The 71,673-nt window shown below is 46.5% G+C and overlaps 1 protein-coding gene across 1 annotated transcript; it reads left to right on the forward strand.

The window, feature by feature from the left end:
* The first annotated feature begins 19,617 nt into the window (after positions 1–19,617).
* Positions 19,618–56,814, forward strand: RAP2A (RAP2A, member of RAS oncogene family). Its single transcript, XM_055132644.1, has 2 exons — positions 19,618–20,049; positions 52,794–56,814. Exons 1-2 carry the CDS (start codon positions 19,736–19,738, stop codon positions 53,029–53,031), a joined length of 552 nt encoding a protein of 183 aa, XP_054988619.1. The 5' UTR covers positions 19,618–19,735; the 3' UTR covers positions 53,032–56,814.
* The last annotated feature ends 14,859 nt before the right edge of the window (positions 56,815–71,673 follow it).

A 71,673-nucleotide genomic window follows, 5' to 3' on the forward strand; every position in this document is an offset into this window, starting at 1 on the left:
ATGTGACTATCTCTGAGATCTCAAATTTAGTAAAAATCAAATCCTTGTTTATAGCCAAACCTAGAGCTGAAATTGATAGGCTATTCATTATACAGAAAACATGGTGTTGGGTGACATCTCAAATATAATCATGTAGAAGTCAATGAAATGGACACTTCCTCTCAATTTGCAATATAATTTTACCCCATGGGTATAACTACTCATAGCATTAGTGCAAGACATTAGTGCATATTATTGACAACAACATAGGACTTGTGCCATATGCTTTATATATACATATTACTCATTAATTGTATGACCAAAGCCCAATTATAAACAACTTTGTAACTGTGTGTCTCATGGTGATTTTATAAAATAGAAAAAAATCACTTGAGAAACCTTAGCTAAATTATTGTCATTATTATTGTTATCAGCCTGACTATATTAAAGTTAGTAGAATGAACCTAGTGGCCCTCGATACTGGTCAATTTTATTATACCCAGCACATGTAATCTTTCTGGGCATCGCTCAGTGACATTATTACATTTTCTATTTTAAAATATTTTTTATTGAATCGTAGTAAAATACACAGTAACAAGTTACAGAGTTGTTCATGATTGGGTTTCAGTCATATAATATTCCAACACCCATCCCTTTACCAGTGTATGTTTTCCACCACCAATAACCCCAGTTTCCCTCCCCCTGCCTCTATGGCAAATCCATCCTTCCTTCCTTCCTTCCTTCTTTCCTTCCTTCCTTCCTTCCTTCCTTCCTTCCTTCCTTCCTTCCTTCCTTCCTTCCTTCCTTCCTTCCTTCCTTCCTTTCCTTTCTCTCTCTCTTTCTCTCTTTCTCCCTTCCTTCCTTTCTTCCTTTCTTTTTTTCTTTCTTTCTTTCTTTCTTTCTTTCTTTCTTTCTTTCTTTCTTTCTTTCTTTCTTTCTTTCTTTCTTTCTTTCTTTCTTTCTTTCTTTCTTTCCTGCCCTTCCTTCATTTCTTTCTTTTTCTCTTCCTTTCTTTCTCTTTCTCTCTCTTTCCTTTTGGTAATTATGACTTGTAATACAGATACTGAGAGGTAATCATATACATCCCTTTACCTATTTTCAACACTCAGTTCTGTCCAGAATGTTCATGTAAGAGTATCATGCTGAGTGAAATGAGTCAGAAGGAGAGGGACAGATATAGAATGATTGAACTCATTTGTGGATATTTAAAAAAATAGTATGAGACCAATATCCAAGGCCAGTTAAAACAGGAGCCAGGAAGACTGGTCAATAGCTGTAAGCTCACCACAAGTATGTCAGGGGCAAAGGGGAATTAGCATATTCTACTTTCTAAATGAGTTGCCTTACTGTCCTCACTATTGCCTGTAGTATAAGTTCTTGTCTAGTTTCAGTTAAGTATATAATTAGAATGTTTGATAATCTACAACCAAAAACCACACCAAGAAACTTTGGTCTCCTTGTCATGTAAGTCACTTGAGAGACCCAAAATAGTCTTTATTATCACTTGACTACCAAGCCCAGAGTTGGGTGATAATATCATCCAGTTTGCCTGGGACAGCTTCAATTTTTGCTTAATGCCTAGATTTATTATTAATCACACCCTAGTTTTACTCTCAAAAGGGTGAAAATTCAGGTGATGGGATGCATGAAATGAGAGTTTCTTTTTAAATTTGATTAAAAATATAAACAGCAAAGCAGCTTTAGAGATGATCTCATGTTCACAGAGGGGATCTAGGCTGCAACCCAGAAATTGCATGGGCCCTTCATGACCAGCAGGAAAACAATTCTCTCCCTGTATTCATTGGGGAAATTCCCCAGATTTTGTTTTCTGGGCCTACCAGATGCTGTCTTACAGATAGAGGAATGAGGTGATTTCATATTATTTTTCAGCTATTCCAAAAGACAAGACTATAACCCCCACAACAATGGTAAGTTGAAGAAAAACACCTCTTGCATCTGAACAACTGCAGGAAAAATCAAATCTTCCTTGACTGTCTACTCTGGGAAGGCTAGCACTGGGCTCTGGGTGAGGGTCTGAGAGAGAAGCTACATCTCTGGTCTATGGCTACAAGTTCTTGCTGCTCTCTGGGGCTTTTCATGTGGATTTTGTTATCAATGCAAATAGTGACACACTGAAATCATATTTCTTCCATCAAAGAAATGACGTGCAATAACCTCCAGGGAATATGGCAAGACCCTTTGAACCATCTGGTATCTGTTCCAAAAGCTACATGCATTTAGGTTCCGAACAAAACTTAGGTTGAAATATATAAGTAATGCTGACTGCACTCCAGCAGGAAGCAATTCATTTCCAGTGGAAACTTGGGAGCCCAAGAGATAGCACAGGGATGTGGTCAATACCTGGGACCTCATGTGGTTCCCAGGAGGTAAGCCCTGAGTGCAGAACCAGGAGTGATCCTTGAGTGCAGAAGTAGGAGTAAGTCTGAGCACTGCTGAGCATGGTCCAAAGACAAACAAACAAATCCAATAGGAATGTAACGAGAGCTACTGGAACATAGCATTGTGCATGAAGTGTGTTTTTATCAGGACCTTTCTGGTTGCAAGCAATAGAAACTTTAGAACTCAGAGAAAAATTAGCAGCACTATGGAATTTGAGAGGTGTCTTAATATTCAGTGGCAGAAAATGTGATTGAATGGTCTCATATGCAGGAAGGTTCTCAGAAATTACCAATACACCTCTCTCTGTCTCTCTCTCTCTGTCTGTCTGTCTCTCAGTTTCTGCTTAGTTTAATGCAATTTGTCCCCCAAAGCTTGCGTTAATAAAATTGACATGCATTATTTGCAAGATTTGGACAGAAACAAAAATACTTTTTTATTTGCTCCTAACTGGAAACAATTGCATCATATTGTCAGCACTGACATAGACTGTACATTATCAGATCAACTACAAGATTGTTACCCTATGGGTTTTAGCTAGATGTCTGGCTTGCTGTATTCACAAAATGTAAAAAATTTTATTGCATAACTGGGGAGAGGAATTTAATCATTACAGCTTTCCAAGTTCCAACTGCACAATTAGAACCTGCATGGCATCTCACAAGGGTTTTCTGTGGAAATTGCTAAGAGCTCCAGGAAGCAGGAAGGGGAAGATTTAGGCTGAAAGTGGTGACTAGCCCAGTGCACAGGTGTAAGTATTGGTAGGACAATTCAGAACGTGAGGAGTGGCATTACATTATTTGTTTTGTTTTCCCTTTGGCTTGGGGTCACATCCAGTGGTGCTCAGGGCTTACTTCTGGGTCGGCATTCAGGGATCACTCCTGGTGGGCTCCGAGACCAGATGAGGTGCCAGGGACTGAACCTGGATCAGCCGCTTGTAAGGCAAGTGCTCTACCCACCATACTATTGCTCCGGCCCTGTGCCACTACCCTTTTATACAAAATACAACAGCATTTCATTCGACAAGCTGATTTGCTTGCAAATATGGCACGACACAATTCTGCTAAGATTTCCACAGATCTGTGAAACAGAAGAGAGTCATGTCCAGAGGGTGGTTCTGAGAGTGAAATAAGACAGGATGTTCGTCAAGATCTTTGGTACCTAGGAGCTTCTAAACAAATGTTCGTTCTCTTCTCCTTTCGCTATGTGTATGAAGCCTCACCCAGTGTCCCATCCTGGGAAACGACACCTGAAGGCACGCTAGTTTAACCCTCAATCTGGAAAACGCTCAACACTGTCCTCCTTCCCCTCCACACTCCAACAAACGGACGAGGACTGGTTTAACTCACACAGTTCTCTACTTCTCTTTATAAGAATGTGTGTGCTTTGGCTTTTCTCTGTACATTGGCACCCACTGTCATTTTTTGTAGGATGACATTACTTTGTCCTTTCCCTCCTTGCCACAAGTAGCTTGTCCCGGTTTTACCCAGAGTTTAGGCTTACCCCAGTCACACCCATCAAGGTGTTCCCGAATCTCTCCCATCCCTTTGTTTAGCTATAATCACTTCTCCATGCTCTCTTCCCCAAAAGAGTTAATCCGAGGCTTTCCCTTAATCTGACTCTGCTAATTTGCAAGGTCAGACCTTCCTAGGCTACTGAATTTATATTATATAAGTTAATATTGCCTTTCTCTTCTTCTTGTGCCTTTTGAATAATTTACTTTAAAGCTATGACTGTTTTGTATAGACACAAGGAGACAATATTATGTTTTTATAACTTGGGAATTAATTGGCCTCGAATATTCCCTCCCGGGCCTCTGCTTTCTCCACTTAAGCCTCAGTTGCCCTCAGTTCCTAGCACCCCAAAGTAGGGTCCCCGACGTGGGACAGGAAGGATCCAGGGCAAGCGGTGAGTTATGTGCTACCCTGGCATCGAGATGGGCCTGGCCAAAGTGCCTAATTCTTAACTATAAGTTAAGAGCTTGATCATAGACAAATGCTGTCATGATCCAATAGTAATTATGAGACTGGGACCCTGCCAGGCATAGGAAAGACTGATCTGGCCTGAGCACTGTAGTCTGAGATTGAGATGTCCCCAGGAGAGCAATTCTATAAGCTTTAATGCATCTCTTATTGTGTCCATACAAAATAATTAATATTATGAATTCTTATATGTTTGCTGGCTGAGGAGAAGAGAAACACATTCATGGGACTCCGCCCTTGGGTGGATCCTCCTGCTGAAAGAGAATTAAGTCCTAGGAGAAGCATCCCCTAAGGGAAAGGAACCTTACCCTATTGATGGGGACCACACCTATGTGTATGCCCCAACCCCCTCATGCTGTGGAGATTTAACTAGGCTGTAAGAGTGGGTTGGGGGGCCAGATTCAGGGGCCAGATCCACGGGGCAGATCCACGGGGAGAGATCCAGGAGAGCGGGAGAGAAGCGGAGGGAGAGAATGAAATAAACGGATCGAGCAACCAGTTTGGCCTTCTTCCTTCTTCCTTCCGTCGCCTGCCCTCGACTGACGGCACACACAGCGGTTCTGGGGCACCGGACACAGGCGGTGAGACAGAGCCGCCTGGAGAGCCCGCGAGTGCACGCGCCCCTCGGCGTTCTTTAGTTTTTTACAATTTTTAATTATTTTTTTTGTGTGTCACATTTGGCGGTGCTCAGGAGTTACTTCTAGCTCTGCACTCAGGAATTACTCCTAGTGGTGCTTGAGGAACCATATGGGATGCCGGGGATTGAACCCGGGTCGGCCGTGTGCAAGGCAAATGCCCTACCTGTTGTACTATCGCTCAGGCTTTCTCCTGTAGGCCTTTGCATCACTTCCTAGGTCAGAGGCCCTTTGGATTCCAATTTCAAGTGTTTAGGAGGAAGCCGGGCTCATGTGTAGGGTATAAGGAGCCAATATGACCAGATAATTCGAATGCTATAATCAAGGACCTTCAGAGGAGCTGATTAGTGGCTATTGAATGATCATGTGTGATTTTAGTGCATTTCCCCTAAACTCAGGATTTTCTATTTCCCCCAATAAGTCTGGAAATAAGTCAGACATATGGATACACAGAAGCATCAAGTTCTGAGTAGGTAGCAATGCCGTTTCAGCCCACTCCACTGTGCCTCTGAAAACTTCTGCATTGCAAAAAGATGGGATTGCATCATTCTTGAGGTTTGTGCCATGGGCCCCGCACCCAGACACCTGCTGTGGACCCACAGTGAGGAGGCTGGCATTCGTTATATTCCCGCCTGCCTGCTGGCATCCGGGTCTTCTTGCCTGAGACTCAGGAAGTCTCTATGCTCCCACCATCTCTAAGTCTTCCAGTCTATACTAGATCTCAGGTTGGAAAGAAAGTCTGGAAGAAAAGGATGAAAGACACAATCAAGTTTCCTTAGGCAGCCCTCCAAGTCCTTCCCAAATGCCCTCTCTATCCAAGCAACAAGAAAAAGGGACACAGAAACTTATGTAAAAAGTCTCATAAATTATTCCTTTTTCCAACCTTCTTGACATATATTTTAATTTGCATTGGTAATTTGTTTTATAATTGTTGGTTTATAAATTGTTTATCTAATTAAAGCTCTTATTGGCTTTTTTGGGGATTGAAATAGATCTTAGTGTGATTTCTTTAAAGAATGAGTTTCTGTGCCAAGACAGAAGCCGAGTACTTTGATTTTTCACTATTTTCTCAAATCTAGAGTTCCTTTCTCTTTCAGTCTGAGGAATTGTTAAGAAAATTAAGAAATGTTTGCCTATAGTATATGATCCAGTGGAGGGTCTTGTAAATCAAACTGATTTCACTACTCTTATAGAATTATATCTCTCAAAAGTTCCCATAATTCTGACTTTTGCTGGTTTATAGTTTAAGTTCAGTGTTTCAAACTACCACTGAGTTTAATTACTATTACCATGGAAATAACAGATTTTAAAACAGAGGATAATAAAGATAATCCAGTAATTTGGAACTTAATCATTTAAACTTTTATATTTAATTCAACTCAACATTTATTTACTACATTCTACGTACTAGCCCCAGCATTAAGAGATTAGGAATATGGGGGAAATTAAGCATCTTCATCCATCTTTCTTCTAACCCAAATGACTATGGCTTGCTTCCTAGATAAAAATCAGTAAAATCTAAGAACTGTAGTATATATGGGAAGAAAAGTATGAGCTTTTAGGGAAATATCACTGTCACTGTGAGCACTGTGTCTCATTGCTCATCGATTTGCTCGAGCGGACACCAGTAATGTCTCCATTTTGAGACTTGTTGTTACTGGTTTTGACATATCGAATATGCCACAGGTAGCTTGTCAGGCTCTGCCATGTGGGAAAAAGATAAATTTATTTTAGTTCAAAAGACATGTGGGGAGGTGGGATTTTAGCTAGTTTGGGGGTAAGTAATATAGTTATTAAAATCCTCATAACAATTTTCAGAATCACCATGTAAGTATGATTTTGACTTCAGAAAGTACATTGCTTTCCAATCAGGGGAGGAAGGTTCTAGAAGACTATTTTAATTTCCATTAAACATATACCCTCTACATCCATAGTTGGTGAGATTGGGGGAATATCCCTTCTCCAAAACACACATAAATATACACAAAAGACAGGACAACACAGAAACAAGACATTAAAGTGTTTACATTAAAAAAAAATGGCGCTGGAGCAATAGCACAGCGGGTAGGGCATTTGCCTTGCACGTGGCTGACCCGGGTTCGGTTCCCAGCATCCCATACGGTCCCCTGAGCACCGCCAGAGGTAATTCCTGAGTGCAGAGCCAGGAGTAACCCCTGTGCATCGCCGGGTGTGACCCAAGAAGCAAAAATAATAATAATAAAATAACAAATTTAAAAAAGTGTTTACATAGACCTAATCAATGTGAAATAGACGTCCCACAAATATTTTCTTTGGATAAACATGATTTCTTGGAGAGATCTCACATTGACTCTTACATACTATTAGAAAAAAAACACCAATTTAGTTAATTTTTTTTTCTTAGTGGTCTCAGGGACTGAACTCAGGGCCTCACACCTCAGAGGCATGTCTGCCACCGAGTGAGTCATCGCCTCAGCCAGAACTGAACAGAAATTTATTACAGTTATCTCTTATGCATTTTTGAAAAGTACGTCAGTCCTTTCTGAATACAGCCCAATACAGTGAAACCACAAACTAGGAGTATGATAGAAATACGGATGGATAGTTACTGACCTGAATACATTAGAGCCGTTTCTACTTTGGAGATCCAGGGTTTAAGGAGTGCTATTTAAAGACAGGCAGACAGCACGGATCGTTCACCGAGCCATGGTTTGTGTCTTCCTGATTCTTGGCCCCACTTCTACCCCATCAATCACCCACCCAGAGGTAAAAGCCCCCGGCTCAGAATGATCTATAGCTGTAATGGACACGGCAGCATGGAGCCCTTTGAAATTCTGCAATTTCAGTGTAAGAATTTTAGTGACACGTGCTAATAATCGGTCCCCTTTCTCAATTATTTTCCACTTAGATTGTTTCCTTTTGTGTGTTTTTGTTTGTTTTGTTTTGGGGACACACCCTAGACTTTACTCCTGGCTCTGCACTCAGGAATCACTTCTAAAGGTGCTCAGGGGACAGTATGGGATGCCGGGGACGGAACCCAGCTTGGCCACGTGCAGAGCGCTTTACCCACGGCACTCTCTCTCCACCCCCCCTCACGCTGCTCTCTCTGAAAGGGCATAATCACAGCCTTACAAGACCATGCATTGCCCATGTTCTCTTCGTCAATGTGTGCTCACCAGGACTCACGTTCCATTCTGGAGTCCATTCTAGAGTTCCATTCTAGAGCTCATAGAATCGAATTATGTCGACAGATGAACAACTTCCTAGGTAACTTACATCTGTCTACAGACTCTTCATAGAATACAACATTAGTTTGCATGGGAAATAACCAAATACCTTTTTGTCAAAAATGACCTAGTGAATGTCAGAGGCTAGGTCCTGACAGGATGGAGTCAAAATCACTTGCATGAGCGAATAGCTTCTCTTTGGCCAACTGTCGGATATGGCAAGGAAAAGAAAAAGGCTTAGTCCCTCCCAAAATGTCCCCCTTGGCTGGTCTCATTCAAATGTGGACTAGAATCAATTTCCCCATCAGTTTCATAGCACAGAGAGCATTTTGACACAGCAAACAAGATCTCTGTTTACTAGTAGAGCCATTTGAAGGTGGTTAATTATTCATTCGTGCTAATATTTTGTGAAGCTATGTGAGAAGCATTCATTAGGACCCTGATAAAAGAGGATACAGTTTTCTGTAAAAGCAGGAAGCTGAGTTTTGAGGGGAGAACCCTGGAGAGCAGAATGAATAACTTGGCTTGACAAAATGACTGGCTCACTGCTGAGGACAAATGGATGGGTCTTCCACTGTATCTCGTCTCTGTCTTTGCCAGCATGCCCCAATTCACTGTGGAACACAGCAGTGCGGGGATCAGAAGAGGAATTCAGGGGGGCCCAGCAGAGCTGCAGCCCCAAGGTTTGGAAAATTCTTGCAGTTTCTGGAAAAGAGAAGAGTGACTTGAATTAAATCTAAGAAATGGATAATTCAATAGCAACAAAGGCTGCTATTGTTCATGGTATGTCATGTGAAAAAGATTAACTTTGTCACTAAAAAGAAAATATGTGTAGGACACCAAATACAATGGATTCCTATCACGCGCTCATACTCCCTCTCTCTAGACGCACACTGCTTCCATGGCTTATGCCCTGATTTAACTTATTTTCTTCTGCTTGTTTTGTTTTCTTCTGGCCAGGTAAGCTTAGCCAAGTGTACAAAAGTTGAGGCATGGATGGTGTGCTTTAATTGCAAATATCCTATGTACATTTAAATTTGGAGGAAAAACCATTGACAACAAAAGATGTGGAATTTTACATAGCAGTCCATGATTAAAAGAGGTGGCTTTACTTTGTCTCTCTGTCTCTGTCTCTGTCTCTGTCTCTCTCTCTCTCTCTCCACCCCCTTCCCAGAAAAAAAAAAGAGAGATGGCTTTTAAAATGCTTCCTGCCCCTGCTAAGGCCCAGATGCATAGATTTCTTCCTACCTTTCCTACAATATCCCTAAGCTGCAGTTTCTTTGGGGATGAGGCCAGTGTCAGAGGAATATTTCTCTCTCTCTCCCATGATGTTGAGAAAGCATCCCATTTGTTTCCCTGGTTTTCATCTTTTCTCTGTTAAGGTTATCTTTCATTCAATCACTCACTTATTTGCAAACACTTTATAAGTTACCACAGTGTTTTATGCAATGTGCAGGCAGGGGTTAAAACCCAGTGGAATAAAACACTGGCTTTGTCCTTATCAGTAGCAAAGACAGTTCATTAATGTGCTATCAGTGTGGAGACAGAAGTTGACTGAGAGTTACAGTGGGGGCTACAAAGTAGTAAGCTGTAAATTCTAGCTTCGGGACCTATATCATTATGAGCCTCTTAATCTCTGACTAAAGGATACTTCATTCGCTGTATAAAAAATTTCTGATATCGGGCCAGAGAGATAGTACCAAGGTTAAGACACTTGCTTAGCATGAGATTGTGACTGTGGTTCAAATCACAGCACTGTGTGTGGTCACAGCACACCACCACTCAGAGTGCCTGAGAACAGAGCCAGGTAGAGGCTCTGAGCTGCACCAAACGAGATTCCCTGCCCCCTCCCCCCGCCTCCCACCAACAGAATATTGCAACCCTCGCCGAATATTGCAAAGAAACTAGCTGTTATTTTGAAAAATTGTGTCCTAACTCAAAGTCTTTGGGTTAACCACAGAAGTATGACCACTGGGAAAGTTACAGCCTAAAGACTTAAACCAGAAGGAAAGTTGTGAGTGAAAAGGGAAGCAAGAGAAGGAAAGCCAATTAATCCTGCCCCTAGCACTTAAGATGCTTTTTCAAAGCAAAATCTAATCATTAACATGGCTGATGATCACACACACGCACACATACACACAAACACTGAAAAGGAAATTGTGTGTGTGTGTGTGTGTGTGTGTAAGCCACACTCTGCAGTTTCCCAGGCTACTCCTAGCTCTGTGCTAGGGGTCACCCCCAGCAACACTCAGAGGACCAGACAGTGCTAAGATTGGCCCCAGGTCTCCCAAATGTAAGTTTGCACTCAACCTGTCCCAGGAGTTCTTCAGCCACAGAAGTCCCTTTCATTTCTGACACAGGTAAGTGGCATGTAGTAGGTGGTCTGTGACGGCTAAAGACTAAATAGCATGATATGAGTTGCAATAATTTTTTTCAGTGACACAGGTGTCATCTTTATTCTCTTTGAACTTACATTTTTGTGTGTGTGTGCATATTTTGTGCACTCAGATTTCTCTTGGTCATTCAAGAGAAATGTAGTAAGCATTTGCTTTGCACTAAGCACTGATCTAGGAAGCAATGGTTACCATGAATAATAAAAGCATTCTAGTGGAGGAGATAGATCATTATGAATTTTTTTCTTTTTTTGGGGGGGTCACACCTGGCGATGCACAAGGGTTACTCCTGTCTCATGCACTCAGGAACTACTCCTGGCGGTCCTCGGGGGACCCTATGAAATGTTGGGAATTGAACCTGCGTGCAAGGCAAATGCCCTCCCGGCTGTGCTATTGCTCCAGCCCCATCATTAAGAATTTTAATTTGTTAATTTTATCTGGTGTTTTTGATTTGTTTGGGTTTGGATTGGAGGTCAACATTGTGGTACTCAGGGACCACTCCCAGCTCTGTTCTGGGGGTGAATGGGGGGGGCCACTTCCAGCTGTGCTCAGAGGACAATGTGGTAGTTAGACTCAGACACACCTGCAAAATACACTTGTCCTGCACACAGCCATTGAGCAAGTTCTCCAACCCTGTTTAATTTTTTTATCGGTGTCTTTCTTGTCTTTCCCCACCAGATCATGGAGCTTCGTGGGGGGAAGAATCAACCTTATTCACGGTTGCTATTGCCAGCGTTTATAGTAGTACCCATTTCACAGTTCGCTCCTCAGAAAGATCTGTTGAATGGGTCAACAACAGCGACCTTCCCCACACCCCCATCACTGCCTTAGAGAACTGCTTTGGCTCAGCACCTGAAGGATAGGCAGTGAAGACATCTGCTTTTAAAGCTCATTTTTAGGGTCCTTGAGTGAAGCTGGGGAAGGTCTCCTGCCACTGTCGCGTCAACAAGCATTATGACTTGGAACTATGACTTGCACGAGGAAAGCACATTTTCTTGCACCCATCTATGCAGGTGGGCAAAAGCCCGGAGTCCATTAGGACCAATGGAGTTTCTGGGGTCTTCATCAGCACAGGGCTTCTCAGCGGCCCTGATTTTCCTCTAGTCCCTTGCCGCATAGCTCTGAGTTACCACCTGTTGCACCAGTTTTGTGGGAACAATAGTGAGTAGCTCATGATTTCTGAATATTGCTTTACCCTAATTATCAGTATTTCCTAAAGTGGGCACTACCACCCTCTGAGGGAGGGGCAGGTGCTGAATAACCCGAGGGGTTCCAGTAAAATTGGAGGGTCTTTCTAATTTGCTTATAGAAGGTAGATTTCTAGGATCATGCCGGATGACCTTCTGTAAAATGAGCTGTCGTCTAAATAAGTTTGGAGCATCTTTGTTAAAGCTATTTTACTCTCTCTTGGGATGTGAGGCTGATTTATTGTCTCAGGCATAAACCACCAGAACCCTCTTCTTTTAGTGCCCTAGAAAACAGTTCCCAAGCCTAATCCTCATTTACAGGATTTTCTCATAGTCTTATTAGAAAGAAAATGTCACCCTCCTTTATTATTCCAGCCATCTTGGAGAACAGAGCAGTAACAACACTCATTCGATGTCTTCATAACACATATTCATACAGTTGATTCCAATTATTTTTGAAATGTTTATTTAAAAACAAAAAGCTTATTGTATATGTGGAAAAGGACTTTGAAAATGTTAAAACACCATAAATAGTAGTTACATTACTATAATAATGACAAGTATTCATATGCCTCTTGGAGCTAAATTTTAAAAACATGTTCTTATATTTGTATAGAAAATAGCATTGGAAAAATCACTATAAGCTTATTGGGCCAGAAACCACATACAGTCGGATAAACATCTGATTTTAGTTCACTTATTTATTATTGTTGCTATACTATTATGTTGGCACATCTTGTGTTTTTCTTTTATTTTCAAAATGTGTCACTAATCTGTAACCTATTATTCCTTAGATTCTTTATTAAAAATATTTTTCTATGGCAAGGTACAAAAAGGCATTCAAGGGAAAATATTTTAAATTATATTCTTTACCAAAAAGATTATCTTTATATATTACTTGTCTGTTGACATTTTTCTTTCAATCCAAGTTGATTCATTTCTACACATGTCAAGAACTGCTACCATAGAAAATAAACATAACTAAAAACTGTTTTCCTGCCTGTCTTCTTCTTCTTCTTCATCATCTTTTTTCTCTTACTCCTCCCTCTTTTTCCTATTTGTGAAAGTTTGGCTCTTTCCTTCTTAAGGCCCCCAGAAGTCCATAATTACTTCTTAGAATAATTCTTTTCATGATGCCCAGGTTATAAATTATTCATAATTCTGAATAGTGCCTTAATTGCAAATGTTCCTGGTACTCTTTATCCTTTTCTTTCTGTATCGTTTTCTCTATTATTTTTATACCTTCTATAATCTTGCTTGAGGCTTTTTTTTTAACTACCCTCCACCTTCCTCCCAGAAAGGAGTAGCTACAGGGGAAGAATTAATTCTGTAGCTCCCTTATTTCACTCCTCTCTCTCCTTCCATCTGCAGTGCTCCCTTCTGCCCCATCTCGTCTCACCCATGGCCATTTGCTTCAATGTCTGGCTCCCTATCATCTTCCCTCAGACAATTTTCCTTGACTAAAGCTGCTTTCATGTACTTGACCTCTAAGAATCCACATGGAGACCACACATATTGTTGTATAGTTGGAACATTTTATAATTTTATTCAATTTATCACGTTTTATTATCCACCCTTGTAAACTCTTTGATTTTTCCTTATCAGGATAGGGCTATTATTACTAATAAAATTATCTATTGTTTGCTTCACGTCCGTCTCTGTAATGATCTCTATTTCCTACTGGGTAGCCACCGATTTGCCAGTCTATTGTTCTAACCCCAGATCCTCAGGAAATAATATGTGTAAGTGCTCATTAAATCCCATCATGTCTTTTAAATGCCATCCCGATATTCCTAGAATTAAATATTGCTTTGCTTATAAACATTGATTTTTTAAGGCAACATTTTGTCTTGAATCCCTCTTATTTTTGCCAACAGATTATTTTCATTTGATTGCAAGTCACCGAAAACCTGATGAACTTTAATTAACAGGACCTTAAACCGAAGGACGTTACCTGTTTACTTAGCCACAGTCCAAAGGTGGTTTTTTCCAGTATTAAGCAACACAGCTGATACTGAACTAAGGTTGGTTTAATACTGTCACCCAGGACGTGACTTCCTGTCATCCTTCCTACCCACAGAAGGTAGTTGGTTTAGTCATAGCCACCAGAGGCTAAAGCCAGAGCCACATTCTCATGCTTTACGTGAAAAGCAGGAGGCAAAGGAGTTATGTCCAAGGAAAGGGGTATCTATTCACTCTTGTCAGAATTCTGAAACTTCCTTGTCCTTTCCAAAAGCCAGAACTGAGTCATGTGTGTACTCTCGGACTAACTGTGGGTGAAGCACTTGCATGAATAATCAAACCTGTTTCCTGCCCCCCTTTTTTATAATCGGCAAAAAGAAAGAGAAACTTCTGACTATGCAAACGACCTTGCTCCTGCTTGTCCCCGGCATTGAATGAACCACAGTAAAGATTCATTTTATCCCTAAACCTTTAAGCTTTTAAAATTTTTCAGACCTTTCATTTTTCTTCCTATGCTGTAATCACGAAGGCTTTCCCTCCAGATTGGTTTTATTCCCCCTGCTTTAAACTGCCTTCTTACTGAAATATTTACTTTCTTGTCTAAAAGGTTTCTCTCATGACTTGTTTACACACTCACTTAATTTCCGCATCCTTTTTCTTTTCAAAAACATGGAGATATGTCACATTTCACATGATAAACACGTTTATCTTGCCCCCCTCCTTTCCACGTTTCCTATATTTTTGTTTCCTAACTGCTTCAGGAGCCCCAGAGGCCAAGAAAAAAACCTCTCCCTGCTCCTTTTTCCGCTTCCAGCAGCATTTCAAAGGTGGTAAATGTACTTGACTGTTCCTCCCCTCTATGGTGAATCAGAGATAAGCAGGTTTTCATAGGAAGCAACAGGAATCAAGGGTTTCGAGCCAAGAAATCTTGGTCATATTACAAACAGCCTCTACTAACTTGTTTATATTAAATTCTTTGCATACTTGCCTCTTGCTGTTGTCGGGAAGTCCCATAACACACTGTACTTCCCACTTCATCTACCTTCCCAACATCTTTCACAGAAGCAAAGGAGCTGGGTTTCCATGGCAACGCCAGTGTGACAGTTGAGGGTATTTGGGCATCGGTGAGATAACTGTCAGGTTCCATGGGGAGAGGGGAAATGAAGTTTTCTTTCTTTTTGCCTCCCAGCAATGCCCCTCCAAAGGTAGACAGAGCCTCAAGTGTCAGCATACAGTGTTAACTTTCCCCTATCCTGCAGATTGATGGCTCTTGAGGAAAATTCAATTTCATTTTATCTCATTTTCATTTTGTCTTTCTCACAAACAAATGAATGGAGACATCCTTTTTATTTCTAAAATGGCTCTCAGGATAGAGCACGGAGGCACAGGAATGAAGACGTTTAGGAGATCAGAAGACAGACACGCAGCTCGCACTCAAATCGTCAAAATTCTCTACACCTGTGGACAGCCTTCTTTCAGCAACAGCGGACCTGTCAATCAGCATATCCTGTGAAACCTCTACTTAGTTAAATATCATCATCCTAGAGACAACAGGTCAGAAATCATTTTTACTTTTCCTGTTGGGAGTTAAAAGTCTACCCTTGGGGTTCTGAGAACTGAAGACCAGCAAGTAGGAAAATCTAAAATAAGTGCAGCTTCCCAAGGGCCATTGTCTTTGTATTTCTTATTTTAAGATGTCAGCACTGGTGGGAATACTGACTGGTCCAGCCTTTTTGGAAAACAACATGGGCATTTCTCAAAAATCTAGAAAGTGAGCTTCTGTACAACCCAGCAATACTGCTCTTGGGAATATACTCTAGGGGCCCAAAGACACAATGCAGAAAAGCCATCTGTTATTCTGTGTTCATTACAGCACTATTCACAATAACCATTATCTGGAAGTAACCCAAATGCCCAAGAACAGATGATTGGATAAAGAAACGACGATACAACTACACAATGGAACACTATACAGCCATTAGGTAAAATGAATTCCTGCAATGTGTTTATTCATGGATGGACTTGGAGTGTATCATGATGAGTGAAATGAGTCAGAGAGAGAGGAATGGACACAGAATGATTGTACTCATTTGCGGGATTAAAAAACAAATAAATACAGTATGAGATTCATATCCAAAGACAGTAGGAAAGAGGGCCAGGAGAACTGGTCCATGGTAGGAAGTATGCCACAAGTGTGTGTGTGTGTGTGTGTGTGTGTGGTGGGGGGGTGGGGGAGTGGGGGGGATTGTAGAGTGCAGTTAGGGCAGAGAAGTGACCACTATGACAGCGATAGTTGGAAATGCTCACTCTGGATAAGAACTGAGTGCTGAAAGGAGGTAAAGTGATATGCATGATAACCTTTCAGTGCCTATATTTGCAGACCACAATGCCTAAAAGGAGAGAGTGAGAGAATGAGAAAGCAAGAGCAAGTGAGAGAGAACAAGAAGGGAGGGTGGGAAAGAGAGTGGGGGAGTGTCTGCTATGGAAGTAGGCTTGGGGTATTGGGAGGGAAACCGGGGACATTGCATTGGTGATGGGAAATATGCACTGGTGAAGATATGGATGTTGGAACACTGTATGACTGAAACTCAATCATAAACAGCTTCATAACAACTTTGTATCGCATAGTGATACAAGTGAAAAAAAAGCTGTCACTGAAGAAACATTAGGGAACACACAGTCCTAGAAATTTCTAGAAGCTCTCCAACTCTCCGTTATGCTTGCTGGAGTAACTAGGCAGCCCGCTGTGTGTGTGTGTGTGTGTGTTCTATCACAATATTCTCCAATATAGAGTTTCTCAATATCTGGGGACCTGGGAAATAAAAAAAAAACAGTTGTTTTAGGTTGCATTTGGGACCCACAAACCTGGTGCAAATTTCCTTTTAAAAATGTCACTGGACCTCTAATCCTTGCAAAGTGAATGCTTTTTCCAGCTCTACTGTAACACAAGATTTTCCTCGGGCTTTAATGAACGAGACGAAGACAGAAAGTGTTATTCTCTTGCCTCTAACTCCCAACAAACTTGGTATTTAACCCCCAACAAACTTAGATACTTACCTGTACAATGCATAATTTTTTTTTTCCTTTTCAGGGTGGCTACAGTGGCAATGTTCAGGGTTTACTCCAGGTAATGCACTGAGGTCAGTGCGGCTGGCGCTAAGGGACCAAACCAGATTCAGCTACATGCAAGGCACATAATGAAATCACTGGTCTGTCTCTTTGGCCTGTACAGTGCATAATTTTAGACAGCCTGTCTTTCTTCTGAAAAGTCAAGTCGTTCCAAATCTAAAGAAATTACCAATGGGCACACACACTTTACACAAAAGATGAGATTTCTAAAAAGTTAGATGAACATTCTATTCACCCATATTCATGAACATTCTATACACCCATATTCATCCCCTTAAAACTTCCCTGTAGAGGGGTTCAGTTATGATGCACCCTATTCTTTGAACTCTCAGGTCAGAATCTGCTGGGCTCCAAATCACTTCAAATAACCACTTTGATTCTTAGTTCCTCAGTAATCTGTCTTCACTACTAGTTTCTGCCACTCAAAATCAACCTGGCATATTATGATGTTGCATAACACAGAAATAATGACTGAATTATGATCTGGTAGGCATTTTGACTGGGAACTCACCCTCAATTAAGTTTTTGCTTAATTACTTTAAGCAAAAACTTTGGATCTCTGTAAAACAGATAAAGTGAGATAAAGTAAACCAGTAAATTTAAGCTACCTATTCTAACAATGGAGTGGTAGGGAAGTAGGCCACTCCAAAAACGGAGTCTGTCTTTGCAGTGGCTTGATCATTAAGTCTCTTCCACATCCCCAAAAAGTTGCTTTAAAATGCCTAATTCGGTCTGAGAAATTCATACCAAAATGATCATGAGAGGAAGAAGGCAGTAAAGACCAGGCTAGAACACCAAAACTACATAAGTGTATTATATCCATAAAATGTAAGGCATGATACGGACAGGGAATAAAAACAAGTAAATCTAATAACGAGTTATAACACACACATATCCAAGCATATTTGAGGATATAAATTCTCCTAAATTTGACGTCGTGGGTGAGATAAAGTAACAGATCTAACAGCCTAGAGACAAAAAGCTACATTTTAAAGTAGTAGTTTCTTTCTTCTTTTTCTAAAAAATAAGGTTTTTGGAGGCTCGCATCTAGGACCCACGAAAGTGCCACAGAATGTATGTCTCTTTAAGGCCAGGGCATTTTTCTCACCCTAACGACAAAACTCCCTGTTTTCTGGATTCATTCCGTATCCTTATGCACCGTGCCCATCTTTTTGGTAGAATGCCTGGCAGACGACATTAAAAGCGATTTCATCACCCTCGCCTGGTTCCTTTGCCTGCACAGGCCACAACGGCCCGCACTTCTATCTCTGACCCCACCCAAACCCCACCAAACTGGGTCTGGTTTCCGTACCACCGGCAGCAAAGAAATCGCGAGTTGTGATTGGCTCAGCGCAAGTACGTCATCGCCAAATTCACCTACCATTGGTTGGCAAGAGTGGGAGCGAGCGCAGAAGCCAACGCCCAGCCTGGCCCGGCTTTAAGGGAGGGGGCTGGCCTAGCATGAGACTCGACCTTTTCCCATTGGCTGAGGACCATGTCACGTGGTACGAAGCAGAGTCCTATTGGCTAGAAAGGCTCCGAGCTGTGGCCTGGTAGGTTGGAGCGAACCGCAGCTTTCTCCAAGCCGCTTCCAGTGCACTGTTGCTATGAGCTGCCCCGGGGCCTCGGGGCGGCTCCGTTCTCCCGGTTTTCCAGGTTCCCAGAGCTTGACCGGGCGTGGGAAGAGCTCCGGGGGGCGGAGCGAGGAGGGTGGGTGGGCGGGACGCCAAGCGACGTGCTCCGGCGCGGGGCCCGGCGTCGCCCAGTGGTCGCTCTCCCTTTGCACCTTCACAGCCCTGCCTCGACTAAAAAAAAAAAATAACAAAAAACCCGCAAAAAACAGCTTCTGTGCCGTGGCTTCCTTCCCTGAGGCTGCTTCCCGTAACGTGTTAGCCCAGACGCACACACAAATAACTCGAACTGCGGGCGGCAGTGCTGCCCGACGGGGTGGTGCTGAGTCAAGTCGCTCAGCGAGAGATCAAAGATTTGGGGTGGGCGGGAGAGGGATCATGCCCATCTCTTCCTTCCCCTCTCGGCCGCAGGTGAAAGCCCGGAGGGTGCGCCCCCTCTCCGCCTCCCCTAAACATCTGTTCTCCGCCAAATCCGAGCGTGGGATTCTCGGCGGGACACGCTTCCCCCTCGCCGGCGAGCGCACTGCGCTTGCGCAAGCCGCAGGTCGCAGGCCGCAGGGCCCCCGGTGGGTGGGGAGGGAGGGTGTCGGGGGTGTCGCTGGGTGGCCCAGCGGTGGTGGCTCTGTGTGTGTGTGTCTGTGTGTGTGTGTGTGTGTGTGAGTGTGTGAGACAGGGGGGGCTGTGGATAGCAGCGCGCAGGGAAAAGGGGCCCGCAGTTTCCGCGCGCGAGTGCGCGCGCCCAGTCGCCGAGGCAACGGCCGCCGGGGGCGGGGCCGGTAAGGGAAGCCCCGCCCCGCGTCACAGGGCCCCGCCCCCCGTCGCCTAGACAACGCCCGCCTGCGGGGGCGGGGCCGGCAAAGGAAGCTCCGCCCCGCCGCCGGGCCCCGCCCCCGCCCGGGAGCGCTGCGGCGGGGGCTCGGGCGCGCGCTCGGCGGCGGTGGCGGCGCGGCGGGCGGGGCCGCTGGGCGTGGAGGCGCGAGGGGCGGGCCCGGCGGGCGGCACTGCGGGCCCGCGGCTCGGGCGGCGGCGGCGGCGGCGGCGGCTCCCGCTCTCGGCGCCCGTGCGGCCGCATCGCCGGCCGGCTCGGCCCATGCCCAGCGGCACTGCGGGGGCGGCGTGCGCCCGGGGGCGGGGGCGGCCGCGGGCAGCGGCGGGGCTCGGGTGGGCGGCGGCGGCGGCGGCGTAGGAGGACGGCGAGGAGGAGGTCTATGTCGCGGGCGGCGGCCGAGGGACGATGCGCGAGTACAAAGTGGTGGTGCTGGGCTCGGGCGGGGTCGGCAAGTCCGCCCTGACCGTGCAGTTCGTGACGGGCACGTTCATCGAGAAATACGACCCCACCATCGAGGACTTCTACCGCAAGGAGATCGAGGTGGACTCGTCGCCGTCCGTGCTGGAGATCCTGGACACGGCGGGCACCGAGCAGTTCGCGTCCATGCGGGACCTGTACATCAAGAACGGCCAGGGCTTCATCCTCGTCTACAGCCTGGTCAACCAGCAGAGCTTCCAGGACATCAAGCCCATGCGCGACCAGATCATCCGCGTGAAGCGGTGAGCGGGGGGCGCGGGGGGTACGGGGGCGCGGGGCAGCCCGCCCGGGAGTCCCGCGCTGCGCCGTGCGTGGGTCCGTCTGGGTCCGTGCGTCTGTCCATTGGGTGCTTTCGGGCCGGCCTCTGCATCTTCAGCCCTGCCTGGGGTTGGGGTGGGGTGGGGTGGGGGTGGGGGGTGGGAAACTCCCAAATTTTAAGGGCTTTTGTTTTCCCCCCCACTGGAATTTGGCGTCCCGGGAACCCGCAGCCCGGGCCCTTTGTCTCCGGGATATTATTAGTAGCGCTGCTTGCGGAACCCCCCGAAGGAAACAAAGTTTCAAACTTGCGGGCGGGGAGAGGGAGGGAGGGGGTGGGAGAGGCCCGGAGAGCGGTGGAAACAGTTGCAGAGGGAACCCAAGGTGGGGTAGAGAGAAAAAGAAAAAAACACAGCAATCAGCTTCCTTGGTAGTGTCTGAGCTGAAAAAAAATATAAAATACAAGCTCACCCGTGTAACGGAAAAAATTGCCCCTCCTCCCCCACTCCCAAGTCCAGAGGAAAAGCGACTTTCCTCTCGTCTCCTAAAAGGTTGGTCACGAGGCGTTTGACAAAAACCAGCTCTTGGATTCAGATGAAACTTTATAAAGACATTATCAAATTATTTAAGAAGAGTTTGGTGGGATGGAGAGAATATTAGCAGTGAGAGGCACTGATCTGTCACTCACGTAAGAAATAAATATCAGGCTTTAACTTATTCTAATTTGGTGGCAAAAATCTCTTCCCTTCCCCTCCTCCCCCCCCAGGGGGTGGGGAGGGGGGAGAGTAAGTGGGAGGGAAAGATGGCATTCCTGGAAACAAAACAAGTTTCTCCAAAGGTGTGACTCAGGTATTAGCTAATTTAAAGTTAATGCACATAAACTCTTGGCGCACTCATAACCTAAAACATGCATTTTGGAAATAGGGTTTAAGTGCCTGAAAGTGTTTTTCTTTCCAATTGACCGAGTATCTTTATTTCCTGCAATTTCAAGCATTGAGGTCGTGATAATAGTTGAAAGTCTTGGCAGATTCTTTTTTTTTTTTTAATTGCCATTGCCCCCCCCCCTCTTAAAAACGCATTTCTGTTTTGTCTGGTTCTTATCATTAGCTACTAATTGCGACTCATTTTCCTTTTCCTTCCTAATTCCACCCATAGCCCTCAATTGGAAGCCTTTTATTGAAAGGTAGCTGTAAGTGTAATGTGGACAAAGTCACTTTATATTTCAGTTTGAGTCTGCTTATTTTGAAAGCAAAGATCAGGTCACATGTTCTCAAAGACTGCTCAGAAATTCATTGCACGTGGTGGATTTTAATGCAACATGTGAGATCAAAAGGGAGGTTCTCTCTTCATACTCCCCCCCTCCTTGTACTGTTAATAGGTACGCTGAAATTGTGTATGCTGTTTCTTCCATTAAATTTCAGAGTGGAATAAAGTAAATATTTTCATGGCCTCTGTTGCTGTTCTAATATTTGTGAATCTGATATTTCACAATTTTTTCTTCAAAGTTAATTTCTTATAAACAAATGAATCATTTTGGTGTTAAGCATAATATGGACATAGTATTTTTAGGGGTCTGTGATTAAGCAGTAAAATTCTTATTGCTTCTTCCTTCCCTTTACCACTGCCCAAACAACTCCAGGACAAAGCAGTCTTATGCCTAATGACATGTAGACCTTATCTCATGTGGTATATTTAAATGTAGACATACAGTCTTTTTAATAAACTCATATACCCTGGGGCAGACTTTGGTTCAGAACAGGGCAGAATACCACTCGATTGTACCAGTCCAAATATGATGATTTGTAATGATTCATTTACCCTCTGACCCAGGAAGGAAAAAAAAAGTAAAATTCACTAGTTCAAATGTGGTTCTCCTGAGTAGTCTCAGTTCTTGATTTGTAAAGATCATTGATGAACTAGAGAGATCATAAACTCTTTTCACTGGAATTCACCCCACTGGGTTCTTTTTCTTACCTCTGAACTCCCAGCCCTCCACTGAGGAAAAAGATCTGTGGCTAGTTCTTGCATATGTCATGCTAAAGTTTGCATTGGAGTTCTGTTTAGTTTATTTGTTTTGGGGCCACACCCAGCAGTGCTCAGGCTTACTCTGGGCTCTGCACTCAGGGATCACTCCTGGCTGGCTCAGGGGGACTTTATGGGATGCTGGGGGTTGAACCTGGGTGAGCCACATCCATGGCAAGCAACTTCCTGCTGCATGGTCACTCCTAAAGTTATTAACTCCACCCACTTAAAAAAGAATAAAACATGTTTTGATTAAACATGTATTCAAATATGTGGATTTTCTACCCTTTCAAGGGATCAAGTAAAACAGAAAGTACCAGGTGCATAGAAGAGCGATGCAGTAGTTTTTCTTTCCCTTCTGCCTCGTGCTAAGGTTGTTTGAGGTATACATCACCATAGTGCGGAGGAGCTGGCCTAGGGCAGAGGTTTGGAGCATTGGCGCAGGGAGAGGGTATTCCAGTCGGGATTGGTGTGAAGCCATGTGCTCTGCCTTCCCTCCAGGGTGCCTTTCAACTTGGGGGTCTCTAGCCCCTTTAGTCCTTCACCTCTCAGGGCCTAGGACAGAACAACGCATAACAAATAGCATGGGCAACACTTGCGTAAATTAAAATTTTCTAATAGCTGAATTTTTAAAAAAGTACTGCGGGTAAATTCTCTTTAATGTCTGTTAGTATGAACTCTGTGTAATCAGTAGTCAAAGGTTACAGAGACATTTTGCTCTTTTCATGCTAAGTTTTCAGAAATTTGGTGTCCAGCTGTAAAGCGCATCTTAGTTTAGAGCCATAATGGTCCAAGGGCTCAGTAGTCAAACTACCCTTTGGGTAGCGCAGGCCTGAGGCTGTGTGTGTGTAGACGGGAAATGCGTATTTCCAGAAGCCTCAGTTCCCTGGGGCTTGATATACACAACTCAGACTTGGCTACCCTAAAGTGAGGTAATGTCCTTGGACATGCCTAATGCCACACCTTGAGCACTCTTGAAAATCCAGCTGTAGGGTCAGTGAGGTGTTATCGGGGTTCAGGCACTTGTCTTTCATGCAACTGACTGTGGTGGATCCCCGGCACAGCTTATGGTCCTCTGAACTGTCCCGGAAGTGACCTCTGAGCACAGAGCCAGGAGTAAGCCCTGAGCACCTCTGGGTGTGGCCCAGCCTTGCCCCACCCCTGAACAGCATAACAACCTCTAGCCTGAGTTGTTTTCTTATTAATAATAACTTTGTCTCCCCTCCCTTTTTTTTTTAGTTTTGTCCTTGCTGTGAATGTAATTTTAAAAGAAATGAGCTTATAGACTGCATATTGAATTTTAATACTTAGAGTAGACAAGATGACACTACAAAGCAATAAAGCAACCCTTGGAAGAATTTTGTTGGGTATTCTGTTAAAATGTCTTCCTATTAACAGAAGGGCTAGGAGAATGAACATTTGACTTCAAGGTTACTTGTATTGCATTGGCTAGGTAGAGAGATGGAACTTTTTATTGGACTATTACTGTGAGGTACTTTCCCCCTTTCAAAAATTAAAACTGTCCATACTCTGAAGTGTTTACAGGTGCACAGCTCCCTGTAAACACACATACACTCTGGTCAGAGTCAAGAGAAGTCACTGAACAGGGCTGAGTTTATAAATTCATAATGTTTTCTTAAAACTTGGCTTTGGGTGAAATCACACCCCGAGACGGAGTGCTTCAGGATACAGAAAATGTTTCCTTTGAAACAAAACTGGAATTGTTTCTGATTTCATAATTACTGCTTTCATTCCTCCAGGGCAAGCCGTGGTCTTGACTTGAAGGATCTTGAAGCAGCCTCTCCAAAGACCTGTTAGGATGGGGCGTGACCTTTCCCGGACAGGGGTGCTGTGGTCTCTTCTCCACCTCTGCAGCCCGGCTTCTTGCACCCCTCCTCACCTTGTAGATTCTGATACCCAGGTCGCCCTGTGCTTGGGGCTGTTGTGCCTGCCTTGGGCCTTCCTGCTCCTGCTCCCCTGCCTTTTTGCTGAGTTTATTCCCCCTCTCTGGCTCCTGCTTGACAGATTCCTTCCTCTTCCCAGGCTGAATGGGCGCCTTCCTGCCTTCCAGCACTCCATGGGCCTCTCGCCTCCCCCACCCCTTCTGCTCTTGGCCCTTCAGATGTTACAGGCACAAGATAGGATACTCAATGCTCCTACAGGGAGGCTTGCTTTTCACCCTCTTCAAAGGTGGTGTGTGGGAACATTGACAAGCAGTTGGTATTTCTCACGAAGTCCTTATCCCATGTGGCTGTTGCAATTTCTGGTGCATCAGAAAGAAACAGCAGGCATTTGCCTTGCACGTGGCTGACCCAGGTTCGAGTCCTGGCATCCCACATGGTCCTCCAAGCCTGCCAGGAATGATCCCTTAGCAAAGAGCCAGGAGTAAGCCCTGAGCACCTCTGGGTGTGGCCCAAAAATTAAAAAAAAAAAAGTCAGGAAAAATATATGCTGGAAAAACTAGAGTTAAAAGTATTTAAAAATTAAAGTTGGAATGTCTGTCTTCTGGTTTTTTCTTCCCCAAGTTTTCACTGCATCCGTGGAGGGGTGATTACGTAAAGCTTACTTGCAGATGGCCTGGCCAGGTTTCCTCCAGCCTTCACATTCCCTGAGAATAGTTGGGGTGACAAAAAGAGGTCAGGTTTACTAGGAACCTGAGACAATCAAAGAGCGCACTGTTTTCTGGGTGCAAGAAATGTTCCCAGAAATGTGGAGAACATTTGTTGATTCTCAGTCCCCATGGGGGAATCTCAGAATTCAGAGCTGTGCAGTGGAGACCAGGTGAGAGGCCGGGAGGGGGGCGCCATCGAAGCTTAAGGACCACACTCAGCCTGTCACACTCAGATGTGTCTGCCATCACATCTGTTGGCGGGAACGTAGGGATGAGCCGGTGGCTTCGTGACAGTTGGGGGACGAGTTGTGAAATGTTGTGATGCAGCCATATGAAGTACATAGCACTGCACTATGGTCCCGTTGTCATTGATTTGCTCGAGCGGGCACCAGTAACGCCTCCATTGTGAGACTTGTGACTGTTTTTGGCATATCGAATACGCCACGGGTAGCTTGCCAGGCTCTGCCATACGGGTGGAATACTCTCGGTAGCTTGCCGGGCTCTCCGCGAGAGATGGAGAAATCGAAGTGGGTTGGCCGAGTGCAAGGCAAACGCCCTACCTGCTGTGCTATCGCTCCGCTATATAGTATATAGTATGAAGTATATAGAGATGGAATTAGCCTGGTGTCTGTAGGAAGGCAAAGGAAAGAATCGATGCAAATAATATCGTAGCAGATGAATTAATCAGACTTGGGAGAGCGAAAGGTCAGAAGAAATGGTGGCATTTTGGGCTCATGTGAACAGGATTATGGAAGAATGGGGGGGTGCGAGGGGAGATGAATTTGGCTTTGGAGAAAGGAATCGCCAGGTGGATGCCCCTGATGTTACTGAAGTGCTTGGACATCTGCGTAGCCCAGCTTTGGATAGCAGAGAAGGCCGGAGGGAACCGAGTGGCTGTGGACACGCACGAGCGCTAGCGATGAAGTGGCCAGGGGCCCGGTTTTGAGAGCGGTCACCCGAGGTGATGTCACACATGTGGTAGACCAGAAGGCATGTCTCGGCTGTGATGGTGTGTTTCCCCCTTCCAGTAGGCCTTGAGAACGTGCCTGAAGAGCAGAGTGCCCTTGGCCGGGCAGAGGTCTTGAACTCGGGGTTAGCATCAGGACAGGATGGCGGGCAGGGTGCTTGCTTGCAGGCCATGCATGTGGGTTTGAACCCAGCACCCCGTATGGTCACCTCACCCATACCAGCAGCGATCCCTGGGTGCAGCTCAGGAGTGACCCCTGAGCACTGTTGGGTGTGCCCCCTCCCGCTCCCCCAAAGAAAGGTCTTGGATTCAGATGGTGTCTCGGGTGTAATAGGGAACACAAGGGCTACCCCGGGGGTGTCTCCAGCCCTGCCTTTCCAAACTTACCCTTCCCGACTTTGACACCTCCGAGATCAGGATTGTACCCTGGGACCCTAGACCTCGGGGATGAGCGGAACAGCCCGAGTCACGTGACTCTTCTTGCCGAGGAAGCCTTTCCTGCTGCACCGTGAGTTAGGTAATGGCACTAGAGCCGTTTTCTTTTTGCCATCCCGGCATTGGCATGTTTTAAGTTCACTTTGCAGATGGTGCAGACGAGCTCCCGTCAGCTCAGCACGCTAAGACTATTTCTGTCTAGCGGGCGCCAGGCGGGAAGAGGGAACGTTTCCTCTGAACCTTAACGAATCTGCAGCTTGAGACCTGCAGAGCTTTGCCTTGTTAAATGTTGACTGCAATCCTAGCAATAAAACCTGTAATCAGAGGAAAACTTCACGACAATTTTTCTTTCTTTCTTTCTTTCTTTTTTTTTTTGAGGGAGGGAGAGGGGGCAAAGTAGCTGTAATTCTGCTCCAGACAGACAAAGGTGTCGGTTACTCACCCTGTGTGTTCTCAGATCCTCTCAGCAGTGATTGGAACCTGACAGGCTCGCGGAGAAGTAACCAGGCAGGCGAGCAAATGATCCTGTCTTTCTTACTCCTTTAGGGGAGTTGTTATCGACTGGTAATTAATATGTAGAGCAGGAACAGATGAAGGACCCAGTAAAACTTTAGATGACATAACCAACAGGCAGAGCCAGCGAAGTTGGAATCTTAGTTTGCTAAAGTTTTCTGTGTGATGCACTTGAGTAGTTTCTGTATGCCATCCTTGAGAAAATGATACGTTGAATGTTAAAATATATATTATACTTTTGCATATATTTCTGAATAATGATCTTTACATTTAGCTTTGAACTGGAGCGACAGCACGGTGTGTAGGGCGTTTGCCTTGCACGCGGCCAACCTGGGTTCGATTCCTCCGTCCCTCTCAGAGAGCCCGGCAAGCTACCGAGAGTATCCCACCTGCATGGCAGAGCCTGGCAAGCTACCCTTGGCGTATTTGATATGCCAAAAACATTAACAACAAGTCTCACAATGGAGACGTTACTGATGCCCGCTCGAGCAAATCAATGAACAACGGAACTACGGTGCTACACTTAGTTTTATGTACCATAATGAACGGGTCTTCCCTCCCTCCCTCCCTCCCTGCTAGTCCTCGCTCTGTTGTTGGGGCTCACACCTAGCAGTGCTTGGCGTCCATGCAGCCCCAGTGCTGGGTCCAGGTTTCCTACGCGCAGAGCATTGGCTCAGTCTTGCGCCACCTTCACCGCGCCCACCCAGCTGCTGTTCTCAGTGTGTAGGGGGCATTTGGCATTTGGACTCCTGGAAAAAGGAAGATTCCACGTACAAGTGAGGTCACATATTTGTGTTTTTCTGTCTTACTCCACGTCGCATTGTGTCCTAAGCGACCTCCATGTTACTGTCAGTGGCCGGATTTCCTTTTTTTCACAGCTGAATATTATCCCATCATATTTCTCTACCGCCTTTTAAAAGTCCATTCACCCATTGATGGACATACAGGTGACTTCCATATCTTGGCAGTTTTGGGGACAATGCTGCAGTGAACTTGGTACCGAAATCCTCCAGACAGATTGTATTTCCTTAAGATAAATATTCAGAAGTAGAATTGTTGGATGACACGGCAGCTGTGTGTTAATATACTGAGCCATCTCCGGACTGTCGGCCCTGGTGGCTACAACAGCTTACATTCCAGCAGGCAGCACTCTGGGTTTCTCTCGGATTTGCATCATCGCCAACACTTGGTTTTGGGTTGTTTTCTCTCTCACTCTCTTGCTCGTTCTTGTGTGTGTGTGTGTGTGTGTGCGCGCGCGCGCGCACTTGTTTGTTGCCATTCTACTGGATGTGAAGTGATGAAGTGATACCCCATTGTGCCTTGATGATGCGTGATACTGAACCCACGTAGCCATCTCTATGTTGTCTTTGGGAAACTATTTAGATTTTCTTCAATGAACAGATTTTTTTTTCCTACTGAGTTACATGTAATCTTGATAAATTTTGGATAGCAGCTCAGTTGCAGATATTTTTTTTCTCATTCCATGTAAGTTTCCTAAGTTCCGTTTCATTGATTTCTTTTGTTCTATGGAACTTTATAGTTTATTGCCCTGTATAGTTTTGCTTTCGTTGCCTTTCTTTTGTTGTCAGCTACAAAAACTATTTGTCAATACTAATGTCAAGGAGCTCAATCATTTTAGATCTGTGTATTCAAGTCTATAATCCATTTTGAATGTTTCGCTCATGATATAAGATCGTAAACCAGTTCCTGGTTTCAGTTTGCTCAGTACCACTTATTCCAGAGCTGGTTCTTTTCCCTTTGTATGTTTTTGGCTTTTTTTGTTGTAAATTGGTCAGTTACATGTGCATCGATTTACTTTTCAGTTCTGTTTTCTGTTCCATTGCCCTGTGTCTTTTTAGGTCAATACCCTGCCATTTTCATGGCGAAAACTTTGTAATATAGATTGAGGTTGCGCAGTGCTGTGTCTTAAGCTCTGTTCTTTTTCCCCACGATTGTGTTGGCTCGTACCTCTTAGGGTTCCATGCAGACTTTAGGGTTGTTCCATGTTTCTGTGAAAAATGCCACTGGAATTCCATTAGGTTGCTTTTGTATATTATGAACATTAGGGGCATTTCAGCAGTCTTCTAAACTGTGAGCACAGAACATCTTTTCCTTCATTTTTAAAAAATTTTGAATTTCTTTCATAAATATTATTTTCCCATTGTTACTATCTGTCAGAGTATCTCACCCGCCAGAGTATCTATCGAGCCTGGCAAGCTACCCGTGGCGTATTCCATATGCCAAAAACAGTAACAAGTCTCATAATGTAGACGTTACTGGTGCCCGCTTGAGCAAATCGATGAGTTGATGAGCAATGGGATGACAGTGATACAGTGATACTGTCTGTCAAAAACAAATACTGAAAATGATAGCCCATCTATGCTCTTCCTATTCGCTCAGTACTTGCTTTCACATTTTCTTTATCTTGGCCTTCTAAAATACATTTTACCTCCTGATAGGGTACAAATTTGTGCATCTGAAACTAAAAGTTTATGAAATAATTACATTTGCAGTGTTGCTTGTATTATGCTTTCTTTTTCAGTTTTGTTTCCAAACATTCCTCACATTCACTGAAGTTGATCTCATCACACACAGCCTGAAAACGCTGTCCTCGCCCCTTTCACTCGGAGGGACTCTAAGGAACTCTCCCTCCCATTAACAGTTTGAAGCCACTTGTGTCTTCCTGCCTCAGGGTTGCCAGCTAGGCTAAGGGCATGGTGCAAATCAATGACACGTCTGTTCCAGAGATACTATTTGATCACTGATTACAAAGAGACCTAATGCGTAGCTTTGGAGGAAGCTCTTGTCACTGGTGTCCTGTACCCATACACTGGCTGTCTCGTGTGATTCTGAGTATGTGGTGAGGCAAGATGGTACCTGTCCTGTGAAGACTCCCTTGGCCGAGAAGCAGGTCATTGGGACAGGATTCAGATGCGGGGGTCACCCACAGCAGTGCTCAGGAAGCTAGGGAACCAGCTCAGAGCCTTGATGAGAGGTTTGCTACATCTGCCCAGGACTGTATTGATTTCAGTGCCTCCTTTCGGGCGGTATAAAAATAGCTGGGGAGGCGATGCTCATAATTAGATACCTGAAGATCTCTTTGTGAAATCACCCAAGGGCCACATTGGGAACCTTTACTTAAAACATTTACGCTTGCTATTTCATGCCTTTGTAGGCGCAACCCCTTAAAAATTAATAATTCAGATGTGGGAATCCTATATCATATTAATAATTCAGTAAATATTTTCTTCTTTACTTGATGTTTTTTACAGTCTCACTGTAAGTAAAATCTCACTGTTTGCTCCTTTCAAATGGAAGTCTTCGTTCAACCACTACTCTTAGGTGTCCATTCATGACTGCTGTGTATGTATAAGCAATTGTTCCAATTCAGTGGGTTTTTTTGTACATGGGGATCTAATCTCGTCTACGAAAACTTCAAGTATTTTTATTTTATTTTATTTCTTATTGAGTCACTATGAGGCATACGATTATAAAGTTGTTCATGATTGGGTTTCAGTCATACAATATTCCAACACTCGGCCCTCCACCAGTGTTCATTTCCCACCACCAATGTCCCCAAATTTTCCTCCCTCCACCCCACCCCCCAGCCTGCCTCTATGGCAGGCACTTTTCTTCTTCTTTCTCACTCCCCCCCTTTTGTTCTCCCTATCCTTTTGAACATTGTGGTTTGGAGTCCAGGTACTGAGAGGTTACCACGCGTATCCCTTTACCTACTCTGAGCACCCCGTTCTTGTGCAGAGTGATCATTTCCAACTGTCATTGTCTCCGTGTTAGTCTGTCAAAGCTAGACTGTCGTACTTAGGTAAGTGGTGCCAGTTCACATCTGTATCTCTGTCTGATGTGTGGCACGGGCATGGTTAACCATTCAAGTCCTGAATAGGAAGTGCTTGTTTCTCTACCTGGCAGTCCTTATATTCCAATTAGTAGTTTCATCAGAAAGATGCCGGAATAATATCACAGCGGGTAGGGCACTTGCCTTGCACACCGCAGTTCATCCCTGGCACCCCCTACGGTATTCCAGGTTTCCCTTCCCGCCCACCCTCCCCGTGATTCCTGAGCTCAGAGTGAGGGGTACACGCCCTGAGCACTGCCAGGTGTGGCCCCGAAGCCAAAAAAGTGAAAAAGAGGAGTTGGAACGATAACACAGTGGGTAGGGCGTTTGCCTTGCACGCGGCCGACCGGGGTTCGATTTCCAGCATCCCATATGGTCCCCGAGCACCGCCAGGAGTGATTCCTGAGTGCAGAGCCAGGAGTGACCCCTGAGCATCGCCGGGTGTGACCCAAAAAGCAAAAAAAAAAAAAAAAAAAAGTGAAAAAGAAAGATGCTGTAACCGTTCGCTCTCATCACAAGACACTGCTGCCCTGTGGTTTCTTGGGAATCACACCAGTTGCCTTGGACACTTGGAGCCGCTAATTCAGTTCTTTTCTTGTTCCCATTGCTTGCGTCTGTGTCTCGGAACCCGAGTCCACATTTCAGACAGGGAGTTGTGATTGTCTTTCCCTAGAGATCTAAATATGGCAGCAGGTTTTAGTGACTGACCCCCCCCCCCCCCACACACACACACAAAAAGTTGAAATATTTTAATGCTATTTAAGTGTAGGGCTACTCTCTATAAAATGACTCGGGTGGGGGGAAAAGCTGGAGAGATGACCTAAGAGCCTCTCTGCGGGTGGGGAGCCCAGCTTCAGCCCCCTTGCCCCTCCCCCCAACAAACTAGAATGATTGGATATATACAGTTCAACAGTGTTTTCCTTTTCTTTAAAGACGTTGATTATGATTATAAATCCCTTTTCTAAATATCAAAATGGGGCTGGACGCGAAGATAACTTTATCCTCCTTAGAGCTAGGCAGGACTGTTGAAGAAGTTGATTCCAGGGGAAGATTTGGGGTGTTCTTTTTGTTTGATTTGGTTTTAGGGCCACACCTGCCGTTACGCAGGGCTTACTCTGACCCTGTGCTCAGGGGTCACTCCTGGAAGAGCATTTGGGGTGCTGGCACTGGGTGAGAACCGGGTGAGCTGAGTGTCAGGCAAGAGCCCTGGGGGGCTGGACTCTAGCTCCTCCCCCCCCCCCTCAGTGCAAGGTTTATCTTTGTGTAAGAGTTGTCTCATCAACATCAAATACTGTGGTTCTCCTCGCTTCATTTGCATAGCATTGCCCTGAGCATTATGCAAAATAAGTACAAGATAGTATCTTTGTCCTTCTGGAATGCCAGAATGTACTCTAAGTGAAGAGCTGTTTGACAGCGTTGTTAATTATGTATAGGCAGAAAGACATTTTTAAAAACAATTTGATTTCTAAGTTTCCAAGGTACTTTCCCTCCTCCCCACCCCTGTTGCTTTTGCTCAGCCACCCTGGCAAAGGAATTTTCATAGGTTGGAAATCAAAATTGTATCTAGAAGCCTGATGCCTGTATATTTACTTTGTTATATTTAGTGCATTTGAATCCTCCCTGGAAATGAGATCCCATCTTCTCTTTGTCTTGTTTGTACAGTGGTTTAAACATGGTTTTTTTTTTTTCTTGTCTTGTTTTAGGAAGCATTGTAGCAAAGTAAACTGATCTATGGAAAACTGATAAAACAGAATTGATTAGTGTGTGTGTGTGTGTGTGTGTGTGTGTGTGTGTGTGTGTGTGTGTGTGTGTGTGTAGGGGGGTAAGAAATCTGGGAGACTAGCTAAAGATAAAAGCTTGTTATCAGGAGTGGTCTGATTAGATTAAGAAGCAAAGATCATTTTGATCTCCCTATCATCTTTTTTTTTTTTTGCTGTTGTTGTTCTGTTTTGTATTTTCTAAAACAAACTTTCTTATAATTTTGTATAAAACTACATCCCGAGAGGGAGTCCCACACACACCAATCTCTAGTTTGTGAGCCAAGACTCCGAACCAGCTTTGTCCCCGGCGCGGAAGGACGGGCGGTGTAGACTCGGGGAAGAAGAGGCCTTTGAGCTAGTGTTTGAGGTGCAGGAGACCAAGAATTCCCCAGGGGTCCTTCACTCACGCCCCCTGGTACCCGTGCCCTCAGTGCCTGGCATCCTGCATCCGAGAGCCTTCTCAGAGGCAGCTCTCACTGGCCGCCGCCCCCTGGGGCATGCCGGGGTGGTCTTCAGCTCGCCTCTGGATGCAGCCGTGGCTGGCACGAAGCTCTTTGCAGAGTGTAGGTGTGGGCTGAGCTGGGGGGTGGGAGGTGTTGCTGTGACTGGCAGCGCTCCTGTGCTGTCCCCCCTCCCCGCCCCCAAAACCGCTGGTCCCCATCTTCCTCCGCCCCTGCCCCGTACACCAGGCCCTTAATGGATCTTCCCACAGAAAGGTCCCCACCCTTTTTTAAAAAAAATTCTCCCTATCAAGTAGGTATTTACTCATAGATTTATAAATGTCTTGCAGGCTGAATAAATAGATGTGGGGTCCTAATATCTAGTAACTTGAAAACAAGTGTTTTTTTTTTTTTCTTTTTGGCTTTTTGGGTCACACCCAGCAATGCTCAGGGTTTGTTCCTGGCTCTGCACTCAGGAATCACTCCTGGTGGTGCTCGGGGGACCATATGGGATGCCGGGGATTGAACCCAGGTCGGCCGCGTGCAAGGCAAACGCCCTAGCCACTGTGTTATCGCTCCGGCCCCAAAACAAGTGTTGTTTTTTTTTTTATTTGAAAACAAGTGTTTTTAGATATAGTTTCGCTCTATATTCCCTCCTACTCATATTCTTTTTCTTCTTCTTTTCTTTTTTAATTTTTTTAATGAATCACCATGAGGTAGTTACAGACTTAAAACGTTTGTGCGTACGTTTCAGTCATACAGTGATCGAGTACCCATCCCTCCACCAGTGCCCATTCTTCACCCATGTTCCCAATATCCCCCCTACCCACCCCCCGCCTTTGTGGTAGGCACATTCCCTCTTTCTCTCTTTTTTTGGGTGTTACGGTTTGCAAAACGGGTGCTGAGTCCCTTTAAAAGGCCAGTCTGGGTCTTTGTGAGGAAGGGTCTCAGCGTGGCGAAAGGGGTCGATTCTCGCCCACTCACCAACGCATCCTCTTAGGCCCGGGGCCGGAATGGTAGCACAGCGGGGAGGGCGCTTTCCCTGCACACGGCTGACCCAGGTTTGATCCCCGGCATCCCATGTGGTCCCCTGAGCACTGCCAGGAGTAACTCCAGAGTGCAGAGCCAGGAGTAACCCCTGAGCACTGCCAGGTGTGGCCCCAAAAACAATACAGTAAAAACCAAATAGCACATCCTGAGGATCCCTCTGTGCCCCCTCCCCAAACTGGCTTGGAGAATCCCACGTAGGTTTTCTTTTCCCTGTAGGACCCCCGGTGGGTAGCCCCCTCCTGAGAGGTGACCCTGTGTCTCCGGCTGGGCCTGTGCCCGTGGCCGGCATGTTCGTCCGCAGTGCCCTCACCGTCTCTGAGGGTGTGGCACTGGGGCAGGGAGGTGCAGGGGCACTTCTGAGCGCCCCCTGAGGTGCCCTGTGTTACTGAGGACCCTGCCCAGGCCGGTCCCCTTGCTGCAGAGGCTCGGGTGGCACCTAGGGTTTAGCGGCAGTCTCTCTCTTTGAACTCGCCGCTCTGTTAACGTGGGTCCCAGAGCCTCAGGAACCGAACATTTTATTGAAAAGGTGACATTTGTTTAATTAAGCGCGCTGGATTGAAGATGGTTTCAGCCTCTTGGACACAGTTCTTGTTGGGAAGTAGGATCTGCCGCCCCTCCCCTTCCACCAGGGATGGGATGGGGTCGGGGAGATATTGGGGACACTGGTGGTGGAGAATGTGCACTGGTGGAGGGATGGGTGTTCGATCGTTGTATGACTGAAACTCAAACATGAAAGCTTGTAACTGTATCTCACCGTGATTCAGTTAAAAAAATCTCCTGGCTGAGCTCCGCCCAGTTCCTGATCCAGAGCACCGTGAAGTAAGCATGACATGGCTCTGTTGGGTTGCCGTGTGTTTTCTTTTTATTCCGAAGAGGGGGCTGCAGGGCTCAAGGGACCCCGAGGTCCCTGCTCATGGTGTACACGGATGCTGGGACCCCGGGCTCCAACCAGCCCAACAGTGCTCGGGGACCCTGTGGTGCCAGGGTGGGGCAGGGTCAGCCTTGGGCAAGGTCTGTATGCCTTAACCCCTGTAACTACCTCAGCTGGGGAGTGGGGGTGGTGTCACTTTTAATTAGCACCAGTTATCTGGAAGCATCAAGCATTTGGGGGGCAGCACGTTGGCAGTTTAGAAATGACCTTGATAGACGAGTGCAGTTGGGTTCCTTGGATCACCTCGTCACAGTCCTTCGAGCATGTCTGTTGAAGAGTGAGCAGTGGCCGCCCGTGGGATGCGGTGGACGGACACAGGCCACCAAGCCCCACGGTGCATCGTCCCTGTGTCTCTTCACTGTCTGCCTCCACGCCACGTTCAGTTTTATTAAGAACGTAACTTTCAAATGCAGTTTCTCAGAAACACCTGAGTGTACGTGTGGGCCCTTGGTGCGGGCTCCTAATAACGGCCTGGGCTCCCCCAGCCCCCCGCATGCGGCCTTGAGTGTGTCATCAAAGGGATGACACGTACCGGCCGAGTCACGTTGACGAAACAAGCGTCTTGCACTTAGATTCTGGTCCCGTGCTTCAGCGCTGCTCAGACCTGACGCCGCGTGTTGGATTTAGGACCAGAAGTCCCTTCAGACCGTCGGATTGTACTGGGGGACATTTCCCTCACACGTCTCTGGAAGGCCTTGAACCCGAGAATCCAGGTCAGCATCGCAGCAGCAAGAGCAAGTGGGCAAGTGGACAGTGCGGCCCCCCATGGGGCCAGCTGCTGTCTGTTCTCATAGAAGCAGGTAGATTCGGGCAGGAGGGTTGGTGAGTGTGTGTTTCTGAAAGGGGAGCAGTGGGCCGAGTCAGTTTGGGAACCCTCTGCTCCCATGTCCCACATGAAAAAGAATCGAAAACGGGGTGTGTCAGCGCGCAAACAGGTCGGACGTGTTCCTTTGGTCTGTTGACGGGGAGACGTTTGCTTCCAAACACCGCACTGCCGGTGAGAGCTGCCCTACTGGAAAATCATCCCTTCTCCAGCTCTTCCTCCTGTGCGCCAACACGAGTCAAGAATTATTTCCCAGGGGCTGGAGCGATAGCACAGCGGGGAGGGCATTTGCCTTGCACGTGGCTGACCCGGGTTCGATTCCCAGCATCCCATATGGTCCCCCAGCACCGCCAGGAGTAATTCCTGAGTGTAGAGCCAGGAGTAACCCCTGTGCATCACTGGGTATGACCCAAGAAGCAAAAAAAAAAAAAAAAAAAAGAATTATTTCCCAGGCCTGAGAGATGGTTCAGTAGGCAGGCGCCGTGTATGACCCCAAACAAACAAACAAACAAAAAAAATGGATTTGAAAAAAGAATCGTTTACTGTGCTGGAGAGACTCCCACCACCTCCGTAGTATAAAACTTGTGCAGACCTTGGTATCCTGCCATCACTGATGTAAACTTCAGAGGCTTGGGGCAGAAGCAAGGCTTTAGCCCCGCTCTGGCAAGCCTGTCTCAGTTTGAGGGTTCTGTTCTCTGTTTACTTTTTGTTTCCTCGCATGACTTCAGGAGCCAAGGTTTGCAGTCTAGTGGCCCCGCCTTCGCAGTTTGGAGCTCGAAGATGCATCGATGAAGGAAGATGCTTCTGTTCAGGGAAGATGGAATGTGACAGCCTCTGATGCTGGCGGGAAATGTTTCCCCCTGTTTTTCTAAAGTAAATTGGTGGTCTTCGACTAGGATGCGATTAGAGGCTCCCAAACCTCCTGTGGCCTGCCTCCCCCCTTATCAGGAAAAAAAGAATCACTCATCACCCGCCCCCGCAATCTACCTTCTTTAAGGGAACACACAAGAAGTTCCTCCCATTACACTGGGGGCTGCCACCACTCCCCTCATCACTCCATACCATCTGGGGTGACGCCCCCCACTTTGGGAAGCACTGGTCCAGATCACAGTTTCTCAGTCTGCACCGTGTGGACCCTCAAGCTACACCAGGGAGGCCACAGGTGAAAAATCACATAAATGTGGGACCCCACGTGAGAGAGAGAGACTAGAGAGGGAAGTTGCACGACGGGGACCAGAGACGGGACACAGCAGAATAGCATCGCGGTCGAGAAGGGGGAGAAACACCGAGTGCAGATAGACTTCACCGTCCTTGCCAAAGAAAAAAAAGGAAGCCAGAAGTAGATGCATCTTGTACATTTTTTAGGTACACCACCAGAATTAAGGTTCTAGGTAACATGGTTTGCAATAATGCAGCAAAAATAATGAACACCGATTCCATAGTAGCACTGTAGCACTGTCATCCGTTGTTCATCGATTTGCTGGAGCGGGCACCAGTAACATCTCCATTGTGAGACTTGTTACTGTTTTTGGCATATCAAATATGCCACGGTAGCTTACAGTATCCATATTATCGTCTATGGAGAATTCACACCAAGTCTCTGGAACCCTGTGCCATCCCAACAGTGCCCTCTTCACTTACTGGTACAGTTAACCAGTATGTACCAGTACGGATGCCACCTTCACTTACTGGTACAGTTACCAACCATCACTTTACTTGCCGTATTGCCAAAGTAATCATTCATATTTCATTGCACACCTGAGGACTCTGAGGCCTCAGCAAGCTCGCAGAGCGGAACTTCCTTCCTGGCCTTCTAAAGCCAAGCCTTGTGCTTTCTCCCTCTGTCTTGACTTTAGCCAGTGACTGACATTGTGACTGGGCTTCACTGTCATTCCAGGGTTCGGCTTTGGCTGGCCATTGAATCGCAACCCTCTGTTTTTCTGAGATGGTGGGTTGTGGGGTGAGTAGTCTCACCAAGCAGAGGTTGAAGATAATTATTGCACAGGATAGAGGGGTGAGAGAGGGGTGCAGGTGGGACCAAGGAGGCAAGGGCTCTGGCGAGGTTATTATGGAGATGAAAGGGGGTTTCGGGTGGGAATGAAGATGACGGGACAGGTTTCTCACACCCTGTAATTCTTGCTTTTCCATTCCCTTGTAAGCACTCCCTGTCAGATCCTAGGCCTGGCCTCTCCTCCCCGGCCTGATGACTATTAGAAATGATGAGCACTTTTGATGACCACCCTTTCCTCACTCCCTGTAATGCTTCCTCAACATCTCAGTTGTCCTTTTATTTAGTCATTGTAGTCATTGGTCCAAATGCTTCAGCTCATTATTCTCCATCGTGTCACCTCAACGTTCTTCCAGTTGAGAGATTTGGGGGCGTGGGAAGAGGAGAGAGGAGAGTGACCCCTTTTTAATGGGCTTTACCAATCTTACAGCCCGTGGGCTAACCAGGTAAGGCATGGTGTATGTAATTGATGTCTTCCTGTTGACGGTTGGAAGGAAATGCTAATTCTGTTGGGTCGATGACTTAAGTTTTCTTGAAATCCAGTGTAGTGACAGGGTGGTTTGGTTTGCTTTTAAGTTTCCTTTGGTGCAGCTTTAAAATAAATATTCCAAGATCTTACTGGAGACAAACAAAAAAATCAGAGCAAATAGTTTCCGATTGTAATATCAGCATTGCAAAGAAGTCTAATTTCTTCATAGCTTTGATGCATCTTTAAATATTCTCTGTTCAAGAGTAGTAGTGAAAAAAAGTATTTTAATTGAACTTCATAGCAGATACATATGAATTTTCATTCAGAAACATTTTGTCCAAGAGTTCTGAAATGAAAGAAGGCCGAGAAGACAAATCCTATAATTTTATCTAGACATGAATTTAGATGACATTTTAAATAGCTTGCCTATTCCTAAGCAGTTGACTCAATTTAGTCTTCTCAAATGCAATCACTGGGCTTGTTTTTAATGCGTAGGTTTCAGATTTTGACTCTCCCTAAAGATAAAATACTTCTTTTATGTCTAAACACCTTTGTTACTCTGACACATGAAAGCTATCTTTCATAGATGTGTCCAAGCTTGAATTTTCCGTACTGTTTAATTATGTAAGAAGCAAACTTTGTCGACAGGCTTCAAAAGGACATATTTTTGATTAGATGGACATCAAAATGTAGGTTCAGTCCAAGCTACCATTAAAGTACCAGGTGTAGGCCAACAGCTGCCTTCTTTTATTTTTCATGTACTTGAAGTGCCTTCTCTTTTTTTAGATTGAATGATACTACTTTGTCATATATATTACCAGGATCTTTACTTAATCTTTGTCTTACCTTTTCACTCCCTTAATCAGTTGTTCTAATGAGCATACTTTTTTTTGTTCTTTTTGGGTCACAGCTGGCAATGCACAGGGGTTACTCCTGGCTCAGGAATCACCCCTGGCGGTGCTCAGGGGACCATATGGAAATCTGGGAATCGAACCCAGGTCGGCCACGTGCAAGGCAATCGCCCTCCCCGCTGTGCTATCGCTCCAGCCCCAGTGAACATGAATTCTTAATGAAGTCTGGTTCCTTCGTGTTTTATGATCATGGTTTTCACTGTTTAATTAGGTCTTTGCCCTCCAGGACTGCAAAGATCCATTTTCCGTATTTCCTGGAGGCAAATGAAGGCCGATGGTGGACTTTTTTCTCTCTTGATGTTCTGGGATGTGAGGGAGCTGGGGCCGGGGATGCCCTCACAGGGCTGTCAGTGAACCCCAAGGTTTGTGCAGAACTGTGAGCACAGCCTTGTCAGAAACCAGGCAAGGCAAGTGTGAGTCTGTTTCTGGGCGCTCTCACCTTTGCCCTTTTTCTGCTCTCTTTTATATGTTCAAACCACATTAACTAAATTATCGTCATTTGATAAAGTCTAGTATCTTGTACTTACTCCTACAGTTTTTTTTTTCTCATTTGCATTGGCTACTCTGGCTATGCTGTTATTTTGTAGACTATTTTGCACTTCCCAAAGGACATTTGTCTGTTCCTACCCTCCCCCCCCCATCCCCAAATTGGTAAAATACCTGGGGGTACTTTGGGATTCCATGGAAGTTGTCAGTTTGTGCAGAATTGGCGTGTTAATTATATTGAAGCTTCCAATCAGTCATTGTTGCATCCTTCAATTCATTTAGGTCTTCTGTAATTACCCTGAGCAGTTGTTGGTAATTTCTATTGTAAGGGCTTTATATCACTGATTAGATTTATATCTGATTTCTGATCTTATTAGGTGCTCCTGTAAATACATTTTTTTAAACGGATCTTCGAATTTTTTTCTATTTCTAACACAGGGAATTTCTGTAAATGTTTTGATTTCCTAGCTACTGCCTTGCTTTTAAAAGCAGTCATGTTTAGCACAGGCTAGGAACTTACTAGTATTTTAAGGACTTGTGGGGTGGTGTGTGTGGGGGGGTGTTCTAGCAGTGCTCAGAGGCTTGGGGGCCACTCCCCGTGATAACTCGGCCCAGTTTAGTTTTCAAATATTGAGCTAGCCTCGCATCCTGCAATAATCCCCACCTGATCTTGCCTATAATTCTTCTGCTATGTTTCTAGATCGTATTGATTCAGGTTTTAATAGAGGTGTCTGGCATGTATATTCATGAGAGGGGTATTCCTTCTTCATTTTTGTTACCAGGATAAATTGTGACATGCCCTGCCTTTTCTGGAAACCATGGCAGAGAAACTTTTTTTTAGCATGTTTGTGATTCATCTGTGCCCAGCCACCTCTTGGGGAAAAGAGTGCTCTTCGAGCTCAGTGCTGGAGCGGTCACAGAGCTGGCCCTGTCACATGTCTCGTATTGTCGTGATGGCCTGGATGGTGTTCCCCTTCCTTCTCCCTGCCGGCCCAGTCAGGCGCCCCATCTCTGCCTCACTCCCCCAAACCTCAGAACTTCCTTTTCTTTCTTAAGCTGGGATGTTCGGCCCGAGAACCTCAGGCTGTTAGACCGACACAGTAATTGCTTCCTCCCATCTTAGGAGGACCTAAGGGATAGGCGTTGGGGGGTGGAGGGTAGATACTGTTGGGTGTTTTGTGTTGACTCTTCTTCCTGTCAGAAAGCATTGGGTTTTTATTGCTATTATTAAAAAAATAAAAGTAGTAATATTTTTTAACCCTTTTAAAGGTCTGATTAAAGAAACCGGAAAGCTCCCCCAGAACACATGGACCAAAGGTCTGAGACCTCACCTGGCACAGGCAGGGGGGCAGGGAGGAGCAAAGTGTAGAAATAGGAGTTTATTGGGGTGCACTGGCCCAGGCACGCGTCCTAGGGAGAGACTAAGTGGATTCTCAAGTTGCATTGGGCAGGAAAGGTGACAGACCAGTGAGAGCGGTACCCTGGTAAGCACAGGACGTGGCCTGGGAGCTGCCGGGCTTGGGGGGGACCCCGAGGGGGCAGGGCGAGCTCTGATTCCGGGAAAGTCACTTTCATCAGCCAGCAACCATTTGGTCCCGAGCAAACCTTGACAATCGACAGGCTTCGTTTCATTCATCAACTCTAGACATAGGGGCTGGAGCGATAGCACAGCGGGTAGGGTGTTTGCCTTGCACGTGGCCGACCCGGGTTCGATTCCCAGCATCCCATAGGGTCCGCTGAGCACCGCCAGGGGTGATTCCTGAGTGCAGAGCCAGGAGTAACCCCTGTGCATCGCCGGGTGTGACCCAAAAAGAAAGAAAAAAAATCAACTCTAGACATAGACCTAAGTGTCAGGCAAAAGTGGAAGGCTAACATGTTATGTTTCGCACAGGCTAGGACTTGCGGGGGTGGAGGGGTGTTGCTGTAAGAAATAACTGTAGAATCTCTGGCGTAATCTCTCGGAAAGTCCAGTGTGAGTGGCAGGGATCTTATGACTTACTCAGGAGTTTGGACCTGGGAGCACCCAGCTATCAAAAGATTCCCCGGGTCACCAGTGAAGAGATCTGGAGAAATTCAGGAGTAATATTAAGGCACACTTGAAGCAGAGTAATCTCAGTAGGATTTCTGGAATAAACCTAGAGGCAATGAGGTCACCATTTCTATGAGAAATTTGTTTAGTAAATTTTGGGGCCAGAGCGATAATACAGCAGGTAGGACTCTTGCCTTGCAGGCAGCCGACCTGGGTTCGATCCCCACATCCCCTGTGGTCCTCCCAAGTCCACCCGTAGTTCTGGGTGCAGAGCCAGGAGTAACCTCTGAACACAGCTCGGTGTGTCCCCCACCCCAAGAACCCCACCCCATTTGTTTAATAAGCTTCAAGCTAAGAGGAGTTATTTTCTTAGAAACTCCCTGATGCCCTAAAAGTTCCATTGCAAGGAAGATTGCTGTGGCTAACCAGGATTGTTTTAACGGAGAGCATGAAGCAGGAGAGGAGGTGTGGCATTTGGCAGTGCCCCTTGGGCCCTTCTGTTCTCAGCCATGAGAGAAAATGTGTTTAGAAGAGCAGGAGTTTACCCGCGAGTCAGTGCTGATTTCTTTCTTCTTCTTTTGGTCAGAAAATACCTGCCTTGCCCCCTCCAGCAAGTTCCATTTGCCCAGTCTGTGTCATACAGTCTCGAGAATCCGTCCTGCGTCTCATTTCTTTCCACTGTTGGTGATGCCACAGCCGTCCCCTGCCTGGAGAGCCGCCGTCTCTGTCCTCCCGGGCCCAGAAAATCCATTTTCTGTGTATTAGCCACACTGACCTCTTAAGCACATGTAGCGTGTAACTCGCTGCCAAAAGTCTTTCCGCCTTTATGTTTTCTCTTAATTTCTTTTCTTCCTTTCCCTCCCCTCCCCGGGCCCCTCCTTCCTTCTGGGCCGCCGGCTCTCAGAGCACGGAGCCGTCTCCCTGGCACCTTTCAGTGGCTTCTCTTATCCGTAGACCCACATCCCTCGAGCCTCCTCCCGTTACCCTTCTCACACCTCGCGCTTCCCGCCTCTCCTGCTCTTGTCAGAGTCCGGCGTCGACCACCCCTCGAGGACAGAGCCCATAATGCAAATCACATGGCGAGGTTTATGGTTCCAGCTAGCTGGGGTCCAAGTATCCGTCCGGCACGGCGGGGTTCAACAAGGACCCGAGCCCTAGGTTCAGCCAGTCCTTACGCTTCACTTTGGCAAGGCAGCATCACGCAGCAATTTTCTATTACCTGCAGTGTACACGTATGTTTGTTGTTGTGGTTTTGGCCCGCGACATCCGGCCCAGCTCCCTGACAGTTACGTTCCGGAGACCTCATCTTATTCCGGACATGTCATCTTTGACGAGAGCATCTGGTTTTCCTGCTTTTCTTGCTCCTGGAAGAGAGAGGCCTGAGTCACCCAGAAGGACACAACGCCTGTCGTGGCGGGTCTCCCGGCTACGTGGGTCCTGACACTCTGGTGCTTTAGCGAGGCTGATCATCTTGTATGCATCTTCTCACTCCTCAGACCTTCCTTCTGCCTGAATTCTCAATTCCTTCCTGTCAGTTGTTCTTTTTCCCTCCCACAACTCTCAACATTTAAGTTGCTTAGACTTGTCTGGATCCAAATCTGGATCGATTTTATCTCCTCCTCCCGTGATCACTTCATGTAGTTTTGGCTTATCCAAGTTACTCGGTTCTTAAGAGTACTCGTTTTCCATATATTGTTTCTCTGTTGTGTTTCTTCTAACTGGACTTTAGCACCAGGTCAAGTTAGATGATCTCATTGTCCCAGCTCCTTAGTTCATACTTAGTAAACACTACAGAATGGGGGCCAGAGTGATGGGACAGCGGGTGGGGAATCTGTCTTGCCTGCAGCCAGCCTGTGTTCCGTCTTGGCACTGCCCCAGGTGGTCCCCTAAACCTGCCAGGAGTGACCCCTGAGCACAGCAGAGTAAGCCTGGCCCAAAACAATCAAAAAAAGAAAAGAAAGAAAATTCTGCAAAATAAAACCCAACTAAGTGGAAGAAATGAGAACAGAGACAACAGACACAGAACTCAAGAAACCAAGGGGACTAAACTCCCAGTTCTCAGGAGCTATGAAAATGAGGGGGCTGGAGCAATAGCACAGCAGGTAGGGTGTTTGCCTTGCACGAGGCTCACCCGGGTTCGATTCCCAGCATCCCATATGGTCCCCTGAGCACCGCCAGGGGGTGATTCCTAAGTGCAGAGCCAGGAGTAACCTCTGTGCATTGCTGGGTGTGAGCCATAAAGCAAAAAAAAAGATAAGCCTCCAGTAGACTAATAACCAAGGAAAAAAGGTGACACAAATTAGTCTCACTGAAGGGAAAGAGGGAGGCCACCGCAGAAGCTCCCGACACCAAATGAACGTGCCCCTGCAGTGGGAACCCTCCCGCCCCCCGACAGAGTTTACTCGCATGACATCATCCATGCCTGTTTGCAGACAGCAGCCTGCTTCTGTGGGTGGACCTTATCGTCCCGAAACATCTGCCCGGCCTCTTAACCTCTCCAAACTCCTTCCCCTCCTGTCTGACTCAGCCTTATCTCCTGCAGCTTTCAGGGAAGAATCTTGGCTTGTCAATTTCCCCCTCATCTGGGGCTGCCCTCTCAGTTGCTGGGGCCCTGCCGTCAGAGCTTAGGTTAAGTGCCGCCTCTTCAGAAATGCCGTACTTCCATAGACAGCTGTTGGGCCTGAATTAGAGAATTCACATTTGGTACCACGAAGAATTGGAGAGAGATGTGGTTTCATTAGTTTACTTTTTTGTTTGGGGGGGAATCACACCCAGTGGTGCTCAGGACTTACTCCTGACTCTGCACTCAGGGGTCGAACCCAGGTCAGCCACGTGCAAGGCAAGCACCCTACTCGCTGTGCTGTTACTTTGGCCCCATATTTCATAGTTTTCTAAAGTTAAAAAAAAAAAAAACGACTCATTGCTTTGAGTCTTCCTTTTCAGATATTTGATGCAGTAATTTCCCTGCATGCTCTGCTTTAGCTGCCCTCTCCCAGCCCCCCGCCCTCCCCCCCACACACACGCAGGAGATTTGGGCATGTTGCTTTGTCTTGTCTAGCCCACTGCATTTTTTCCCCTGATTTTTCATGTGCTGTCTATGCTTTGAGGGGTCCTTTAGAAGCTTGTTAATAATAACATGAGGGTGGGACTGGAGCAACAGCACAGCGGGGAGGGCGTTTGCCTTGCACACGGCCGACCCGGGTTCGATTCCCAGCATCCCATATGGTCCCTTGAGCACGGCCAGGGGTAATTCCTGAGTGCAGAGCCAGGAGTGACCCCTGAGCATCGCTGGGTGTGACCCAAAAAAGCAAAATATATAATAATAATAATAATAATAATAACAACAACATGAGGGTTATTGACAAGGGTTCCGTTTTCAGATATCTGTAGTTGCTGGTTTCTGTCGAGTCCCATTAGGTCTAAGGACATACTCTGTGTCCTTTCAGTTCTTGGCACGCGTGGGAGTTGCTCTCGATAGCCAACAGTAGGGTCTGTCTTCGAGACGGTTCCGGGGCTGTGTGCAGAGGCCGGGCTCTGCTTTCGTGTGCTGGCACACTTTCCGGGAGGTCCGTGCGGTCAAGGTGCCCGATGGCCTTCTGCGCAGCGGCTGCTGGACCCCTCCTCCTTCTCCTTCCGGAGACCAACGACTCCGGGGCTTGTAGACGCGGGTACGGTTCACATTCGCATAGACTCTGGCGGCGCCAAGGCCACAGGTTCAGATCCGAGTCGGCACATTGTTGGTGCTCAAGGTCCGGAAATGACCAGCCAGGCTCGGACACGGCCCGCACCAGATTCCCGTCCACATGCCTGCCGGGGCTCGTGTCCCTACCTGGGGCTGAGGGGAAGAGACCTGGGACGTTGTCCCTCCCTCTGGGGCCTGGGGAGAGCCGTTCCCCTCATTCCGAGCCAAAGGTTTTCTTGCCGCCTGTTCCGCGGCTGGCGCTGCCCACCAGCCCAGCCGGCCGGGGTCCATGCTCTGAACTGGGGCAGCGGGCAGAGGGAAGGGGTGTCCGTCTACGCACAGGCCTCGGGTCCGGGCAGCCCCTTGTTCCTGGCCTTCTGGGGAGTTTGAATTCCTCGGAGTCATGCGTGGTGCCTCAGGAGCAAAAAGAGCACCCAGAGGAGAAGCGTCCCCTGCACACGCGTCTCATCCCCTGCACACGTGTCTCGCCCCCTGCACACCCTGCACATGCGTCTCGCCCCCTGCACACGCATCTCGTCCCCTGCACACGCGTCTCGTCCCCTGCACACGCATCTCGTCCCCTGCACACGCGTCTCGTCCCCTGCACACGCGTCTCGTCCCCTGCACACGCGTCTCGTCCCCTGCACACGCGTCTCATCCCCTGCACACGCATCTCGCCCCCTGCACACCCTGCACATGCGTCTCGCCCCCTGCACACGCATCTCGTCCCCTGCACACGCATCTCGTCCCCTGCACTCACGTCTCGTCCCCTGCACTCACGTCTCGTCCCCTGCACACGCATCTCACCCCCTGCACACGCATCTCGTCCCCTGCACACACGTCTCGTCCCCTGCACACGCGTCTCGTCCCCTGCACACGCGTCTCGTCCCCTGCACACGCATCTCGTCCCCTGCACACTTGTCTCGCCCCCTGCACACGCGTCTCGTCCCCTGCACACACGTCTCGTTCCCTGCACACGCATCTCACCCCCTGCACACGCATCTCGTCCCCTGCACACACGTCTCGTCCCCTGCACACGCGTCTTGCCCCCTGCACACCCCCCTGGCTCCCTCCCCGTCTGCCCACCTTGCCCCACTCTCCAGAGCGTGTTCTCTGCTGCTTGTTTTTTCGACTTGGGCCTTATTTTCTACTTGAAATCAGTGAGAGGTGAAGGCGCTAGTGGATTTATGCTCACTTGGTTAGACACACAGGCAGTCCCCGCGTGGCCTTCTGCTAATAGATTTTATTCCTTTAAAGTCCTGTCGGGCCGGGCGGAGAGGAGGGCGTCGGAGACGGAGCAGGGGCCGTCTCACTGTGTCTCCCGCTCACCGTGTGCGCAGTTCTTTGGTGCGGGGTCTGCCGTCTGACACCACCATGCAGGTGGGGCTTTCTTTCATCATTCAGGTTAAATGACCAGAAATGCCCTTTGATGATGATATTCTGTCACTTCGAAACAAGTCAGCTAGTTCATAGAGGGAGAATCTTACTTTGGCTTGTGTTTGCCACCTTTATAGGTAATCTTGGTATTTCACGCGAGCAGACCCTGGAAGGAAACTTTGATTCCTAGTCCAACAATCCTCTCTCTCTCTCTATCTCTTTCTCCCTCTCTCTCTTTCTCTCTCTCTCTCCCTCTCTCCCTCTCCTTCCCTCTCCCTCTCTTGCTCTCTAGCCCTCTCGCTCACTCTTCACTCTCCCTCCTTCCCTCCTTTCTCTCTCCCCCTCCTCTCTTATTCCTCCCCTCTCTCCTCTCTCTCCCTCTCCCTGTCTCGCTCTCTAGCCCTCTCACTCACTCTCCCTCCTTCCCTCCTCTTTCTTTCTCCCCCTCCTCTTCCTCTCTCCCCCCCCCCCCTCTCTCTTTAGAACCTCCATGATACTCGGCCCTAAGGGAGAGGAAATAGTTTAAATGAAAGCACTGATGGTTGTTAGAGATGTCTGTTTGTTGAAACTGTGTGCGCACATGTGTCTGTTCAAAGAATCACACACATGCATGCACACACGCACATACAAACACACAGAGTGTGTGAAGACAAAGGTTCATCAGATTTCTCTGTCAATGAAAAAAATGGATGACTGGAGCCGTCGGACGCTTTAATGGGGAAGAAGTAAATTATGGTACAGAGCCTATAAAACGAAATGCCTCTTGGCCATTAATTCAGTGTTTATCAGTTACTGACCTGGAAAGGTCCATGATACCAAAGGAAAATTAAAGCTACTAAATATTATTAGCCTGACCTTTTTTGAAAAAGTGTTTTCTACAAGCACATGTAGAAAAATAGTATGGAAGTGTATGTCCCAAAATAGAGTGATCATTCACACTGAGGTGCGATTAAGCATATTTTCATTTTCTTTACCTATTCAGATATTTCCAGGGAGTTTTTTTTTAAAGTCTTATTTAATATCAGGAAGGAGGGAAGCAGAACCTATTTTTATGTGAAGGAAGAGGAAAGATTTTTATGTTTCATAGTCTGAAAACAAAGAATCTTAAGAGATTCTTAAGGGGGACATGATGTTGGATCACGGGCAGTAAATAGGGATTAATCTTTTGTGTTTTTTGGGGTGCTGGGAGTGGGGGCAGCCACCCCCTAAGGTTCAGGCCTTACCCCTGGCTCCGCACTCAGGTATTCTGTTGGGGGGCTCGGGAAATGCACCCGGGTGCAAGGGAAGCACCTTGCCCGCAGGACACAGTCCGTTCCAGGGATAAACCATTTAACGCTGATGTTTACAGATCTGACAGGTCAGGGTAGCCACGTGCATTGGAATTCCCTGCCCCTGACTGTGTTCTAATGCAGTGACCATGTGGTAAACTTGTCACCTGTAACGGAAGTGGCTGGGCTAGAGCAATAGCACAGCGGGTAGGGCGTTTGCCTTGCACTCAGCCGACCCGGGTTTGATTCCTCGGCCCCTCTCAGAGAGCCTGGCAAGCTCCCCGTGGCGTACTGGATATGCCAGAAACAGTAACAACAGGTCTCACAATGGAGATGTTACTAGTGCCCGGTCGAGCAAATAGATGAGCAACGGGATGACAGTGATCCAGTGAAGTGGCAGAAGTTTGGACTGTTTTCCTATAAATTCTCTTGGTAGGCGAAATTTTTAACCCTGGGTGGAAGATTGAAGAAGAGGACCTCTCTACGTATTTTTAATTCTCATTTCTGAATGCAAAGAGAGTTGCAGCTGAACCAGTGAAAGCCACTTGGAGCCCAGTGGCCCCTTAGTCCTCTCCCCTGCTGCTGCCCTGTCCGTGCCACCTCACTCTCCTGGTGAAGAAGGGAGTGAGAAATTGATTCTGGACGTGGCGCAAGATACAACCTTGGACGCTAAACATGCAGTATTGACGGTTCAGGCCGCTGACTCCGAAACTCTTCTCGCCGTCACAGTTAGTCTCCAGAGCTTGGAGCTGCAGGTGCAGTTCCTCCTTTAATAGACTCTGAGCTCCCCGGCCACCGGCCCAGGTCTGAGCCCGTATGTTGGTTCTCAAGCTACTTGGGTGATCAGCCATGTCTGGACAAGCTGGATCAAATACCCGTACACATAGCTACACACTTGGGAGGCCCCCAAGCCCCTTGACTAACACTGGCGGTGCCCTGGCACTGTGGCGTGTGCCAGGCTGCCCTGCGGAGAACCTCCATCCTCCGAGAGTTTTGAGGTTTCTCTCCGAGCTTCTTGGGGGAGCTGTTTTTATTTACCCTGTGATATGTATATAGTCAACAATACACAGTGCTTATCTGGAGAACTCAAGGGACAGGCCGTCCACAGTGCTCATCTGTACAGTTTAGAGGGGAGTTCGTGGGTCAGTTACACAGTGCTCATCTGTAGAGTCAATAGGGGAATTCATGGGACAATATACAGTGCTCATCTGTGGAGTTCGTAGTGGGAGAATTCATGGGACTAGACAAGTCCACGGACTCCGGATAGTCATTGTCTGTCTGCAGAACCGTTGTCTGAGCTGGTCATGGCTCCCAGGAGACCCCCAAGGAGGCAGAGAGGGGACGTTTCTCTGTGGACCTGTGGCGGGGACTGTCTCCTGCTTGGGATCAGGTTCACGGCAGCACCCTGGGTGGACTTCCGGGAAATTCTGTGTGTGTCGCACTCCACCTTGGACTGTGTGTAGGCAAAGGGGCAGACGCGACTAGGAGTCAGACAAGCCTGCCTGCCCCTCCTGTGCATGCCCGGTCTTTCCACAGCACCCTTGGCTCTGTCAGGCGGGTTTAACTGTCTGCTGGGACCACTGGGACCACCCAGATTCCAGAGTTACTGGTTAGTGTCCAGTGTGCGCATTACCTCACGGCAGAATTCCCATGCAGGGGTTGAGGAGGGTGTAGAGACGGCCACCACTAGGGTCGACTGTTCAGTGCAGGGGGGTGTACAGATGGCCCCCTGCCACACACACACACACACACACACACACACACACACACACACACACACGTCACATGTTGCCTCCAGTTCTCCACCATCTAGTCCACAGGCCACCGGGGGATTCTTTTCCCAGAGACCTGCTTGGCAACCCCTTCTTCAGTCCCTTTCCAGCGGACACCACGGCTGTACTCCCCCGGCCGCGCCTCAGTGGGGATGCCATTGCTCCTGGCCCCTGCTGGTCCCTGCTGGTCCTTGTAGCAGCTTCCATGTCCCGAGCCCGTTCCTGGCGCCAAGATGCTGTTTGTTGTTACCCGTGTCTCTTTGAACAGTGCTCGGCAGTTGCCCGGTCCGTGGGGCGCTGATGTGGTGGGGGTGACCTGATGTGCAGGCTGTGCTGCTGCTAAAGATCTCGAGATGGTGCAGCCCAGCTCCCCTCACCCCCACCCCCAGGTTGAGAAACTGAGGAACTGAGAGCTTGAAGTGAGTTTTTCTGAGTTCCTAGGCGTGCCTGGTCGGAGGGCCGGGTTTGGGGGCAGGGGTCTTGGCATCCGCGCGGACGCAGCACCGGGGTGCCCAGCTCCGTGGCTCTGTCTGCAGCAGCCCTGCTGGCTGGCCCTTCCCCCCTCACCTTGCCGCCCTCCTCCCTCGCTCCTGCTGGGGACGGAGCGAGGGAAGGCGGGACCCGCTCGGCCTCTCTCTGGCGTGTCCCGTCCTTGGCCCCGCACCCGGGGCACCTGCTGCTGCTGCTGCTGCACTACGCTGAAGACATTGGCAGAAGGGGAACTAAAGGCAGTGTCCCCTGGGGGGTCTCATCCGGTGTCTCAGGTGCCCTAGACAGCAGTTGGTGGGTGTGGGGGGGGCAGATCTGTTACAGGGGAGGAGCGCGGTCTGCCCTGTCCCTTGTCTCGGGAACGGAGCCTCAGAGCCTCTTTGTAAAATCGGTTCCAAAATTTTACAGTGGGCTGAGGTGAAAGGTACCAGGACGTTACATTGAAATGTACAGTGTATCTCTTTTTTTTTTTTGTCTTTGCCACTCCTAGATCTTTTTTTAGACTTTTAAGGTCTAAATCTGGATTTCCCTAGCACCTTGCATCCTGATTTAGGAAAGAGCACTTTCGATTCCCTTGGAATTTCTCTGCTGCTGACTTTCCGCCGTCTCCCCCTCCCCCTCGTAAGCATCAGCTGCTGGCCCACAGGGGCCACCGTGGGCGGGGTCTTGCTGCCCTTCGACCGTCTCTCCCAGGTCCATTCAGACTCTTGGTGCAGGCTGTCCGATAAGCTGTAATAATCTCCGTTCCTGGCAAGCTTTGGGAAAAAAAAAATCCACATATTTGTAGGTTTTCATCAAAGGTTAAATGTGCTTTACATGCTAAAAAAAGGACACCGGATTTCATCACTTAGCTCGTCGAAAAAGATGTCTTAATAACCACGTCCCTCCCCTTTCATTTTTATGACACTGAAATTAGGTTTTGCTGAATTAGAATTCAGACAGTGCGTTCATTTCACTGGCACTCGGCACCCGGGGGGGGTGCGCTCTCCTGCCCCCCCAATGAGAGACACGTGGGGGCTGTGCAGGTTACACGGACTCGGGAGGCGGCCTTGGCGCTCCCTGCCAGGTGCAGAGAGCTGGACCGGGAAGGGCTGCTGGGGTGGAGATGGCAGACGTGGAGACCCCTGGTGTGGGGCCTTTGGGGCCTGGAGCCTGCCCTCCGCCTGGGAGCACCGAGCCCGGCCGGTACAGCGGGTCCCTAGCAAGGCCTGCGGTGTAAGTGGAACCGGTTCCAAATCCAGTTCTTGCAGAGTGGTAAAATCCAAATTCCAGGTTTACTTGTTGGTCTTGCTCTTGTTCTTTTTCTTTTTTTTTTCTTATCAGTTTTTCTATTCCAGGTTGCTAACTGGCACGGTGCCGGGAGCGTGCCCTCTCGTTGAGACCATTGTCAGTTTGCCCTCGTGCCCAAGAGCAGAGAGAGGGACAACCGGGATGGGAGGGAGCGTGGCTGGCTTTAAGCACTGTAGGGCGAATGGGGAGAACCCCCCTGGCCCGGGGGTGGGATCGGGGAATCAGCGTCACCACCACCTTCTCTGCCTGCCTCCGGAAAGCCTTGACTGTGGGGTGGTATTCTCCAGGGACGGGCCTGTGCCCCCTCTTGAGTTGGTCTTGTTCGCATACACCCAGCTCAAGACTGCTTAGAGGAAAAGACGAGCATCCAGGCTGATGTCTCGACTGTGCTGCTTATTTATTTGGGTCTGGGGGCCACACTCTTCAGGGGCTCTGTGGATGCTGGGATCATTGCTGGCAGGCCCTGAGGACCATTTGTGATGCTGGGGGTCAGACTTGCGTAGGCGCTAGCCATGTAAGCCCTGAGCTAGGTAAGTGCCCCACTGCCCTAACTCTGCTGTCGCTCTGGCCTCTGAAACGCTTTTGTAAAGTAACCCTAGGAAAACACAGCATTCCTCAGGACAGAATCAGCATGGGAAGTAGAGAAATACATAGGGTGGCCATTGTATATTCGAGTAGCTTTTGTATGGTGTTATCTGTAGGCACCAGAATAACTGAGGACCAGTTTTCTTTTTCTTTTCTTATCCTTTGTTATCTTTATCCCCTTGGTCTTTTTTTTTTTTTCCCTCTCCAAAACTTGTTTACTGAGATACCGCTTATCTTGGACCAGCCAGCCTGCTGGAGTAAGAGTAACCTAAACAGCAGAACAAGATTGCTGAAATTTCTGGAAGCTGGGAGGGTCCAGCGGCTAGCAAGAACCAGCTTCCTGCACAGCTTTTGGCTGCCTGGCAGAAGATAAGGGAGTTCTTCGGGGTCTCTTATAAGGACTCCTCCCCTCATCCCTGACTCCTCCCCTCATCTCTGACTCCTCCCCTCTCAACACCCTGAATAAGCATCGCATTGGGGTTCTGTTTCAAGCTCAGGTATTGGGCGGGGTGGGGTTTACAAGCTCAGGGTCTAGCACAGCTCATGTTGGGAAGGAAAAGAGAACATCACCGGAAAAGCCAATGATTTACAATACTTGTCACCTTAGTCACGTGACAAGCCCAGGTACAACCGAAGAGTCCCTGAGGGATAAAAGAGAGTGCAGTGAGGGGCAGGAGCGATAGCACAGCGGGTAGGGCATTTGCCTTGCTTGCGGCCGACCCGAGTTCGATTCCCAGCATCCCATATGGTCCCCGAAGCACGGCCAGGAATAATCCCAGAGTGCATGAGCCAGGAGTAACCCCTGAGCATCTCCGTGTGTGACCCAAAAAGCAAAAAAAAAAAAAAAAGAGCATGCAGTGGGGTGCAGTTCTGCCCCAGAAGGGGGGCGGGGAACGTGCCCCGGATGGCCGCCCCCGTGCCCATCTCGCAGTAGCTGAAGTGTGGTTTGCTCTCTCGTAGGTATGAGAAGGTGCCCGTCATCTTGGTGGGGAACAAGGTGGACCTGGAGAGCGAGCGGGAGGTGTCCTCCAGCGAAGGCCGGGCCCTGGCCGAGGAGTGGGGCTGCCCCTTCATGGAGACGTCGGCCAAGAGCAAGACCATGGTGGACGAACTCTTTGCCGAGATCGTGCGGCAGATGAACTACGCGGCGCAGCCCGACAAGGACGACCCCTGCTGCTCGGCCTGTAACATCCAATAGCATCGGACGGGGCGGCCCGGGACGGGGCCTGCTCCGGGACTGGAGGCGGGACGCCGCGGTGAAGCCGGAGCCCCCACCCCACGTACCCCCCCCCGTACCCCCCACCCCCCCAGGCCCCGTCGAGCAATGATTGATTGCCGGCCGGTCGCGCCAAGGGACGGGGGGTGTCCAGCCACTCCAGTCTTCACCAGCGTCCCCAGCCTCCTTTCTGCACCTGCAACTTGAAGGCACAGCCAATGGATCTACAGGGTGACCCATCCCCGCCGAGAGCCCTGCGGGGCACTGTCGCCGCATGGGCAGAAGCCAGCGGTTGGAACGGAAGGAAAAAACGTCGTGGCGAGCGTGAAGCCCGGAAGGAGTCCTCGGACTCCTTACAAGTAAAATATTTTTTTCTTCTTCTTCTTCTTTAAAATAAATAAATAAATAAATAAATAATAAGTAAAGGAGAAATATTTTCCTACGAAGAGAGTACTGAGTTTCCCGGACTCAACCTAGCGCTTCATAACCAAGGTTATTTCCTCAAGTTCAGAACCTGACAGCTGGCCTGCGGCTGAGTTCACGGGGAGAGAGTCTTCGCTCAGCTGACCCCTTTCTTGTCTGGTTTGATTTGATTTGATTTTTTATTTTTATTTTTTTTTCCTCGTTTTCATTTTGTTTTCAAAATTGTAGGCGTCCCTCCTCATTTTTTCTCGGGACCCGGAATTAGAACTCCTGCCTCAGTTTCCCCCAGAGAGCAGCAGAAGGCAGGCCGGGTCCCGGGGACGTGCGGCCCAGCACGCAGAGGTGGCTGTGGCCCCTGAGGGCCACTCAGGGGGGCTGGGGGGTCACGAAGGAGCCGCCCAGGCCCGCCCCTTTATTAACCAGGCGGGGTCTGTCTCGCTGTCTGCAAGGAGGAGGATGCCACGGGGACAGAAGGGGTGCGGAGCCTTAGTCACACGCCTGTCCTCGCCGGGGGACACGCAGCACCGTGTAAGGGAACAGAAGCCATTGCCAGCCGCGGGACCCCGTCTGCGGACAGCTCACTGGACAGGACAGACGCCTGGCGTTTCTTGGCGTCTGCTAGAGCCGCCGGTTCCTTCTTGCCTTTAAGGGCTAGGGTTGTGGTGTGATTCTTGGCTTAATCTGCTTTCGAAATCAAGTTCGCTACAGCAGAGCTTAAATTGCAGGCTTTGTTGTTTTTTTAAAAAAAAAAAAAATTTTTTTTTTTTTTTTGAGTAGCCATGTGAAAATGATTTGGGTTTCAAAGTCGACCTTAAATTACAGAGTGGAAGGTAAGGGACAAAACAAAACAAACAAACAACCCAACAACCAACCTTTATATTATTTCATTTTCCTGGAGAATTCTATGAGTTTTTTTTTCTTCTTCTTCTACCAATTTTGCCCTGATTACTGAAGTGGCAAATAAAGCTAGAGTGAATATTTTGTTTTTGAATAAGGTGCTCCAAGCTCTGACATTTTGGGTTTTTCATAGCCGTGAAGTATTTATCATTTGCATGACTAATGGCACAGGAAAAAAAAAAAACACAAAAAAAGAAAAAAAAACAAACCTATTCATAAGTCTTACAATCAAGTGGAGAAGGGTCCCCCGCCCCCTTCAGCGTGCTCGTGCCAGCGGGGGGGAGCCACCGGAGCCAAACTTGCCCTTGGGAACTGCAACATTGCCCGAGCCTGTGATTCTGTGATCTGTATACCGCCCCACGTTCTCGGTTCCCGCTCTCGTGCAAGATCTCTGGTCCGAACCGTGCGCCACCGCGAGCAGAGTGTATGTGCGTGCATGCGTGTTTACCGTCCCTACGAATTTGGCACAAGTCAGAGCTAACTGCCTGCCTGCGCGTCCGTACTGCAGAACACGCATACGGAAGAAAAAAAAACAAAAAAACAAACAGCTTTCTCCTTTTGAAACGATTTGTGTTTTCTATCCACAGTGGAAATGGTCGGTAGCCCCCACGTGTCAAGTGAACTGGCGTTGAGCTTAGAAGGTAGAAAAAAAAATAATTAAAAAACAAACATCCAGGTGGATAGCGCTTTTTTTCATAGATAATGTGGGTGTGACCAGGCCGCGCTTGTCAAAAGGCCTTGGATTGTGAGTGTTCCATGTTCCTCAGTGTAGGCTTCTAAATGAGTCCCCAATTGTGAGGCACTTTGCTCATAGGACAGGAAAAAAAAAAAAAAGTTCTAACCCATTTTATTGAAAAATTGACCTTGTTCAGACGTGGGGCAGAAATGAGAAAACCTAAAGAGAAATCGATTGACCAAAATAGATTTGTCCGTGGATTTTTGACGCCTCATATGACTGATTCTGTTCTTCAAGAATTCCGTATGGATGGCGATTCATGACAGCTAGGATTCCCCCTGTTCCAAACATTGATCAGAGATTTCTGCAGTTTGCCCTTACGGATTGCTCTGCAGACCCGAAAAGTTAGTCATCCGAACAGCGGGGGTAGAGCGTCCAGGGGAAAGGAGTACCTGAAAATTGGGGCTTCAGTTAGAAGTGTTTGTGACAGACGGTAAGGTGGGCGTTTTACTGTAAAGATGTTAATAATAGCAGATCTTGCTACCTGATCAGTGTTTCCACACAGCCCTGCAAATTTCTCGACAGAGCATGGAAGGATCCAGAACAACCCTGGCTGCCTCCTGGGCCGTCATATCTGCCGTGAACAGAACTCAGCCGGCGTGAATGTGTTCGTTGAATCGTTACTTAAAAAAAAAAAAAAAAGCTTAAAATCAGGAAGACTAAATTTGTTGGCACATGATGAAATAATAGTGGCTACAGAGAAAAGTTGGTGACCTCGTGTCACTGTTTATCTTAGGCCCTGATCAGACTAGCAACTAGATAAGTGAAAGTTGTTCTAACATGCCTTAAAATGTTATGGTTTGATCCAAAGACCCACTTTTTCTTTAGCTCTTGTGATAAGGTTTCCTTTTGTTTGGGCTTTGTCTTGCTTTACTTTTTTATACAAAGGCAGCATTTTCAAAAAAATAAATAAATAAATTTTTTTTCCCTTGTACCTGGCAACTTTGGGGGGTTCTTTCAAGCTGTGATAAGCGGTGGTGACGGATGCCTTTCATTCTGCTCAACTTACACAAAAACAAGCCAGCAGCTGATCAAAAGTGTTCCATCAAATCTTTCTTAAACTCTTGAAAGGTGCTTTGATGATTTATTTTTTTTCTCCATCGGTTTGTAAAATTAGGACTGAACTTTGAACTCTCGCATCACTCCGGTGAAACTACTGATATTTGCTTTTCTGTATCCAGAAAATGCTGCCTGAGGGTACCTGCTCTTTGCTTTCCAGAGTTTCCCAGTGGGAATGTCGTGCCCATTCGTTCGATCGTGCAAGTGCTCACTTGGTTGGTTGCTGTTGTTCGTTCCTATTCCTTGTCCTCAGCCGTCTTGTGTTAGCACTGGGTAAGCTTTAATTGTCTCCTTAGCCAATCAGCTGTTAAAGACTGTGGGGTCCCCCCCCCTTTTTTTTTTAAATTAATGTGTCATTGTGCATCTATTAAATCTTGATCAGGGTTTCAAGAATGACTGCAGTGGGTTTTGGAAACAAACTTATCATTATTGATTTGGGGTTTCCCAGAGATAGAGTTCACAGTTAATTGTTGACCTCTAATACAACTGACCATTTAAAAATTGAACAAAAGTTTATTGTTTTGTAACAGTTGTCAGTTGTTAAACCTTGACATTTCAATTAAAACATGAATTGTAGTTATAACTCAATGCAAATTCAACAGTTGTATTTGGAGTTAAATTATTTTAACAAATAAATTTATTTAATGAAACTTTGCTGGATTTTTCTGTGTTGTTACATGTTCGCCAGGAAAAAGGTAATAGAAAATGACCAAAAACTTCCACAGAAAGAATTTCATGCTCTAATTCAAAATACTCAAGTTGGATTAAATTGAAAGGTCATCATAAAAAAAAAAAAGAAAAAGCAAGGTCTGATCTTCATAGCCTTTACAAATGAAAACAAGGGACAGACTTTGAAAATCGGTGATCACCAGTACAAGACTTATCTCTGTGAGTCTTCTTTCCTGCTTTTTTGTTACTAGCTGGGTCGTTGAAAGTCTGGATGCTAACAGAATTCCAGATAGTTACCATTAATTAGCAGTTGTGTCATGGCCCTGCTGGTGTATCCCTAAAATTATCTATGTATTATCTATGTTCTAGTGATGGCTTGGGGGCTGCCTTTTTGTTCAGGCTTCATTGGATTTACAACTCCAGAAGCTGGAGGTGTCTGTCTGTCGGGCTGTGAGGCTGCCTTGTTGTATCCGGGGCCTGTGAATGTTGACAGATGCTGTTAATTATATACAGCCTCAGCTGCTCTGATAAGGAGTTCATTCATTGCCTAAGCCAATTTAAGCGACGCCTTTTGGTCATGTTCCCTTCAAACTCTGTTAAAATCCTCTGGCAGCCGTCCACTGGTTTAGAAGCACCATTGTTTCAGAATATAAGAATAATGTGAATGAATATAACAGAGGCTTTGTAGCCAGAATCTCAACTATTTAAAGGAAAATGTATCCATGCTTTCATATAATTAATAATTGTTGCTTGGTGATGACATTCATCATCTCATCTCAGTCATTTGCAAAATATGTAAACCTAGCAAAGTTTAGCTTTCATAGGATGGATCTTTTTGTTCCCGGACTCTTCTTTTTTAATTTTAAAAAAATTTTATTGTTTCAGTTTTAGGGCCCACATTTGGGGTTGCTCAGGGGTCACTCCTGGTGTGCTTGGGGGCCCAGTGGGATGTCGGGGATCATACCCATGTCAGCTGTGTGCAAGGCAAATGCCCTAACCATGGCACTATCTGACCTCTTCAAATTCTAGTTTTAACTAGAAGAATTTGTAGGTGGCTGAAAAATAATACTTTTGAATTCTTCTAAGTTGTGCTATATTTCTTGTTAGAGGGCCACAGATATAAACACAAAGAGCTGAATAAAAGTCCACCCAATCTGGGACCATCTGGTTTCCTAGATATGTGAAGCACAGAATTTTGTCACAGACTTCCTAAAAGATAGTGTGGACCACTTATTTGAAATAATGAGTTGCCGTATACATCTAGTCAAACCTAATGACACTGGGGCTGGAGCAATAGCACAATGGGTAAGGTGTCTGCCTTGCACTCGACTGACCCAGGTTTGATTCCCAGCATCCCATATGGTCTCCTGTGTACCACCAGGAGTGATTCCTGAGTGCATGAGCCAGGAATAACCCCTGTGCATCACTGGGTGTGACCCCTCCCTCAAAAAAAAAAAAAAACTTGATGACATTTCACTTATTAAATGGCTTATTTTTAAGCTGACTTTGCCTTTTGTCATTACAAACTTGTTTTCATTTTTGGGATTTCCTCTTCTTCAGAGTATTAGGTTGTAAGGATTTGCAGCTATACCAGTTGGATGATGTGTTATTTCTATATATAAACAGTAACTTTTATAATACCTTCTAAAGAATCCTGCAAGACTTTCTAGTGAAGAAACTTTTTCATCTCCCATACATAAAGGTAGTGCAAAGACCTATCTATAGTCTGCAGGACTTGGGGGAGGGAGGAGAATAAAATAATGGTCATTAGATTCATGGAGATTTTTAAAAGAAGATCTTTCCATTTTAAAGACTCAAAAACATCAGAGATTTGACTGTTAGAAAATACGTGGTTGCAGTTTTATATTGATGGTATCCGGGGTTTGGTTTATGTGTTTACCTTTAAATCTCAGTAGTGAAAAATACAAGGGAAACTTCACCACCCAAACAGTTCTGTGTCCAAATACAGAGGAAGAGGACCGGGGCCATGATACAACCGGTAGTGCATTTGGTTGCATCCTCTGACCCTGGTTGGTTCCCCAGCACACCCTGTTTGGTCCCCCACGCTCGCCAGAAGGGATGACCCTTGAGCACAGAGCCAGGAGTCAGCCCTGAGTACTGCTGGGTGTAACCCACAGCAAATTAGATGAAGATACATATACAAAAGGTTAATTCCATATTCCCTATGAGAAACTAGCTCCACACACTAACGGTGAATCTAAAGTCGAGCTAAATCAGGAAAGAGCTCAAGGTCAGCCTGGAACTGTTAACCTGAAACCCCCTTCCCCCTCATTTTGCCTTTTCCACCTAGACAGCCTCTGCTCACTTCGGGTTTGCTTGGCCCTCCGTGGAGCGCTCCTCCATCCAGCCTGGTACAAGAACACGCAGAGAGGCTGATATCAAAAGCATCCGGACGATCCTCGCCTGTGTTAGATGCCTTAGCAAGACACACTAGGCGGTGTGGGGTCAAAGGGTGTATGCTCATACCAGTAGGATTCCTTCCAGCCTGGGAAGCTCAAGGCCAAGTGAAGAAGAACGGCTTTCAGCTTGTAGGCTGCCCCTTTCCTCTGTGACATCACAGAGCAGCAGAGAGAAACCAGCTCACTGAGGTCTTTCACAAGGGTGCCAGCCTCTTTCAGCACGGCCCCACCCGTTTGATCTAGAACCCAGACTTTTACTCCTGCTCCCAGCACCCTGGGGATAAGGTTGCGGCAGATGAATCCTGAGAGAACACACATTCCTGGCATTGGTCTTGTCTCCTCGCCTTTCCCTTTTCTCTCAGGGCAGAAGATGGCCTTACTGGTGAAAAGAAACAAACTTCTATGTCCCCTGCTGGGTTAAGTCACCACTCCAGTAGCCCAGACCAAACTGCAGGTTCTGGGAGCCCGGAGCTGTAGGCACCCTTTTTCCTGCCAATGCTTTTCCATGCTGGGCACTTGGGGTGTCTGGGATGTGAACGACCCGAAGATGCAGCCGGGCACCCTTTTACAGGGCATCTATACCTTCAGGAGGTGTCCACGCCAACATCTCAGAGGGGCCCACTGCTAAAGAACGGGCGCTGGGCCTCTGGAAATGTTGGAATCAGAAAGGAGGGTGCCAGACGGATTGGTTGGACACTGAATTGGAGATTCACTGCTGGCTCATGTCTAGCTAAAAGCTTAGAGAGGTTCTCGGGCTGAAGAGGTAATCCAGTGGGGAGAGTGTGTGTCTTGCACATGCCAACTCACGTTCAATCCCCAGTGCCCTGTAGGGGCCCCCGAACCCACCAGGACTGATCCCTGAGAAATTCTGGGCTAACTCTAAAACAAAAAGCATAGATTCAGGTTTGAGAATTTTTTAGTTAAAAAAAATCCAAAAGCATCAGGATTAGGAAGTGTTTTCTTTAGCCTCCTACAAAATGAGGGGCAAGCGATTTCCATGTAGTTGGTTCAGTCGGCTTGATCACTGCTCAGTACAAAACTAACACCGAGAAACAATTCCAGTGGGGAAGAACAATAGGTTTCCCGTGAGTTACCAAACCTGGTGTAACAGGAAATAAAAACATGAGCCAGAGTGACCAGGGGCTTCATTCCTTTCATCCAGAGCCAGTGTAGTGAGAATAAGAACGAGGCTGCCCCACTGCCATCCTTTGGTTTGGGTTCCTGGGACAAGGTGTCCACCACCTGAAGTCTGGGACCCCAGGGAGATCTGTCCCCAGGCTGTGCAGGTCAGTGGACATTGTGAGCTTCTACAGAAAAGCATGGGCACGCACCGGACAAGAGCATTCACAGTGACCGAGAACCATTCCCCTGGCCGGCCCATTGCTACGGACGGACGGATGAACGAAGGATGGAGAAGAAACGGCCTGGGCCCCAGGCTTGTTGGTAGTGAGTTTATTCCTCTCTCCTCCCCAGCATAGTCCCATCTCTCCCCTTACAGCACAGTCGCAGTCATCACGGTTCCATTATCCTCATCCTCGTCTTCCTTATCCTTCTCGTATTCCTAGTCCTTTTAGTCCTAATATTCTTCATCTAGTCCTAGTCTCTAGTTCCCTCTTTCCCCTTAGAGCGTAGTTTTATAGAAATCACGAAGGGTGGGAGTACACAGGTGGGTTGAACATAACAAACAGGTAAAGCCCCTCCTTCAGGGGGAGGTTCCTGGGGATTAACTCAAGGACAAAATCTCATCTGAGGCTTCAGCACTGTAGATTACTAGGAGACCCGCCACTCAAGGGCGGGCTTCCATCCAGGGTGTATTGCTTTCTCCTTTCCTCAGCTAGTAATCCATTTAAACAATCATAGTAAATTTACTTCTTATAATATTTCTAGTCATTTTGTATGAACACAGTAAGAAATATATTAAGCTTAAAGGTTAACTCTTCCTGGGCACATCTTGTTATATAGCCCAGACTACAATACTCAGGCCAGGTTAGTCTTTCCTAATCCCAGCAGGGTTCTTACTCAGTTACTTCTTTTTGAGTCATGATAGAGTTTGTTCCATGACCATGCTCTTAACTTACTATGCTGGTGGTGCTTAGCTTGTCCCCTTTTGATGCCAGCTTACAGCTTGCCCTGGGTCCATCCTGTCCCTTGGTTGGGACCCTCATTTTGGGGGTGTTAGGAAGTAAGGGCAACTGAGGCTTAAGTCAGGTACATATGGATGCCCAGGAGTAAATATTATTTAGAGTCAATTAACTCCCATGTTACAAAAGCACAGCATCAGCTGTCTTCCTGTGTCTAAACAAAATGTACATTGCTAAACCATACAAATGGCATAAAGGAAGAGAAAAGCAATGTAGGATTATGAGTGCCTGATGGAATTGGGTGTGCCTCAGGGGCACTGTTGTGGGAGTAACTCAATAACCCTAAACTCCCTGAGGGAGGAGCAAGAACAACCCAATGTTATCCAACAGACATGACTGTCCCTAGGCAAGTTGGCTGACGTGGGTGTCTACCACGTGGTGGTTTCTGGGAAGTGGCTTTAGAGACACAAGGTTTGTGCCCCATAATCAAATAAGTTTGAGAACCATCTGATTAAACACATTTAAGCAAGTTTTTTTTTTTTAATTTGTGGGTCTTTTCTTTTTGTTTTTGACATTTTAATGGGCTACCAGCATGTAACCCATTCAAGAAAGATAGTTTATATCTGTGTCACCAAATTACTTGACCATTGATCCTTTTCGTCTGTATTTCTCAGGACACCTGTCTAGGCTCATTTGTTTACTCTATCATGACAAAAGGTGTGAGTCCAAAAAAAAAAAAAAGAAATAGTTTAAATGTTAAACCTGAGCACACTGTTATGTAAGTTCACAAAATAAATAAGTGCGCAACGAGGCATGGTCTGTCTTGCCCTCCGTAGTGTGTTACGTGGCATGAGCCACTTCCCCCACCCCACCCGCCACAGTCACAAACAGACGCGTGAAGGAGGGAACAGGGCCACCAGGCTGGTTGGTGATCAGTTGCTGTTTATTCCAATCCTGGTTCCGCCTTCTCACCACCCTCGCATTCCTCCTGTCCCCTATGCTACTCTCTCTGTGTGCTCCATCTTGCAGCCTTAGTCTAGCACCCAACCTCCAAGCATTGGGGGCAGCAACTACACCTAGGTCAGGTAGCACAATCAACACACGACAGCCCTTCTTACTGAGGAAAGAAAGATCTGTGGCCAGGAGTCCAGCTCAAGGGCCAAATACCATCTAGGGGTGTGTCTCTCCTTTCCTTTGTCCAACAACCACTTAAACATTCATCTTAATTCTACTTCATAACATTCGTTATTTTGTATGGACACAGTACGAGATACATTAAGCTTGTAGCATGGCTCTTCTGGGGACATCTCACTATAGACCCCAGACTACAGTGCTCAGGCCAGATTAGTCTTTTCTAACCCTAGCAGGGTCCTAATCCCGTTGTTATTCTTTGGATCATGGCAGAATTTGTCCATGGCCATGCTCTTAACTTATATGGTAAAGTATTAGGGTGCTTGGACTGGCCCGTTTCGATGCCAGGGTAGCTCACAGCTTGCCCTAGGTCCATCCAATCCCTCACTGGGACCCTGCTTTGGGGGTGCTAGGATCTAAGGGCAACTGAGGCTTAAGTCGAGAAAACAGAAGCCCAGGAGTGAATATTATTCAAAGTCAATTAACACCCAAGTTACAAAAGCATAGCATTAGCTGTCTTCCTGTATCTATACAAAAAAGGACATTGCTCTCAAGTAAACTATGCAAAAGGATATGAGGGAAGGAGAAAAAGCAATGTTTCACTTACAAATACTAAACCCAGAGTCCTTAGAAGAGTCTGACCTTACAAGTCAACAGAGTCTGACTTGGGGGTAAAGGTGATTGGCCGGTTGGAGAAGCAGAGCACAGAGAAGAGGATAAAGATAAACACCAAGGAATGGGAGTGCCTGGGGGGCACTGTGATGGGTGTAACCAAATAAACCTAAGCTTCCTGCAGCCAGGGAGAAATGGCAAACCAGTGTTATCCTACACACTGTGATATTTAAAAGACTAATAAAGGAAGGTCAGTTTTTCCTTTTCTTAAATAGAAGAAAGCCAGTTTGTAAAGACTAATGGAATCAGGAAATGATTATTTTGCACCCCTCCCCCCATATCAGTAGATTTAGGCAAGTATATGGAAGACCAGTGGGTGGAAAGGTTGGGAGACAGGACACATGCGTGTGGTCTCAATACATCTACCTACAAGCCTCTTTCACTGGTAAGGAATCTTCAGCGGAAGGTTCTGGATCATACCAACTGGCCTTAGAGATCAAAGTCAGCACCAATAACCAAGCCACCGCATGTCACCCCAAGCCCTTGGTGTGACGTCACAGAGACTCAGCCTGACTCTTTGGGTATCTCAGAAACATCTCTCAGGACCAAAAATAATGGGGTGGTACTTGGACTTGGGGAAGAGGGATTCCATCACCAGGGAGACTTGAGGGGTGTTTTTAAGAGGAAACTGATAGAAGCAATGTCCCTTAAGCACCGTTCTCGCCTCCTCCTTCCTGCATGCAGTGTCCTTCCATGGAGATCACCCCACTGCAGGAAGAGTCCCAGAAGAAGGAAAACGAGCTCATCCTATGGCAGAAAGCCTTAAAGGAACCCGAGTCCCCACGTACCATGATCTCCGTGGCCTCTGGTGGAAACCGGCCTTTCTTTGCTCTGGGAATTTGGAGACCAGCCTCCCCTGTGGCTGGTACCCCCTCCCCCTTTGCTGTTGAGCACTGAATTAGGACTTCTCCTTCAACATGAAAGAGACTCATAATGCTTAACTAACCCCAGATCCAGACTTGCGCTCTTTGGCCATGTCTCTGACTGGCCCATGCCCACACAGGTTAGCCCAAGTGCTGCTGGCCTGGTGTGGAAGTGAAAGCCGGTCAGTTATTCTGTAAAGGCTGAACGGTGGGATAGAGTCCGTTCTGTCCAACTCAGCTTCCCTGTGCTCCTTCCTTCAGCTTCCTGCCGTCCCTTTTGCCTCATGACCATGACCACGGGTTTCTGCAGTGCCTCAGTGGCTGAATTGTCTCCTCCTAAATGTAGAAAACTAGGCAGGTCATGACTCTCTTTCCTTTGAGTATGGTTTTGGTCTGGTGGAGTCTAAATATCTCATTGCTTTTCCTTTCCTTTCTTTTTTGTAATAAGTCAGTTCATTTCAATAATTCCTCACTTTTTCACTTCACTCCAACTTGTAATTTTTAACTAAGACAAAACAAAATAAGTAGTTCAGATATGATGGATAGATCCTTCTCGTGCATTCACTTTATTCATTGTTTCCAGAAATCTTATGCATGACAGCAGTGGTATTTTTTGACATTGATTTTGACCACTGATTCTTTTAAGGTAAGATTGTTGCTGTTTGTCAGAATCTCTCTGTTGCAAATTGTCTGTTATAGCATCCCATGGCTGTAGACCAGGAGAGAAAAAATCGAAAGAATCCAGGTGTCCACAGGTAGGGTTGGTTGGGATTCTGGAACCCAGCAGGAAACCAGAGCTAATGCTTGAAGAGAGAATAAAGACTGCAGGAGACATCTGAGGGAAACTGTGTAGTAACAAGTAGGAAACCCTTGAAAATAATAGCTGGTCAAAAAAATACATCTTTTCTTCTTGATTTATTCGATCTACAGACTCCCTAATGCTCTTTTAAGATAGCTCTGTCTTCTTTCTTTCTCCCTGATTATATGCCGCAGTCCTGAACAAATACCGTCTGACACATCAGCCCATGTGTGGCTTAGAAAAATATCATTAAAGGTAAAATGTGCTAGAAATGAACAATATAGATATCCTAGTCACTCACTTTTAATTATATTTGGATGGATTCGGTGTCACCATGGAAACTTGCTCTGCTTAGGAAATTTTGGAGACAGGGATCTCCTCCAAGTTTAACAGTCCTCTGTCTTAAAGAAATTTCTGGTTCTATCTTTGAGTTCTGAAACTATTGTAAGTTTCCATTGGAATAACACACAAAGCCAATGCTTTCAGTTGAAACTAGGCTACAATGTTCCACTAGAATAACACATCAGCTTCAATGTTGTCAGTTGCTCAGAACAGTTCCTATAAAGTGGACTGTTTTCTCTTTATTATTTTACATTTCCCCAGTGACAAAAATTGTTGCAAACTCTTTCGACTGGAATTATTTTCTTAACTGCCTGTTGGTTGATTGATTCATTAACCGTCTCTTTCCAGTATGCCAGTCATTTGCCTCATCCGTGGATAATTACTTAAATTCATCTTAATTAAAGCAGAAGTGAGAATATAATTCTTGCTCGAAGTTCACTACTCAAATTTCAAATTGCGCAGCCCCCGTGCTAACTCCCTGATAGCTAAAGGGAGTTAGTGGTGAGGGGTCAGTGTAGGCATCTACCCTTTCTAACGGCATGCAAGCTGCAAGCTCTGTTAAATCGTTCTGTTTTAGAACAGAAATAGTTTGCTTCCGACTTTCCAATTCCCTTTGCTCAAAACATTCAGAAATGACAAAAAAAGTATGCGAGTTTGGTTTCTTTGGCTAGGCAAGCTATGTGGTCTTAAATGACTTTATGCTTAAGAAAGGCCCTGCATGGGACCAAAGAGATTGCACAGCGGGTAAGGTGCTTGCCTTGTGTGAGGCTGACCCTGATTCAATCCCCAGTATCACATATTCCTCTGAGCAACCAACACCAGGAGTGATCCTGGAGCATAGATGGCTGTGTCCCAGGCCCGCACCTCCAAAATCAAATATACAACATAGTGTTTAATATAGTCATTGCACTGTGTAGTACTTCCCGGGACTGAATTGTTTAACTGTATACTACCTCTACCACTTGGGGGGAAGAGGGAACGTGTGGGACACACCTGTCAGGGGTTATTCTTGGCACTGTGCTCAAGAGTGAACCCTGGAAGTGATCTGGAGACCTTATGGGATGCCACAGATTCAAACTAGGGTTGCCTATGTGCACGCATAGTGCCTTAACTCCTGCACTAACTCTCCAACGCAAATCTAAAAGACCACATATTCTTATCAAAAACTTTGTTCCCTGAGTGTTTTGCTCAGAAACGTCTTTCCAACCACAGCCACGGGAAGTCAGGAATCACCCCAGAACAACCTTCCTATCATCTCCACACTTTAGTTGAGTTGACTGGCATTGGCAGGAGTGAAAGAATCTATCACTGTATCACTGTCATCCCATTGCTCATCGATTTGCTTGAGTGGGCACCAGTAACATCTCCATTGTGAGACTTGTTACTGTTTTGGGCATATTGAATACACCACAGGTAGCTTTCCAGGTTCTGCCATGCGGGCAGGATACTCTCGATAGCTTGCCAGGCTCTCCGAGAGGGACGGAGGAATCAAGCCCAGGATGGCCATGTGCAAGGCAAATGCCCCGCCTGCTATGCTAGTGAAAATGAGTAAATTGGAATTTTCACCAAGATTTTCCATGATCTAAGGTCCATCTGATTTCTTCTTTAGCAAAGGATTGCTTCTGGACAGGAACTTGGTGATTTTTTATTATCTAAAATAATTCCAGGCAAGAACCTTATCTCCTGGACCACCTTTTCCACCTGTGACATATCTTCTCATCAGTCTCACCCAATCTTGAAATTCTCACTAATTCTGAGCAAGGAACTCTGCATGTATGCCCTGGGCACCTCCAAAGATGGGGTCAGTCCTGGAGTTCACAGCTGGAGCCTGGGTATTTGGTTCTTTATTTTTGTTACTTAAATTACTTCTTTTCAGCCTCCTTTCTTGTAATCTTTAGAAAGAATGAGAGGGATAAAATTCAAGATTTTGTTTTTTGGATTCTCTTTTCAGGGATTATTTAAGTAATATAAGTACTTGTGGGAAATTATTCACCTAATAAAAACGCCAAGTCCCCTGTGGGCAAAACAGTTTAGATCTTTTAGAACGTCACTGGGCAACAAAAGTGCCCACAGGAAAGGGTAGAATAACTTGACTGTCTTAGAGTCGTAGAGGGAAACACAGGCAAAAATAGAATAAGAACGTAGAGGCTCTGTCCTTTCAGGGCGCTGCTGACTGGCCGTGTAAAATAATCCACACTGCTTTCCACGTGTCTGTTGAGCGTAGATGTGTCACTGGCTGTTCTTCTTGTCTCTGTCAACTTCCACAACAACTCTCGTGTTGGAAACGCGTGTGCGGGGTGGGGGTGTCATCCTGCACTGAATAAAAGGCCAGTCCGAGCTGGCTCCCGGCTGCCAGGGCAACCCGAACTGAAGTTTGAACAATCTTGTGTGTTTGTCGCCTCGCGTGTTTAGTTGTCTCTTTCTCCGCAACAGACAGCCCCCCGCACCCCCACCCCTGCTGAATGGAGGTCGAAAGTGCCAATCCAATTGGCCTCTGTGTGGTAGACTGTCACATGCGTTGTACCCAGCAGCACTGGAGACCGGAAGCCGGGCCCGACACTGCCATCGAAAAGGGGATTTCTGGGGCCGGAGCGATAGCACAGCGCGTAGGGCGTTCGCCTTGCACGCAGCCGACCCGGGTTCGATCCCCGGCATCCCATATGGTCCCCCAAGCACCGCCAGGAGTAATTCCTAAGTGCAAAGCCAGGAGTAACTCCTGAGCATCGCTGGGTGTGACCCAAAAAGCAAAAAAAAAAAAAAAAGGAAAGGGGAGTTCTCCTTAGTAGAATTCCTTTCCCTCACGAGGCCTTGTCAGAGCTCCCGTCTGGGCTTTAGCCTGCCCACCTTTGCTCTTCATTCATTCATTCATTCATTCATTCATTCATTCAATCCTTCGTTTCACATTCATTCATTCGTCATGAAGCATCGACTCTGAGACACGGTTTTATAGGCCTCCATAAAAAACGATCTGACACACTCCAACTGTGGCCATCTGGTAAATTAAGTGCTACAATTAACCCGGCATCAGCAGATTCAGGGCAGTAAAATCAAATGCAGCCTGAGTATCATCAAGGAATTATTAGCTGCTCTCCATGTTTCCACGGGCACATTAAACAAAATCATTAAAAACAGGATAATACAGCAACACTCTGACGGATTCATGGGCTTTTAGGAGGGGAATGTCTTCCAAAGCCAAATTTTTATTCCTCCCACCCCCCAAAATAATATATACCTGCCAGAAAAAAAAATAATAAAATGAGCGGCTTCTCTGAAAAATCACTGTCACTGCCACTGTCATCTCGTTGCTCATCGATTTGCTTGAGCGGGTGCCAGTAGTGTCTCCATTGTGAGACTTGTTGTTACTGTTTTTGGCATATCGAATATGCCACGGGGAGCTTACCAGGCTCTGCCGTATGGGCAGGATACACTTGGTGGCTTGCCCGGCTCTCCAAGAGGGGCAGAAGAATTGAACCCGGGTCGGCCATGTGCAAGGCAAACGGCCCTACCCACTGTGCTATCACTCCAGTCCAGAACAATCCTAAACAGCAGATTAACTACAGTGGAAACGGGATACTTTGAGAGCGATTTGCAAAGAAGGGCTCCGTGAGGTGCCATTCCATCAGAGGAAGGAAATCAGGTTGAGAAAAGAAAGATGAACACCCAGAAAGCATAACATGCAAAAAAACCTCAAAACAATGACTTTCTTACAGAAGGCCAAAAATGTAATTCCTAATTATCTTCGAGGCCAACTAACCTTCAAGCGGGCATCTATGACCCAGGTATGTATCAAATGACAGAGGCAAGTCAATCTGGGAAGAAACCAGCCCACAGGACTGCAAAGCCAATGGTGGTGGTACTGCACGCTTAGATTAGTATTCTTCTCTCCTTCTGAGATTTGTGGGGACTGGCAGGGAAGCAGACACCATTAATTGGCTAGAAAACAGGGGAAAGGGAGTATAAGTTAAAAATTAGGGAGAAATGAGGCTGATTGTATTATTCACAGTGCCTGCTAGATCCTCTACTCTAATCCTGAATGCAGACTTCCTTTTCTCATCCTTTAATTCTGAGTTCCCTGGCAGCCACAGTCAAGAGGAAAACCAAGTTTTATGATCGCTGTGTACAAGTGATAAAGATGGCCAACTCTGGAGATTTGTTCCAGATGTTTCCATGGATTCCCCAGAGCGAGCACACCGTGCAATGTACTAATATGCCACCCACAGAGCAGTGTGGGCTCCTTGGCTGTCACACTGTAATCTCTGTGACTTCTTGGTTCACTTTTTTGGTGCTCACTTCATTTTATGGTTTTTCAGCAAAGAGGCAGGTTTTGAACTCTCCTATTTAGGGTATTACAGGAACATAAGAGTAACGGTTGATTTCGGGTTTCAGGCACAGGACTAGTACCCACGAATGCTAAGTGGATTTTAAAACTTGTAGTGAATGGGAAAAGGACACTTGTGAGGTATCTCAGAGTTTAGGGGTCAAGAACTGTTTTACACGGGACCCCTCTAGTCTCTCATTCCAAGGAAGAGTGAAACTTGCAGGAATATAAAAGAGAGTGGGGGAGAAGGGCAGATTATGGACAAAGGGCAGCACCGAATGAAACTCAGCCTGGTTGGATGCAAGTCTGACAAAGTGAGACCAAGGTTTCGTGGGCTGAAGAGGCTAGGCGTCCAACAGGAGCACAGATGAGCTCTTGGGCCCTCTAGGATGACAAAGATGTAACATTGGCAGGAGTCCGAGGGTGGGCGGGTTGAAGCCCACAAAGCTATAATTTTAATAGATTGAGCTTTTGAATAATTTTATATTCGTAAAAAATAATATCCTGCACTATTTGTTGAAGATCTTTGTGAAATATTTCTGTTGGGGGGCTGGAGCAATAGCAAAGCGGGTAGGGTATTTGACTTGCAGGCAGGCAACCCGGATTCGATTCCCAGCATCCCATATGGTCCCCTAATCACCGCCAGGAGTAATTGCTGAGTGCAGAGCCAGGAGTAACCCCTGAGTATCTCTGGGTATGACCTCCCCCCAAAAAAGCGCAATATATATATGTATATTTGTGTTCAAATTCAGAATTACAGAAACAGCAAATTTGGGTTGAAATACATGTTTTTAGTTTCCCACCGAACATCCCTTGAAAATAGTGAAAGATAAACACCAATAAAGTACCAAAATCAAGGTGGATTTCCACTAACTACATTGTCCCTATATTTTGCCATGAAAATAATGTTGATAAATATACTCCCACTAATAATAAGTTAAACAACATATATTCACATTGACTTACAGAAAAAGTGCCAGAAATAATTCCAATATGGAAATGGGAAGATGTCTTTTATAATTTTTATATCATTATTTAACAAGATTCTAGAAGTTTTATCCATAAATAAGAAAAGGATAGAGAGGGAAAATAGAAACAAAAAGGAAATAATTCCAAATTGCCTGTGTGTAAATCTTAGGAAATACATTTGAAAACTACTATTGACTAAATGACCATAAATATGAACAAATCAGTGTTAACTAAAGAGCCAAATTAAAGCAATGAAAGAAAGAGTCCATTCATGATTGGTAGAAAAAAAAGAAAGCAAACATACACATAAAATGAAATAAAACACTTGAAAAATATTGACATGATTGTTAAAATAAGTTGGTCAGAATGCCAAAAGTGATTATACCACTACATATCTGAAATATTCATCATTCTGCAGTATTTATAATATTAAATAGTAATGTGACATTGACTGTGTTTTAGGGAAATGACACACTATTCCCGGAAATAGGGATAGATACATGTTTATTTATTTATTTATTTATTTTGCTTTTTGGGTCACACCCAGCGATGCTCAGGGGTTACTCCTGGATTTGCACTCAGGAATTACTCCTGGCGGTGCTCAGGGGACCATATGGGATGCCAGGGATCGAACTGGGTCGGCCACGTGCAGGGCAAACGCCCTACCCGCTGTGCTATCACTCCGGCCCCGATACATGTTTATTTTTAAATTTATTTTCTTTCTCCTATTTTTCTTAAAACTTTTAACAAATTTTCGTACATATATATATATATATTTTTAATCGCTGTTAATAGAGTTACCATTCCTGCAATTGTGTTTTTCTCTTTTAAAAGGGATAGTCAAGTAAAAAAAAAATACCACTGAGAGTCACGGTTACATGGATTCTTGTTAATGAGAATTTTTCTAGATAATGAAAAAATTACAGAGTACCTATATAGAATAAATCCTCTGCTAATGAGGAAATCAGGATGGCCTTTGGGACGTGGCAAATCTTGGTGAAAATTTTAATTCTCACTGTGTGTCATTTTTGTTTGCTTGTTTCTGGGCCACAGCTGGCTTTGTTCAGGCCTGAGTTTGGACTCTGAGCTCAGGAATCTCTTCTGGTGGGCTCAGGGGATCATAGGGAGTGCCAGGGAATCATAGCTGACACAGCTGCATGCAAGACAAGCCACCTACCCACTGTACTGTTGCTCTGGCCCTCCCACCATATGTCTCACTTCTTCCAACTTCATTCTTCCATTGAA

Source organism: Sorex araneus, chromosome 1 (genome assembly GCF_027595985.1).
Source record: "Sorex araneus isolate mSorAra2 chromosome 1, mSorAra2.pri, whole genome shotgun sequence".
In the NCBI taxonomy this organism is placed as follows: Eukaryota; Metazoa; Chordata; class Mammalia; order Eulipotyphla; family Soricidae; genus Sorex; species Sorex araneus.

What these genes read in the sequence shown, in the direction of transcription:
- RAP2A (XM_055132644.1), top strand. Translation starts at nt 19,736, where the DNA reads ATGCGCGAGTACAAAGTGGTGGTGCTGGGCTCGGGCGGGGTCGGCAAG. An exon ending in CAGATCATCCGCGTGAAGCG is followed by an intron (nt 20,050 to 52,793) that starts GTGAGCGGGGGG and finishes GCTCTCTCGTAG; the next exon opens with GTATGAGAAGGTGCCCGTCA.